General features: G+C 44.1%; 1 protein-coding gene across 2 annotated transcripts; it reads left to right on the top strand.

The window, feature by feature from the left end:
- Positions 1-10,133: 10,133 nt before the first annotated feature.
- On the top strand, positions 10,134-24,853 carry LOC142312140 (uncharacterized). Of its 2 annotated transcripts, none has more exons than XM_075351034.1 (7): positions 10,134-10,216; positions 21,062-21,211; positions 21,341-21,520; positions 21,603-21,726; positions 21,808-21,905; positions 22,103-22,193; positions 23,480-24,853. In XM_075351034.1, the coding sequence occupies exons 2-7, from the start codon at positions 21,119-21,121 to the stop codon at positions 24,373-24,375; spliced, it is 1,482 nt and encodes a 493-aa protein (XP_075207149.1). In that variant the 5' UTR covers positions 10,134-10,216; positions 21,062-21,118; the 3' UTR covers positions 24,376-24,853. The 2 variants fall into 2 exon arrangements, with proteins under 2 accessions (XP_075207149.1, XP_075207150.1); XM_075351035.1 differs by having other exon boundaries at positions 23,483-24,853.
- The last annotated feature ends 30,505 nt before the right edge of the window (positions 24,854-55,358 follow it).

Here is a 55,358-nt window from a genome sequence, read left to right on the forward strand (position 1 = left end):
CCGCCTGGTTCCGCCCCCTGGTGTGTCTACTCAGCCCTGAGGGGGGGTGACTAGGGTTTTAAGGTTGGCTGATGTCACCTGTGAGGGAAAGGTGTAGTGCAGGGGCCTATCTGTGACTACCTGGCCCGGCCAGGGTGTCACACACTCTCTGTACCTCCTTTCCCCCTTTTCTTCTTGTCTAGTATCGTAATGTTTGTCTTGTTATAATCCTTATCTTTCTTACAGTAATAGATAATAAGATGTGAATCCTGATACATGATCTTCTGCTAATTGCTCACATGCTAGTGGAGTACATCCATGTTATTTTTTTTTTCTGTATGCTTTGAAAAATTTAATAAAAATTCAATTACTAAAAAAAAAAAAATATTTCGAGATGGTCACTAGTACAATAAAAATGTTTAAACCACCTAGACAACATAGGATTGATTCTTTATAAGGATTGCTGCATATGGATGTCCCTGTTGCTGCTTGATTTCTGAATTACTGTTCACATGGTTATGTTGTTTTGAAGCACTTGCAGTTTAACCCCATTACGACAGCCTTACGTATTAAAACGGCAGCAAAAAAGGGTACTTATTCCTTTCTGCCGTTTTAAAACGGCGGGCAGAAATAAGTGAATAGCGCCCACCAGCGTCAGAAAATCTCCGGGGTTTCAGCTACCGGGGGTAGCTGAGACCCTGGACATCATGATTCAGGCCGTTTTTTCCGATCCCCGGTCACGTGATCACCGGTATACACCGTATACCGATGATCACATTACAGTAAATGGCAGCGCCGGTAAAAAATGATTTATCTCCCATCTGGCATAATCAAACATGCCAGATGGGAGATAAATCTCCTCCCCAGTCCCCCGGTGTCACCAAAGTGCAACCCCCGACCCCCAACCCTCTCCTGAAAATCCAACATGGCCGCGCACACAGCAGTGCACCGGCCGCACTAAAGCCCGCTTTACACGCTACAATAAATCTTACGATGTGTCGGCGGGGTCACGTCGTAAGTGACGCACCACCGGCATCGTAAGTATGATTGTAGCGTGTAAAACCTCCGTGCAATTGCGATTGAATGAAAATCCGTGTCGCATGCACGTCGTTCATTTCTCAAACATTGAACGTGCGGTTGTGCAATGTTCCCGAGGCAGCACACATCGCAGTGTGTGACACCCTGGGAACGATGATCTGCAGCTTACCTCCGTCCGCGGCTCCCGCCGACAATGCGGAAGGAAGGAGGTGGGCGGGATGTTTACGTCCCGCTCATCGCCGCCCCTCCGCTTCTATTGGCCAGCTGCCGTGTGATGTCGGTGTGACGCCGAACGTCCCTCCCACTCCAGGAAGAGGATGTTAGCCGCCCACATCGAGGTCGTATGGAGGGGTAAGTATGTGTGACACCTTATGAACGATTGTGCGGCTCATGCAACAAATTGCACGAGCCGCACAAACCATGGGGGCGTGTGCGATTGCATACGAGATCGCACACGCAATTGTAGGTAGCGTGTAAAGGAGGTTTTACCCTTTTCCTCTGATTTCTGTCACATGTGCCATGACACATGCGACAGAAAACTGCTCCCCAGGCCATGCCAGGTCACCCCTATATCTCCCCAGTGTTCCCCAGTGTACCTCTTACAGCCTTTATCCACCGCGATCCCTCCTCCTTCACAGTGCACGCTGGTCACATGCGCAGAGCATCTAACAGCCAGCTTCCTGTGTTCAGTGTGACCGATGGAGCTGCGCTGGCTGCTGCTCGCACTCTGCAGCTGTGACCCAGGGAGAGTGGGTGCAGATTCTTTGCACCCACTCTCCTCAAATGGAGGGTCTGCACTCCTAGAAAATGGGAGATACGTTCCCTGAACGTGCCCCCATATTCTAGAAGGTCCAGAATCGTCGTGGGACTTCCAAAATGGATTACAGGGGACACGATTTTTTTTTTCTTTCACCAATTTATTGAAAAGAGAGAATGTTTTGGGGAGTGTTTTTTCAAATAAATTTTTTTGGCAATTTTTTTTTATTACTGCCAATTAGTTATGTCTGGTATCTGATAGACGCCGTGACATCACTAATTGCTGGGCTTGATGCCAGGTGACATTACACATCTGGTATCAACCTCATTTATTTATTACCCCGTTTGCCACCGCACCAGGGCAACGGGATGAGTTGGGGCAACTAATTGATACGCCACTTATGTGGTGGCTGCGGCCTGCTATTTTTAGGCTGGGAAGAGTCCAATAACCATGGCTCTTCCCACCCTGAGAATACCAGACCACAGCTGTCAGCTTCACCTTGGCTGGTGATCTAATTTGGAAGGACCCCACGTTTGTTTGTTTTTTAATTATTATTTATACAAAATTAAAATAAAAACAAACAAAAAAAAACAGCTTGGGGAGCCCTCCAAATTGATCACCAGCCAAGGGAAAGCTGTCATCTGTGGTTTGCAGGCTACAGCTGTCTGCTTTACCCTAGCTGGCTATCAAAAATAGGGGGGGCCCCCACGTCGTTTATTTTAATTATTTTTTTTGGGGCTAAATACAAGGCTAGGCACCCTTTAGTGCCACATGAAAGGCACTAAAGGGCGCCAGCTTAGAATATGCAGGGTGTGGGACGTTATATTTATGTTTGACATCTATCCATTCATCCATTGTAGCATTTTACGCTGTGTGCCCACAATCAGGGTTTGCAGCGTTTTGGACGCAGAGTGTTTTCCCTGCATCCATAATGCTGCATTGTGCAGTAGAAGCACAGTGGAAGGATTTTTAGAAATCTCATGCCCACTGTGCTTCTTTTCTCCGCAGCATAAACCGACCTGTGGTGCAGCTTCCCGAGCCTCAGCATGTCAATTTATGCTGCGGAGACAAGTGTTCTCTGCAGGTAAAATAGAGTTAAAGTCCACAGCAGCCTGAACCCAAATCGTGGGCATGGGCAGCTGCGTTATCCCGTGGAGAACACTCACATCTCTGCAGGATGGCTGACACTGTGTACTAGACGCCGTGTCGCTGGATCATGGCCGCATAGCCTAACAGTGAGAAATTTGTTGCTACAGCAACATTTTTGTGAAGTACCTGTGTAATCAAAATGCTTACTATACTCCTGATTAAAATTCTTGAGGGGTCCAGTTTCCAAAATGGGGTCACTTGTGGGGGGTTTCTGATGTATAGGTACCCAAGGGGCCCTGCTAATGTGACATGGAGCGCACAATTTATTTCAACTTTTCCAAAATTCAAATAATGCTCCTTCCATTCCAAGCCCTCCCATTTATCCAAACAGAGGTTTTTGGTCACATGTGGGGTATCCCTGCACTCATAAGAATTTGGATAACAACCTGTGGGGTCCACGTTTTGTTTTTGCCTCTTGAAAAAGTGAGAAATTTGATGCTAAATCAACATTTTTGTGAAACAAAAGGAAAATTTTCAATATGGCAAGCTAAGCTTATCAAATTCTGTGAAGTACTCGTGGAATTCAAAATGCTCACTATACACCTAGATAAAAGCCTTGAGGTGTCTTGTTTCCAGAATGGGGTCACTTGTGGGGGACCTTAATTGTTTAGGCATTTTAAGGGCTTTTCAAATGCGACATCGCATCCGCTAATGATTCCAGCCAATTGTGCAGTCAAATGGCACTTTTTCCCTTCCGAGCCCTGCTGTGCACACAAACAGTTGATTTCCACCACACATAAGGTATCAGCATACTCAGGAGAAATTGCACAATAAATTTCATGCAGATTTTTTTCCTTTTACTCTTGTTAAAAAAAAGCTATCTGGTTGAAGTAACAATTTTGTGGTAAAAATGTATTTTTTTTTTATTTTCACACCTCAACGTTATAAACTTCTGTGAAGCACCTGGGGGTTCAGGGTACTCACCAAACATCTAGATAATTTCCTTGAGGGGCCTAGTTTCCAATATGGGGTCACTTGTGTTTTGTTTTTTTTGCTGTTTACGTACCTTAGGGGTCCTCCAAATGCGACATGGTGCCCGCAATCTTTTTCAGCCAAATTTCCTTTCCAAAATTCAAATATTGCTCCTTCCGTTCCAAGCCCTCCCATTTCTCCAAACAAAGGTTTCAGACCACATGTGAGGTATCACCGCGCTCATAAAAAAGTGGGTAACAAACATTGGGGTCAGATTTTTGAAATTACCTCTTGAAAAAGTGAAAAAAATTGATGCTAAAGCAACATTTTTGAGAAAAAAATGAAAATTTTCAATATGACAACGTAACGTTATCAAAATCTGTGAAGTACCTGTGGGTCCAAAATGTTCACTATACCCCTAGATAGAAGCCTTGAGAGGTCTAGTTTCCAAAATGGCATCACTTGTGGGGGGTTTCTGCTGTTTAGGTACCTTAGCAGACATGTAAATGCAACATGGTGCCCGCAATCTATTTCAGCCAAATTTGCTTTCTAAAATTCAAATATTGCTCCTTCTGTTCCGAGACCTCCCATTTGTCCAAACAAAGGTTTCTGACCACATGTGGGGTATTGGCGCGTTCATAAGAAAGTGGGTAACAAGTTTTGGGGTCCATTTTGTTGTGTTATTTCTTCTAAAAGTGAATAAATTGGGGTAGAGCAACATTTTAGGTAAAATTTTATTTTTTGCTTTTTTTCATTCCACTTTGCTTTAGTTCCTGTGAAGCACCTCAAGGGTTAATAAACTTCTTGGATGTGGTTTTGAGTACTTTGAGGGGTGAAGTTTTTCGAATGGTGTCAATTTTGGATATTTTCTTGCACCTAGGCCTCTCAAAGTCACTTCAAATGTGATGTGGTCCCTAAAAAATGGTTTTGTGAATTTTGTTGAAAAAATGGGAAATTGCTAATGAACTTTGAACCCTTCTAACTTCCTAAACCCGAAAAATTTTGTTTTACAAATTGCGCTAATGTAAAGTAGACATGTGGGAAATGTTATTTGTTAACTATTTTGTGTGACATAACTCTCTGGATTAAGGGCATAAAAATTAAGTTTGAAAATAGCAAAATTTTCATCAAATTTACGATTTTTTCAGAAATAAAAGCAAAAAATATCATTCTAAATTTATAACTATTATGAAGTACAATATGTCACGAAAAAACAATGTCAGAATTACCGGGATCCGTTGAAGTGTTCCAGAGTTATAACCTCATAAAGGGACACTGGTCAGAATTGCAAAAAATGGCCTGGGCATTAAGTACAAAACTGGCTTCGTCCTTAAGGGGTTAAGGAAATAATATCTATTGTGAATGTGGATTTGGACTATTGATATAACTATGCAATAATAGAATATTAAGAGTTAAGGATCAGGAGACCAACATCTAGAGATTATCATCCAATGTGTAAATTAATGCAGTATATTCAATGCAGGACTGATTCTATATGGATTGTTGCAAGTGTCCTTTTACCACTAATACTTTTTAACATAGTCATAGTTAATTTAAAGTCTGCCTGGGTACAGTGTATCTTTATCCGGCTCTCCATATATATATATTTTTTTAGATTGTTATATGTTTATATGTTTAATAAAATTATTAGATTGTTCTTTTTGTGACATATTGTACTTCATCTTAATAGTGAATTTAGGATGATATTTTTTGCATTTTATTTGTGCACAAATCGAAAATCTGACAAGTTTAGCATTTTTCAAATTCTGCATTTTTATGCCCTTAAACCTGAGAATTAATACAGTGGGTAGGGAAAGTATTCAGACCCCTTTACATTTTTCACTCTTTGTTTCATTGCAGCCACTTAGTAAATTCAAAAAGTTATTTTTTTTTTCTCATTGATGTACACTCTGCACTAGTGTTGAGCCACCCCCCTAGTGTTCGAGTTCGGTTCGGTTCATCGAACGGCGGCTCAGTTCGGCGAACACCTTCGAACCCCATTGAAAACAATGGGAGGCAAACACAAACACATAGAAAACACCTTCTATGGTGTCCAAAAGGTGACAAACAACTCACAACACACCACAAAACACATGGAAAGTGACAAGTACATATACTCATGCGAAAACAAAAGAGCTGGACGAGTAAAAGGAGGAGGAGACACAGATATAGGCATGTCATGCCCTTCTAAAATCATGTAAAACACTGCAAGGGGACTCCAACCAGAGTCTCCCTTTTGTCCCAAAATTGGGCCACAGACACCACTTAAGTGGCATCAGTTGTCCCCCAGTTGCAAACTTGACAGGTAGATTTGCATGAAGTCCAATCCAAATCCACAAGCCTTTACTCTCCCCAGGATGACACAGGGGTAGAAAAGTCCTTGCGGATCCATGACTTGTTCATCTTGATGAACGTTAGTCTGTCCACATTGTCACTGGACAGACGCGTGCGCTTATCTGTCAGCACACACCCAGCAACACTGAAGACACGTTCCGAGAGAACGCTGGCTACAGGACACGACAAGATCTCCAAGGCGTAAGTGGTGAGCTCAGGCCATTTTTCCAGATTGGAAGTCCAAAATGAGCAAGGCTCCAGTTGCAGAGTCATGACATCTATATTCACTTGGAGAATATGATGGGGTAAGTATACAATACACTGTGCAGTAAGTGGGGGGAAAAAACAGTTTTAAACAATGTACAGAATAACATTTGTGCAGTCTATGAATTTGTTCTGAGAAATAGTATCGCCCCCATCAGATCCTCCTTCATAGATCACCTCAAATCTCTGACCTAATTATTTTAAGGCTAGAGAACAACCTCTCTACACTAACTTGGGTTGGTGGCAAAGCGGTAACCACATTGGCAACATCACTAACAATTTCAGGGTATAAAGGAATTGCCTCATGCACAGTCAGTTTTGATGAACGGTTGAACTCTACTTCTTTGACAGCAAGTGAAAAATTTTGCTGAAATATGGTCAATCTGTTTGCTATGGAAGTAGAATAATTATCCGTGTGGCAATGCTTTGCCTGCTCCATATGGTCCAAATACTTTTCAAAATTAAACTCCTTATCTGATGAGGCTGAAGATACGGCAGTAGTAGCACTAGCAGGATCCAAGTCCACCTGCTCTTGGCTGTCCTGTAACCCACTCATCCTAACTGCTACCTCTGTCAGAGCTTCTTTTCCTTTAGTAAGCTGTTGATCATTCAGCAATATACAATGACTTGGGTCCACATACACTGCTGCCAGAAGAATTAAATTTAGAAATAGCAGTGTCTGTCTCCGTTTCATTGAAGCAGCAATGCCATCTGCGATTAATCCTCCGCTTTGGGACAAGCAAAGCAGCAAGTTCTTCCACTCCTTTATGAAAATGCCGGGAGTTAAATCGTCGACTTATAATTTTTTAGGCACTGTAAATGGATGAAGAAGCAATTCCTTCAATTCAGCCATCTGTGTCCATTGACCTTCATTTACTGTCCCTGAGGGTTGGCCATGTCTACAAAGGGTTTCAGCTCAAGCAATTGCTCAATCATTAAATAAGTGCTGCCCCACCGAGTGGCTTGATCGACAATTGCCCCTTTCCCAGCACATCTCTTCAAGATGGAATCAATTTTAGGGGTTCTAGCAGCAATAACCAATTTCCTCACTTTTCCAATCAGATTTCCAGCATGTCCCTCGTGCAGACTATCTCTTATTGCCAGCTGCAGCGTGTGCACAACACAGCTCGTGTGATGAATATGAAAGGGTTTTGAAGCAGCTTCAACAAGATCATCTTATTCTAAAGGATCATTTTGCTGTTTATTGAGAGTTTAAACTTGCTTTAAGAAGTACTTGCCTGTAATCCTACTTTTCTGTTCACTCTAGAGTCTCTAGCATTTCTGACATGATTGCAGGTATTCTTTGTCTTTACCCTTATCTATAGAGAAGCTTCACTACTTATACAGTTAGGTCCAGAAATATTTGGACGGTGACACAAGTTTTGTTATTTTAGCTGTTTACAAAAACATGTTCAGAAATACAATTATATATATAATATGGGCTGAAAGTGCACACTCCCAGCTGCAATATGAGAGTTTTCACATCCAAATCGGAGAAAGGGTTTAGGAATCATAGCTCTGTAATGCATAGCCTCCTCTTTTTCAAGGGACCAAAAGTAATTGGACAAGGGACTCTAAGGGCTGCAATTAACTCTGAAGGCGTCTCCCTCGTTAACCTGTAATCAATGAAGTAGTTAAAAGGTCTGGGGTTGATTACAGGTGTGTGGTTTTGCATTTGGAAGCTGTTGCTGTGACCAGACAACATGCGGTCTAAGGAACTCTCAATTGAGGTGAAGCAGAACATCCTGAGGCTGAAAAAAAAGAAAAAATCCATCAGAGAGATAGCAGACATGCTTGGAGTAGCAAAATCAACAGTCGGGTACATTCTGAGAAAAAAGGAATTGACTGGTGAGCTTGGGAACTCAAAAAGGCCTGGGCGTCCACGGATGACAACAGTGGTGGATGATCGCCGCATACTTTCTTTGGTGAAGAAGAACCCGTTCACAACATCAACTGAAGTCCAGAACACTCTCAGTGAAGTAGGTGTATCTGTCTCTAAGTCAACAGTAAAGAGAAGACTCCATGAAAGTAAATACAAAGGGTTCACATCTAGATGCAAACCATTCATCAATTCCAAAAATAGACAGGCCAGAGTTAAATTTGCTGAAAAACACCTCATGAAGTCAGCTCAGTTCTGGAAAAGTATTCTATGGACAGATGAGACAAAGATCAACCTGTACCAGAATGATGGGAAGAAAAAAGTTTGGAGAAGAAAGGGAACGGCACATGATCCAAGGCACACCACATCCTCTGTAAAACATGGTGGAGGCAACGTGATGGCATGGGCATGCATGGCTTTCAATGGCACTGGGTCACTTGTGTTTATTGATGACATAACAGCAGACAAGAGTAGCCGGATGAATTCTGAAGTGTACCGGGATATACTTTCAGCCCAGATTCAGCCAAATGCCGCAAAGTTGATCGGACGGCGCTTCATAGTACAGATGGACAATGACCCCAATCATACAGCCAAAGCTACCCAGGAGTTCATGAGTGCAAAAAAGTGGAACATTCTGCAATGGCCAAGTCAATCACCAGATCTTAACCCAATTGAGCATGCATTTCACTTGCTCAAATCCAGACTTAAGACGGAAAGACCCACAAACAAGCAAGACCTGAAGGCTGCGGCTGTAAAGGCCTGGCAAAGCATTAAGAAGGAGGAAACCCAGCGTTTGGTGATGTCCATGGGTTCCAGACTTAAGGCAGTGATTGCCTCCAAAGGATTCGCAACAAAATATTGAAAATAAAAATGTTTTGTTTGGGTTTGGTTTATTTGTCCAATTACTTTTGACCTCCTAAAATGTGGAGTGTTTGGAAAGAAATGTGTACAATTCCTACAATTTCTATCAGATATTTTTGTTCAAACCTTCAAATTAAACGTTACAATCTGCACTTGAATTCTGTTGTAGAGATTTCATTTCAAATCCAATGTGGTGGCATGCAGAGCCCAACTCGCGAAAATTGTGTCACTGTCCAAATATTTCTGGACCTAACTGTATCATGTAGCTGAAGTGCAGCACAGATTCATCTCAACTAAAAGCCTAGATTCTTTGATCAGGAATAGAACATTTCATAACTTTACCAAGTTCTTATGAAAAAATATTCAGCACAGTCTGCATTGAACCTCTGTACCCAATTTATTATATATTTTAGGAGTCTGGGTTGGTCCAGTTTATACCGACTCCACAGCTCTGGGACACACACAGTCATAAATACACGTAACTCTGCGCATCTCTGCTCCGCATGCCCGCCACACACGGCTCTGCTCCTTCCACATCGTACACACGCAGTTCCGCTCCGTCCATATCGTACAGTCAGCTCTGCTCCGTCCATATCGTACACACGCGGCTCCGCTCCGCGCACCTCGTAAACACACGGCTCCGCTCCGCGCACCTCGTACACACGCGGCTCCGCTCCGCACACCTCGTACACACGCGGCTCCGCTCCGCACACCTCGTACACACACGGCTCTGCTCTGTACACCTCGTACACACGCGGCTCTGCTACATCCACACTGTAAACCCCTCCTGACCCCACACATAACCTTCCCCTCATCCAGCCCCATGACAACCAGCACAGCAGAGTCCTGCATACACTGAGGAGCTGATCATGTGACCCCTGACTCCTCCCCTCCATGTGACATCATCACAGGTCCTGTAAGCGCAGAACATCGGGCTGCATTTTGAACACGCCCCTATCACGTGACAAATGATTTATAATCTGGAAGAAGCCTGTACATTCTAGTATCTACCATATCTCTAGTGTGCGGCTCTGCAGGAGGAGGTATGTGGAGATTCCCCATTACTGGGCGCAGGGGGCATTAACCCCTTCAGCACTGAGACTGTTTTGATGCTTTTCTGTGGCCACTTCATAAGAACTACACATTTTTTTGTTCCTTTTCCTTTGATAGACACAGACGACCCAACTGTGAAAGAGGAAATATGGAAGCACATTTTGTTCACACTGTACAATGACCCATATACTGGACCCAAAACATAGCAAAATGTCTCCACAGTACCACCATCCTCTCCACACTATTATGTCCACATAGTACCGCTCTCCCCCACACAGTGTAATGGTCCCACAGTACAACGCCCCCCCCCACACAGTATAATGTTCCCACAGTACCGCAATCCCCCCACACAGTGTAATGGTCCCACAGTACAACGCCCCCCCCACACAGTATAATGGTCCCACAGTACCGCCATCTCCCCACACGCAGTATATTGTTCCCACAGTACCACCATCCCCCCCTACACAGTATAATGTTCCCACAGTAGCGCCATCCCCCCCCACACAGTATAATGTCCCTACAGTACAGCCATCCCCCACACACAGTATAATGTTCCCACAGTACCACCATCCCCCCCCCCCACAGTATAATGTCCCTACAGTACAGCCATCCCCCACACACAGTATAATGTTCCCACAGTACCACCATCCCCCCACACAGTATAAAGTTCCCACGTGTCCCTTCCTCTTTCTTTCTCCCTTCCTCGACGGTGGCTGGTCTATATCGTACAGTAAAATAAAGAATTAAAAAAAACAGAAAAAAATAAAAAAACCACACAAAAAACAGCGTGCAACCCCCCACAATATTGATACCCAGCCAAGATAAAGCCCAGAGCTGGGGGCTGCTATTCTCAGACTGGGGAAGCCTATGGTTATTAGGCTCTCCTCAGACTAAAAACATCAGCCAGCAGCTGCCCGGAATTGCCGCTTCCATTAGATGTGACAGGCACTATATCCAGCTCTTCCCCAATGCCCTGGTGCGGTGGTAATTGGGGTTATGAGGGAGTTAATGGCAGCCCACAGCAGCCACTAGGTCCTAGATTAATCATATCAGGCGTCTGAGATACCCCCTCATCACCAATCTGTAATTGAAAGGAAATAAACACATACTTAAAAAAAAAATCCTTTATTTGAAATAAAAGACAAAAAGACAAAAAAAAATACACCCTCTTTCACTACTTTAACCCCCCATACACCACTCCAGGTCTAACGTAATCACGAGGTCCCATGATGCTTCCAGCACTGCTACATCCGACGCTCTTGCAATAAAATTCCACATCAACATGACTAAATGGTCATAGCCATGTAAAAATGAAAATATCAAAGGACATTGAGAGTAGCATACAACTATGTAATAATAATAAAGTATATTATTAATAATTATAATTAAATATAATTATAATTATAATATAATAAAGTATATTAACAAAGTATAGCACCACAAAAAGAGAATTAATCAATTTAGTGAAAAATTACAAAAGCGTTGATTCGTTAAAAATACAATCAACACTAAATTGTTGATCCTTGAAAATGACCACTTTCGGTAATAATTGGAACAAGACAATGCTGTACATCAATTTATACCCATGGAGTGCTGGAGAAGACAAACCATTGAAAATCAGGGGATGTATAATAATAATAATAATTTTATTAATTTATATAGCGCTATTAATTCCACAGCGCTTTACATACATTGGCAACACTGTCCCCATTGGGGCTCACAATCTAGAGTCCCTATCTGTATGTCTTTGGAGTGTGGGAGGAAACCGGAGAACCCGGAGGAAACCCACGCAAACACGGGGAGAACATACAAACTCCTTGCAGATTGTGTCCTTGGTAGGATTTGAACCCAGGACTACCAGCGCTGCAAGGCTGCAGTGCTAACCACTGAGCCACCGTGCCACCCTTATGATGTATAACACCAAAAAATAGCATAGAGTGCCTCACAAGGCCTATATAATCTGATTACTGGTCAGGTGAAGGTTTAACAATAGCACAGCTAAATATGTAGCCAAAACTGTAGGGTGCATCACATTACCACAAAAGTATTGTTAAACGTACATAACAGAAGTAACGGTTCTATATATTGTGCTTATCTATGGAAACTGACCAGGAATCAGAAAATCAACAGAAAATCAGGCATTGTTGAGGCATACTCACATTGTGCAAGGTGGCAATACAGACAGGTCACAAAGAGACCAAGAGAGGACCTAACGTATGTTCCACATACACAAATTAAAAAGTATGTAGCTTCATCAGAGGTCATGACACTCACAGACCAGGGTTTTTATAATGGAGTATGAGGATCACGTGACCAGAGTCCGGGCACGTGACCGCTACAACAGGAAATGATGAAACAACTATTTTGGAAGTCATGAGTCACATGGAGAACCATGTGACCGTGATCCTGGTCACATGACTGCTACAATAGGAAATGATGAAACAACTGTTTTGGAAGTCATGAGTCACATGGAGAACCATGTGACCACGATGACGGTCACATCACCGCTCAATCGCAGTATCTGCGAGCCCACGTGATGCCGGCAACACTCGACAGTCAATGCCCCCAACGGACACGCGAGAGCAGCTGGCCAGAACTCTTGCGCATGCGCGGTAAGGCGATAAAGACGTCAGGAACTGCAGGCAGTGGGCTACTTGGCAACCGCGCATGCGCACCGCGGTCATACAAGCGGCACGCAAAAATAGACAAGTATCAAAACATATATAGTGATAAGATGAAATGCAGATTATGTGACAACTTGTGGCAAAAGCAAGAGGGATGCATTCCTTCCTCTCCATAACACACGAAAATCCACAAAGGAGCTGCAAGATGTATGTTCCAAATCCCATTGAAAATAGAAACACTTGTTACTGATCCATGATGTGAGATCTGAGAAAATAATAAAGCCAGAGTAAAATAAAAATTAAAAAGCAACCACTAGGTCCTAAATTAGTCATGTCAGGCGTCTGAGATACCTCCTCATCACCAATCTGTAAGTGAAAGGAAATAAGCATAAATACCTAAAAAAAAAAAATCCTTTATTTCAAATAAAAGACAAAAAATCCACCCTCTTTCACCACATTAACCCCCCATATACCCCTCCAGGTCTGACGTAATCTACACGAGGTCCCATGACGCTTCCAGCACTGCTACGTCTGATGCTCACAGCGAGTGCCATAGAACAAGACTGCCCACTGTGAGCTCCACGCAGCAAGTGAAGTTAGCCACGCGATAAGCGATGACGTCACTCAAGTAACTTCCGGTCACAGCTGGAGTCCTCCGCCTGTGACCGTAAATCAGGCCGCCTGATTAGCGTTTACGTCACTCCGGTTAGCCCTCTGCCTGCGTCTCACTTCAGTCGCGGACTCCAGGACACATGGACTCCCGCTGTGACCACAAATCACCTGAGTGATGTCACCCCTTATCGCTCAGCTCACTTCACTTGCTACATGGAGCTCCCAGTGGGCAGTCAAGTTCTATGACGCTCGCTATGACAGGACAGGGATGTAGCAAAGCTGAATCACTGTGGGACCTCATGTGGATTATGTTGGAACTTTAGGGGTCTTTGGGGGGTTAATAAAGTGGTGACAGAGGGTGCTTTTTTGTCTTTTATTTCAAATAAAGGATTTTTTGGGTGTTTGTGTTTATTTACATTCACTTACAGATTAGTGGTGGGGGTTGTCTCATAGACGCCTGCCATGACTAAGCTAGGGCTTAGTAGCAGTTGTGGGCTGTAATTATCCTCTTATTACGCTAATTTCCACTGCAACAGGGAAACGGGAAGAGCCGGGCCCAGCGTCAGAATTGGCGCATCTGATGAATGCGCCACTTCTGGGGCGGCTGTGGGCTGCTATTGTTAGGCTGGAAAGCACCATATAACAATGGCACTTCCCACCCTAATAATATGAGCCTCCAGTTGTCTGCTGTACCTTGGCTGGTTTTAGAAAAAGGGGGGGGGACCCCACGTCATTTAGAAAAAATAAATAAATTAATAAATAAATCAAATAATTTAAAAATAAAAAGCATGGGAGCACCTCTACTTTTCATAACCAGCCAAGGTACAGCACACAGCTGAGGGTTGCAGCCTGCAGCTCTTGCGGTTCCTATACTGGATATGAAAAATGGGGGGAACTCCCGTCATTTTTTTACCCCCAAAAAATAAAAATAAAACCCAGCTGGCCAAGCTAGCTATCCCTCTATCAAGCTATTCTGTTATTTCTTTCTATCTATTCTTTCTTATCATCCCTTCTATATGTTCTTTCTATCTGTTTTTTTTCCTATCTATCCATCTATTCTAACTATCTATCAATTATCCTATTCTATCATATTTTGTTTCTCCTTTAGAAAACACATTAACAAAAATGTAGCAAAAACGCACCATCGTTACAGGCAGGGTTTTTTTTTTTACATTTCTAGGCTCCCTGTGACAGTTTTGGTCGTGTGCAGAAAAAAATCTGCAGTGTGCGCATATAGCCTAACACAGTGAAGGGTGTGGTGCTCGATGAAAGGTATATTTCTCCCATCAAGTGCCTCTTGCACGTATGAGAAGCCGGAAAGGAGCTCAAACTTGGCCTGGACCTTCTCAGCTAGTCTGGCTTTTTGGGGCAAAGCCGGAGTTGTACAGCTGCAGCATTAGGGCAGTATAAATAGGCAGCCAGAATTTCTCACTGGGGTGCTGGTTTGGGCTGGAAAAATTAAGTAGGTTTTGTGTGAATAACCTACCTGAACGGACTGTCACACCTGGGACCTATCATGCTGTTTGACAAGCTGAACTTTTGCTTCATATATCTTTCTGAATGTAAGACTGTTTTTGTTTTTCTATTTGTTACCAGTGTGAATAAAACACTGAGTTTTGGAATGATACCTCTTTACTGCATGCCTGCCATTGCCTACCAGAGCTGATTCCCTACACTTGGTTGCCTGAAGCAGGCAAACACAATGAGGCCAGAGCAATTTTTTTATGCGCTTCTGGCTCAGTGCAATGCATGTCATGAGTAAAGGGATTATCGCAAAACCCACACGAGGATATTTGAGGAGATGGAGGCTGTAGTGAAAGCGCTCATGGAGGTTGCCCAGCAGCAACAGATATTTAACCAGCAACAGTAGGAGACCAACCAGCTGCTGGTACAGCACATGGCGGCTCTACAGACAGAAGGAACTTCTCAGTTGATGTATGATGCCCGAAAATCGGTCCATTTGGCAATTCCCAAAATGGAACCATCAGACGACATCGAGACCTACCTGGCCGTATTTGAGAGAATGGCTGAGAGGGAGAGTTTACCCTGGGATCAATGGAAGTAAGTCAACTTATTACACAAATTTTGGGTATCGTCAGTCCCTGTGAGCTAAAAGAGTCTGTACGTCTGGCACCCTGCCAGATCCCAGTGATTAACATTTGTGTTGTGTTGAGGTAGAGGGCACCCCAGCTGTGGCCCTACTGGACTTGGGGAGCCTCGTGACCTTGGTGCGGCTTAACCTGGTACCACCTACCGAGTTCACCTGCCGGAAATTTGGTGTATTGTGTCTTCACGGGGACTTAAGGACTATCTCACCGCACTAGTGAAGATAAACGCACCCACCGGGAAACTATACCATGAGGTTGGAGAAATTACGAAACTGCACTATGAATTGATGGTTGGCAGGAACTTCCCTTAATCACTGCCCTATGGCCAAAAGTTATGCCACCCGACAAACATGAGTCAGTGCTGGTAAGGGCCACGGAATATTCTACCAAAGGGCAAAGGGGTGCAAGATCATTGTGGCCCCAAGAAGAAGGTGCCAGCTTTAACTTCTCCGGTGAAAAAGAGGGAGAAATCTCCCATGTAAATGATGGCAGGGAAATGGACTTGCTGCCGAACCTGACTTGTCAGACAATTTTGGTATGGCACACAACTATGAGACCCTACTTAGTCCAGGGCCAGGGAACATGTGGTAATTGTTGATGTGGAATCTCAACAACCCAGGGGAGATACTGTGCCGCCCCCGTGCCAGCAGCCGAGCTGCTCGGATCCGGATCCGCAGTGTGGCTCGAGGGATTCTACCGGACCCGGGGGTTGCTAGGACACTTCAAATAAAAGGGCACGTATTTGTACGGGATTTGCCGTAAACAGTCTGTGAAGTGTGGCACAACCACTGCTGTTGTTGGGGGCACTTGGGGGCGATGGGATGGCAGCTGGATGTTAACCCCTCCGTGGGTAGGGATGGATGCCCTGGGGCCCAGTGTCTCTGTGCTGAGGGTGGTGATTGCAGGGGCCGGCGCGCCCGGTCAGACCGGGGAATGTTAGTTTACTCACGATTGAATGAATCACACAAGTCCAATGGTAAACCAAGGTGCTGGTGGCCGGCCGCCGCGGCCGGGTGTATTCTGGTCCCACACCCGGGCTGATGGTCTGTGTCACTTTCCTCTGCACTGTATTTTTGGTGTGATGGACTTCCCGGTGTGAAACACGGGAGTCCGTTCCCGGTACTTTGGTTGGGAGCCGTGCCCACTGACGCTGACCCTTGGGATATACCGGGCCCTGGCGGATGCCCTATTCCCCGCAGTGAGTGGTTGTCAGCTTTTGGGACTTTAGTTAGGACAGGACCTATAATCCTGCCCTCAATTGGTTAAATAGCTAGGCCGTTGGTTCCGGTCCTGGCTTCAGGGTCCGAGTACCCTCTCTGTGCACGGTCTCCGGGTCGGTTCCCTGGTGTCGGTACCAACGGACTCCTACCCTGTCCCGATCCACCTCGGATCTCCGGCAACCGTCTTCCCGTCTCCTGACAGACATGGACCACCGTCTGCCACCTAGCCAGTACGCCAGGGCTCCAACCCCGACGCCTTTCCTTTCTGACTCCGCACATCCACTAGTCTCACTTCTCTCCACTTGAACTACAACTTTCAACTCCAACTTCTACTTCAACTTCTGCTTTTCCTGCCCCGGGTTCTCCAGACCCCTGGGCGGGCGTTCTCCATCCGCCTGGTCCCGCCCACTGGTGTGCCTGTCCTTCCCTGGGGGGGGGGTGACTAGGGTTTTGTTGGCTGGTGTAACCCTGTGTGGGAAGGTGTTGTGCGAAGGCCTATTCTGTGTGACTACCTGGCGGCGCCAGGGCATCACAATACCATATTTTCGCGCTTTGAAGTGACTTACAACATTGTGTATCAAGTTAACAAAATATGAGGTAAAATGGTACAACAATTGGTGGTGCCCCAGGCTTATCGCAGGCTGGTAATAGACCTGGCTCATCAACATGTCCTCGGCAGACACTTGAGCCATAAGAAAACCGTGGGCCAAATTCTGCAGGGTTTTTACTGGCCAGGGGTCTCTAAGAAGTAAAACGGTATTGTGACTCCTGTCCAGTGTCTCAGGTGACCAGTCACCAGACACATTTTCAAAGCACTTTGGTACCTCTGCCAGTTATAGAGGTACCATTCGAAAGAGTGGACGTGGATCTGGTGGGTCTGGTAAATAAGTCCGCAAGGGGTCACCAGCATATCCTAATAGTTCTCAATTATGACACTTGGTATCCAAAGACTGTTCCTTTGTGTCATACGTTGGCTTAATTATAGCTAAAGAACTCATAGGCATTTTCTGTCGGGTGGAGGATTCCTAAAGAGATCTTAAGAGACCAGGGTACCCCCTTTATATCCAAATCATGAAGGAACGCTGCAGGTTGTTAAATGTTAAACATTTGTGCACGTTGGTATATCATCCCCAAACAGACAGCCTAATAAAATGGTTCAACAAAACTTTAAACATAAACATGCTAAAAAGGGTTGTATCCAAGGATAGGAAGGACTGGGATGTATTGCTGCCATATTTATTGTTTGCAGTGTGAGAGGTGCCTCATACATCTCGCCCCTTAAGGTATTCTATGGCAGACATCCCCAAGGGTGGTAAGTCATAGTCAAAGAGGCATGGAAGCACCAGCCCAACCCCCATAACAGTGTAATAGAACATGTTGCTAAAATGCAGGGAAGAATGGATACAGTTCTGCCACTTGTACGGGAGCAGACGGAGGTGGCACAGCTGGCTCAGCTTCTGGTCTATAACCGGGCCATTAAGGGTCATTAAGGAATCTCAAACTGAGTGGGCTAGCCAAATAGTCCTAATACCTATGCAAGATAGAATGTTACGGTTCTGTAATGACTTCCGGAAACTTAAAGAGATCCTGTCACTAGGTTTTTCCACATACACTGCTGCCACATCTAGCCACATCTAGGAAGCACTTATAGACAGAATTCTACAATACTGGATACAAGACCCGAAGCCGATCTGTACACTATAAAAAAGAACTTTTATTATATTTACCTGCAGGTTGGTCCGGTCCTATTGGCGTTGCTTATCTTGATCTGGTGCCTCCTCTCTTTTGGCGATCACCATCCTCTTTCCCTGCTTTGTGTGGATGTTGTGTCCTACGTCATCCACACAGTGTAATCCATTGCACTCCTGCGCACGTGCATTTGTCTCTGCCATGCTGAGGGCAGAGCAAAGTTCTGTAATGTACAGGCATGGGGAAAGGTCAGAGAACTGTTTGTTACCATTGTGAATAAAACACTGAGTTTTGGACTGAGAAAATGTGTGTGCCTCTATCCTGCGTCCCTGCCATTGCCTACCAGAGCTGTTTACCTACAAGCTATACGGTAATAGAAAATGAAGATGTCGTTCTCATCATGAAGTAGTTATTTCTCAAATCACGTGTAATGAATATCTCCTGTAGAATTGCTGATGCAGATTCCAGTGTCAGTAAATGACAAGAATTAGCGTTATGGAAGAGTCAATGGGTAACTTATTCAGCTGCAGAATACAAGTAAGAAACTGCTTGTGTGTGTGGTCTAAAAATATACATACAGTTAGGTCCAGAAATATTTGGACAGTGACACAATTTTCGCGAGTTGGGCTCTGCATGCCACCACATTGGATTTGAAATGAAACCTCTACAACAGAATTCAAGTGCAGATTGTAACGTTTAATTTGAAGATTTGAACAAAAATATCTGATAGAAATTGTAGGAATTGTACACATTTCTTTACAAACACTCCACATTTTAGGAGGTCAAAAGTAATTGGACAAATAAACCAAACCCAAAGAAAATATTTTTATTTTCAATATTTTGTTGCGACTCCTTTGGAGGCAATCACTGCCTTAAGTTTGGAACCCATGGACATCACCAAACGCTGGGTTTCCTCCTTCTTAATGCTTTGCCAGGCCTTTACAGCCGCAGCCTTCAGGTCTTGCTTGTTTGTGGGTCTTTCCGTCTTAAGTCTGGATTTGAGCAAGTGAAATGCATGCTCAATTGGGTTAAGATCTGGTGATTGACTTGGCCATTGCAGAATGTTCCACTTTTTTGCACTCATGAACTCCTGGGTAGCTTTGGCTGTATGCTTGGGGTCATTGTCCATCTGTACTATGAAGTCCGATCAACTTTGCGGCATTTGGCTGAATCTGGGCTGAAAGTATATCCCTGTACACTTCAGAATTCATCCGGCTACTCTTGTCTGCTGTTATGTCATCAATAAACACAAGTGACCCAGTGCCATTGAAAGCCATGCATGCCCATGCCATCACGTTGCCTCCACCATGTTTTACAGAGGATGTGGTGTGCCTTGGATCATGTGCCGTTCCCTTTCTTCTGCAAACTTTTTTCTTCCCATCATTCTGGTACAGGTTGATCTTTGTCTCATCTGTCCATAGAATACTTTTCCAGAACTGAGCTGGCTTCATGAGGTGTTTTCCAGCAAATTTAACTCTGGCCTGTCTATTTTTGGAATTGATGAATGGTTTGCATCTAGATGTGAACCCTTTGTATATACTTTCATGGAGTCTTCTCTTTACTGTTGACTTAGAGACAGATACACCTACTTCACTGAGAGTGTTCTGGACTTCAGTTGATGTTGTGAACGGGTTCTTCTTCACCAAAGAAAGTATGCGGCGATCATCCACCACTGTTGTCATCCATGGACGCCCAGGCCTTTTTGAGTTCCCAAGCTCACCAGTCAATTCCTTTTTTCTCGGAATGTACCCGACTGTTGATTTTGCTACTCCAAGCATGTCTGCTATCTCTCTGATGGATTTTTTCTTTTTTTTCAGCCTCAGGATGTTCTGCTTCACCTCAATTGAGAGTTCCTTAGACCGCATGTTGTCTGGTCACAGCAACAGCTTCCAAATGCAAAACCACACACCTGTAATCAACCCCAGACCTTTTAACTACTTCATTGATTACAGGTTAACGAGGGAGACGCCTTCAGAGTTAATTGCAGCCCTTAGAGTCCATTGTCCAATTACGTTTGGTCCCTTGAAAAAGAGGAGGCTATGCATTACAGAGCTATGATTCCTAAACCCTTTCTCCGATTTGGATGTGAAAACTCTCATATTGCAGCTGGGAGTGTGCACTTTCAGCCCATATTATATATATATATATATAATTGTATTTCTGAACATGTTTTTGTAAACAGCTAAAATAACAAAACTTGTGTCACTGTCCAAATATTTCTGGCCCTGACTGTAGGTTTTATTAGTAGATACAAAGAAACAAAACACTGGAAAATAGTAAAACATATTAATGATCCCCCACTACTCCTGTGCCACCACTGATGAATTACCCACCAGTCTCTGTATTTTCTGTCCAGATATTATCTCTATGGCCAATCAGTAGCTGAAACAGTAAATAAAATACCCATTGGATGGCACCAGCTGACTTTGTCACCAATTCAACTAATGTTTCAGTGTATACGATTTAAGAATATGACAACTACACATTATATCTCCTCATATGTTTCTCCTTATTATCTCCACCAATTGTATTATTACATTGGATTCTTTATGATGTTACATTATTATCTTCTTTCCATTCAGGTTTCTACAATATCGGATTCTCTCTGTGGAGCTCTTCTATTTAAGAGAGTTCTCCTGATGTGTCCATCAAGGATGGATGTGGACAGGGACAAGATGGCGGAGAGGATATTACACCTCACCCTAGAAATCCTCTTCCGGCTTACTGGAAAGGTGAGAGATTCTGATGACGTCACATTACATCATTCTTATTTATGGGAATAACAGATGGATAGAACTGGAGAGGTGAGGACTCTGTAAATGTCTGTAGTGAGATTTATAAATGTGTCTCTCCATAATCAGGATTACACAGTAGTGAAGAAGACCTCTAGTGAGCGCTGTCAGGACCCTGTGTCCGAGGGATGGGGAAGACCCTTGAGCCCAATTACGGAGCCTCCACCTCACCCCCTGACACATGACGACATCAATGACCAGATGATCCTAGAACTCACCTACAAGATGATTGAGCTGCTAACTGGAGAGGTGACACTGCTGGGAATGCTGGGACATTATACAGTAATGCTATGGATGGATCAGGGGATGACGGTATCATTGTATGTGTCAGGTTCCTATAAGGTGTCAGGACGTCACCGTCTATTTCTCCATGGAGGAGTGGGAGTATTTAGAAGGACATAAAGATCTGTACAAGCACGTCATGATGGAGGTTGCCCAGCCCCTCTCATCACCAGGTAATAGACAGGACTAAATACACACGGCCTATTATTATCTGTATGTAAAGAATTCATTCAGTCCCTGTATGTTTCCTCCAGTTCTATCCAGTAAGAGGACAACACCAGAGAGCTGTCCCCTTCCTATTCTTCCACAGGACTGTAAACAAGAAAATCCCAATGTTCCTCAGGATCATCAGGTAGATGGAAAGAAGGTGTCATGAAATCTGCCCTATGATGTGTAGGCGGCTGTGAAGGTCTTGTGTTCAGTCTTGTTTTAGCCACCAGTATTATATGTTTTATACTTGTGTAATGGGAACAGTGGAGATGGCAGGATTAGAACTGATCTTAGATGTGACTTCTCCATTTGTCGTTGACTTTACAATATTTCTTTCAGGCTGAAGATCTGACCCATATTAATACTACAGAGACCTATGTGAGCGGTGATGAGTGGTGTACAGAGGAGATTCCTACAGCTAACCGCCCAGGTGATTAGTGACCACTAAATGCAGAGAAGTTGCAGATTCTTTTTAATCACCGGCTGTGTCTGATTTATCTGCGGTGTAGTCTGGGCACATCTCAAGCAAGCAGTCACCATTTTTCTGCTAAACCAAAACTGTCCCCATTACTTTGGGCATTGGAGTTAGATCTGTTCCGGCCAGAGTTTACAGCCCGGAGAACACACCCTACTCTCTGGAATTAGAAGATGCTGACCCTTACATTTCCAGATCTCTATACTGCAAAGCCAAATGACAGCTTACGTAGAATGTGCTGACAAATCAGAAAATCATGCGAAGATCCTTAATAGGACACTTCAACTTGACTTCTATAAAAAAAAAAAAGAAATGACAAAACAATATTTTGCCTCTTAGTAACAAATGCAATTACCGGTTCCCAAAATTCATGAATTTCACGGCTGATTTGCTGCTTATGAGTTATACTTCGAATATTTACAATATTTAATATATTTTATGTTATTCTTAAAGTCATGGATGATCTGACCTGTGAATAACCATAAACTGAAACATTCTCTCATGTGACGTAGATAAAAGAACATTAGCAGAATTTACCATTATTTCCAATATTTAAGCTACATCCAAGCTCTGATTCCCAGAATTTAATCTCTTCTGAAAGTCGGTTAATCAAATGTTTTTATAGGGAACTAATTTTGCCTTTATAGATTTGACTTGATAATAAATATCAATGAAAGAGAAATGTTCCCCCAAAAGGAAAAGCCAGAGTGAAGACTGAATAGAACATCTTAAATGGTGAAAAATACCTTATGCCATTGTTTTGGGGGTTTTTTATTTTGATTTTATGGCTTTAATTGTAGAGTAAAAATGGCTTGAGACATAATTCTCCAAATCAGTCTGATTACGGTGATACTCAAACATTGATCGATTTAATTTTTGTTTCTAATTAAGTGATGAAAAAAATTCTGAATTTTGGAAAAAATGTTTTTTTTCTTCCTTTATGTTGCTAGTTTTCAAAACCCATGTATAGATTGGGAAAGTTTTTTTTTATTGGTATCATTTTGACCTACTTAACATCTTTGATGACTTCTTATTCCAGTATTTCTGAGGCAGAACAAAGAGGCCAACATCATGCTCTACACGTTTCTACTCTGAGGTCTATTGTTAGATTGTCAACTGTTTTTGGCTCAGTAAATAATTTCATTTTTCTGTATAACTTGCAATTTCTATGGATATTTTAGAACTGTTATACAAATATTTTAAGGTTACTTTCTTAAAAAAATAATAATTTTTATTCTTAGCAGATGACTGTACAAGGACATCAGAGGGACAACCGACATCTGCAATTTTTAAATCTAATGACCTTGATATCACACAAGATATAACTGAAGTGTATGTCACTATTCCTGATATTCCATCATCCCTTCACAGCAAAGATATATCATCTGATCCTTTTAATCAGGTCCTATCTTCCTCGCAGACTATTAAGAGAAATAAAAGCTCCAAAAGAGTCATTGAAAATCAAACTGCTCTTACAGGAAATAAGCCATTTTCAAGTGTAGAATATAGAAAATGTTTTTCCCTTAAAATACCTCTTGTTACTCATAAAAATCACACAAAAGAGAAAAGTTTTTCTTGTGTACAGTGTGGAAAATATTTTAACCAGAAATCAGAGCTTGTTACACATGAAAGAGTTCACACAGGGGAGAAACCATATTCATGTTCAGAATGTGGGAAATGTTTTGCAAATCAATCAAATTTTGCTAGACATCAGAAAATTCACACAGGGGAGAAGCCATATTCATGTTCAGATTGTGGGAAATGTTTTAATCAGAAATCCACTTTAGTTACACATCAGAAAACCCACACAGGGGAGAAACCATTTTCATGCTCAGAATGTGGGAAATGTTTTGCAGAGAAATCTGGTCTTGTTATTCACCTGAGAACTCACACAGGGGAGAAGCCTTTTTCTTGTTCAGAATGTGGGAAATGTTTTGCAGGGAAATCATGTCTTGTTAGACACCAGAAAATTCACACAGGGGATAAGCCTTTTTCATGTTCAGAATGTAGGAAATGCTTTACACGTAAATCATTTCTTGTTGTGCATCAAAGAATTCACACACGGGAGAAGCCGGGCTCTCAGGATGGGGATTCATCTTGTTGTTCAGAGTTAGAGTTGCAAATTAAAGTTATTTAGATAAGTGCTTGTCTTAGTCAGTTTATATTGCATAGTAGCACAAGTTAGGTAATGGACAATCCCTTTAAGGCTGGTGTTTCATACACCAGTCTTCATGACCAAGGTGCAGCAATAAGGTCCTAGACAAAGCTTTTCTTGCAAAACACGTGTTGAGTGAGGCAGCATTCTGGCTACATATAGCCTCCTGGTGCAGGATTATAAACATATTGGGTATTGTATATTTTATTTTTTTCATTGTTTTTTTGATTCACTGCTGGATCGCTTTATATTTTTTTGGGGTTATATTGGTGCTTTAAAAAAAGGGGGTTTTTTTTACACATCTACCATACAACCATTTATTTCTATATGCTATTCTTTCCAATTACTAAAAGTTTTATAGCTTTATATTCCATTGTGTTTTAGTTATATTTTTTGTGCCTTTAAATAAGGTTGACCTCAGTGAGGTTTGTCCAAAACACACAAATAATATTCATTTTCTTTTTCTAAAAAAAGATTAAAGAATAAAAATGTAATAATTTATTGAGGATTTATGATTATATTAGGTGTCCTGTCTTTTTTTTTTTTGTTCCTTGCTCCATGTTCTTGTAATACATACAAACATATTTTAATGTGCATTGTTTTAATTACATATTAATAAAATTATGCATTTAATTTATGGCTTGCATTTTTTGTTTTTTTGTGCTCTTTTTTATTTCAATACGTTTTTATTAAGATGTTGCATAATACAGGTTATACACCGCAACAAACATGCGGACAGTTGAAAAAATTGTCCTATAACAGCAAGACAATAAAATACAAAGTAAAACAGATAACAGCTGAAAATTCTGCATAGCAGGGTTACGGCATACAATTTGCAACATAGGACGCAAGGGTAGGGATGATAGGTAATAAGATAACAGGTCCACCAATCAGGACTGGAAGGATGAGAATTTGGACACCACCCAGGGGAACCAACGATTCCTTATTTTGTTTTTGGTAAACAGATCTGAGGTCAGAAGGAGCTCGTATTGGTAATGTTTATTGACTTTTTGGATAATTTCCAATTTAGAGGGGATAGTTATTTCTCTCCAGTGGTCTGCCAGACACATACGTGCTGCTATTAGAATGTGTGATACAATTGGTCTCAAATCGCCAGGGCATATATGTAAACCGATCCCCAAAACCAATAGCGGACCGCTTAAACTTCCAGCCAGGCCTGTAACTGAGGTAATAATGTTATACACTTCTTCCCAAAAAGGCCGGATGAGCGGGCAATACCACCAGACGTGCTCTAGGGAACCAACACCTGAGCTGCCCTTCCAGCAGGATTTGGGATAGGAACCCCGGAATTTGGAAATCTTCAGCGGGATGTAGTACCAGTCAAAGGGAACTTTCTTAAGCTGCTCAAGGTGATTGATACAGGAGGAATATTTCTGTAGGTCGCCAGAAGCGGACCACCATTGGTCTGAGGTTGAGGAGAAAGCAAGAGCCCCTTCCCAGCTCCTCATAAAGGCTTGTTTAGGACCATTAACAGGGGAATTAAACACTTTGTATACTACCGAGAGGCCGTGTTTTTGAGAGGAGGAGGAACTAAAAAAACGCTGTATTGGCGAGCAAACAGCATTATGACAGGATAAGGGAAATACACATGAATTTAAAAAATGCAGAATTTGCAGATACTGGTAGACGTTATTTCTGTGAAGGCCAAATTCATCCATTAGGACAGAGAAAGGTTTCAACTCCTGAATTAAGAGGATATCTTTCATGACCATAATACCATTCCTCACCCAATTGCCTAATGTGAGGCCATCCACATGAAGCTCCAAGGCTCTAATAGAGATACTCAAATTTAGGCAACTGATGAGTAGAGACCAGATCAGACCAGTAAAAAAATGCCACTTTCATTGTCTGCAGGGGAAGAGAGGGGGCAAAGGAACTAAGTACTCACGCCTCCAGTAGAACTCTCAAAGTCCCACGCGGGGCTAAGTATTTCTCCACAAGCACCCATTTGTGAGTACTAGAATCATCATACCACTCCCTTAACGCCTCTGGAACCGCTGCTTTATGGTACAAATAAAAATTCGGGACCCCCAGACCACCATGTGAAAACTATAAAATAAGGTAGACATACCAACCCAAGGTTTCTTTCCTGCCCAAATAAATCTTCTCACAACTGCCTTCAGGAGAGAGAGAAACCTCTTGGGGAACCTCAAGGGAAGACAGCGGAATAAATAGATAATTTTTGGTAGGAACATCATCTTAACTATCTGAATGCGCGCCATCCAGGAAAGGGGTAAATGTATCTGATTGTCTATGTCCTTTCGAATGGAATCAAGCAGAGTATTAAAATTCTGTTTGACAATATTGGAAAGTTAACAAATCCTTAGCCCTAGGTACGAAAAGACGCCCTGGGGCCAAGTATACAGGACAAGTGAGGAGATTCTATCTCTAACAGATGGTGGAACATTAACTGAGAAGAGAACCGATTTTCCTTCGTTTAGCTTGTAATATGAAATCTTAGAAAATTCAAGGAGAGCGTTTTTGATCCCTATGAATGATCTTTCACTATCAGTGCAAGAGAGTATTACATCGTCTGCATATAGACGGATATTATGTTCTACAGGGCCTATTTTAACCCCAGAGATTTCCGGGTTGAGCCTAATGGACTCCGCCAGGGGCTCCATGACTAAAGCAAAAATTATAGGAGAAAGGGGACAACCCTGGCGGGTCCGATTAGTCAGCTCAAATCTATCAGAATAGAAGCCCGCTGCACAGACCGAAGCATTTGTTTTGTATAAGGCCATAATAGCATTCTTTATATTACCAGAGAAACCAAATGTGTCCCAAATGGCGTCCACATAGCCCCAGTGTACCCTGTCAAATGTTTTTTCCGCATCTAGAGACAGGAATACACCAGGGGTATCACTGGACTCAAGAAAATCCATCAAATCAATCACTCTTCTAGTGCTATCTCTAGCCTGCCTCCCTGGGACAAATCCCAGTTGGTCAGAGGAGACCAGGGTCGGCAAAACTGAGAGGAGTCTATTATTCCAGACTTTTGCATATAACTTCACATCACAATTCAAAAGAGAGATAGGTCTGAAGTTACCAGGAGAGGTTGGAGGCTTCCCCGGTTTAGGTATAGTAGTGATTGTCGAAGCCAAGCTTTCAGATTGGATATCAGAGGAGTCCCTCCATAGTGAGAACGTTCTAACCAAAAATGGAGCCAAGATGTGCGCAAACTGGCGGTAGTAAGAATTAGAAAAACCATCTGGCCCGGGGGCAGAAAGTCTCTTAGAGGAGTTAATAACCCGAACTACTTCCTCCTCAGTAAGGGGGGCATTAAGAGGAGCCAGAGCCATGGGGGAAAGTTTGGGCAAATTTAGTTTAGCAAGGAAAGAAGAAATTTCACCCTTTGTGGGCTGGTGTGTTTTAGCATCTGACTTGAGATTATATAGTTGGGAATAGTATTCTTTAAACTCACTAGCTATATGAGTAGGGTTTAAAACTTTGCACCCGTCATGCTTAATCAAAAAGGGAATGGCCATCCGAGCCTCCCTTTTCTTCACACGACTTGCTAGGTCCCTACCGGCTCTATCACCCAAGCTATAGAATTTGGATTTAAGCTTTTTTAGATTTTTTTCATAGGAATACAGCATAAATGATCTCAGCTGATCTCTCAGACCTCTCATAGAGTCAAGGAAAATGTCAGAGGGGTGGGCCTTGTTTGCCCTTTCCAGGAGTTGGAGTTTAGACAAAATATCATTAAATGCTTTTAACCTTTTCCTTTTCTCCATTGCTGCAATTTTGATGAGGACACCTCTAGCAAATGCCTTATGGACCGCCCAAACAGTTTCATCTGAGACCATTTGATAATCATTAATGGCAAAAAAATCTGTTAATTGCCAAGCGATTTAATCGCTGATATCTTGGTTAGTGAGGATATAATAATTCAGTTTCCATTTGGAAGGAGACCGGGTAGGACCCTCGTCTGAAATTGTTAACATAACGGGCGCGTGGTCTGACCACGTAATGGGGTCAATGTTGATCTGGTCACAACCCAACAGTAACGAATCATCTACTAAGATATAATCTATTATAGAGTAGGTGTTAAACCTTAGGGAGTGAAAAGACTAGTCTCTTTCTCCTGCATGAGCATATTGCCATATATCATGAAAACGAAACTCACAGATCAGGTGGCCCATCTCTTTTCTGGCCGGGGCTTGGTGGGAACAATCTAGGGATTTACACATAGGGACATTAAAGTCTCCGCATATCACCGAGGAACCCCTTGCCACTCCCCTAAAAGTCTCCAAAAATTTACGTATGAATTTTAATTGGCCCACATTGGGAGCGTACACTGAAGCAATAGTGAATTACACATTGTTTATTAGACAGATTAAAATGACATATCTCCCCTCAATGTCTCCCACCACCCTCTCAAGCTGGAAGACTACAGAGCTTTTAATGAGGATTCCCACACCCGCCCTTTTGTGGACATTATTGGCAAAAAACTGATGAGGATAATTAACATTTTTCATTCTACCATTATCCTGGGCTAATATATGTGATTCTTGAATGCACAAAACATCACTACTTGCCTTCCTTGCCTCCTTCCAGACCCATGACTTTTTATGCGGAGAATTTAATCCCTTTACATTTAGAGACAATACCTTTAAACCCATGGTATGTAAGGCCAAAAGTGGCTGTGATAGCCGAGAATCTGCTTCCTTTGGAGTATTAACCCTGCAGAAAGAAAAGGTATAAATAGGCAAGACCTAATAACAAATAACCTGACAGAACAATTAAAGAAAAACTGAGAAACAGGTTGCTCCTCACATAACATGACAGAGCTACACAAGGACTGACAAGCAATCAGAACATGTAGAAAAAAGATTCCGGTCTTTGTGAGCGCTAGTAATAGATCTTTGGTCTTTGATCTTTTAAGAAATTTGGCTTTATTATTAATAACATAAAGCTCTTGTATTAACACAACGCGTTTCAGCAAGATACACTTCACCTGAGGATGGCAAGTGTATCTTGCTGAAACGCGTTGTGTTAATACAAGAGCTTTATGTTATTAATAATAAAGCCAAATTTCTTAAAAGATCAAAGACCAAAGATCTATTACTAGCGCTCACAAAGACCGGAATCTTTTTTCTACATGCCTACTCCCATAAGGGAATCCGGGTAGAGCTGCTGTGAGTAATAGAATCCATCAGATCATTTGAACTAACAGCGGGAGGACACAGGTCCGCACAGAGCTCCAGGATTCAAAAAGTCGGTCAATCTGAAGCCAGCAGCGGCAACAAACCTGGATCCACCCAGCAAAACAACGGATAACGCCAGCTGAGACAGTCCCTCATCCCCCAGAGGAATTATACATCTAACACCGGGGTTGTGCGAGGGCGCACAACCTAACCAGGTGAGCAATTCTATAATATAGATATACAGAAATCACTCCACGGGTGCTTCTCATATGCGCTATATTTTTATCTCTACAGTGAAGCAATCAGAACAGTAAGAGCGAAAAAAAGACGCTCGTGGGGCAGGAACTGCAGGTGGGCTGGATGCGGCCACAAAATTTAGTAGCCCGCACCCTCTTTAGAAACAAAAAAAAACAAAATCCAGAAAAATGGAGACCACGACCTCAAAAGGCGAAAGTTATGGGAACTTCAAGCTTTAAACCATTCAGGGTTAATTCTCCTGTTTTGGGGTGAATCTTTATCTAAGGTAGATGGCGGAGGTGGTGGTATATCCCAGTCCTCAAACACTTTCCCAAGTTGCGCAGTAGAGAAGCAAACCCGAGTATTACCATCTTTACTGACAATGAGCTTGATAGGGAAACCCCAATGATATATAATGCCTTTATCCCGTAGAATCTTTGTAAAAGGGGTGAATTCTCTCCTCCTCGCAGGAGTGCCAGCTGAGAGATCTGGGAACACTGAAAGGCGAGCAAATCTGTCTGGAAGGGAAGGTTTCTTTTTTTTTTTTTTTCCAAAACGTTTTTTATTGATTTTTCAAATTTGTAAAAACATGACAAGTATCATTGCAAAAGAAGAACATTCGTCTGACAAAATGTGACATAGAGGTGGGTGATACCCCAATTTGGAGTTCCATGTTGCTGTTCGATTTAAGATAGTATACAGTAACATTAAACCAAAACATAGGTAATGAAATATAATATAACATATGCAATACAATTCGTTAAATCTCTGTGTCGTCCCTGAATGATTTCAATTTTGCTAGCGTGTCTTGGTATTCCCAACCGTCTCGTCTCCCCCTCCCGCCAGAGCCCCCTCCTAGGTGATTCTCAGTTTACCCAGGCTGTCCTGGATATCGCTCAGGATATACCACTCCGAGTGAACAAAAGGTGCCATCAGGTTAATTATTTCTCCCTGTGTGAATTGGCTTTCAATAAAATGTCTCCATCTCACAAAAAACTTGGCTGTCAACCCATCTTTATCCCTCTCTGCTTCTAGTTTTTCCCACTTCAGAAGGTTGTGTAGTTCGCCCACAACCTCCTTTATGGATGGGCCCTCCCTTTGAATCCAGTGTTTTAAGATGCAACGCTTAGCTATCATGGCTATGTCATGCGTTATTGCGTATTTCCTCTTTTCCTGCGTGCTCGGTCCTCCTCCTACTCCTCCCTCAAAGGAGTGGAAAATCCACACCATTAAGTCTAGTTTGCTGAAAATTCCCCATGTTGACTGGGCAAATAGTCTGACTTGGTTCCAGAACCTAGCGATTGTCTCACATTCCCATAGCCCATGCAGCATATCCGTTTTCTCTTTTTGACACTTAGGACACCACCTATCCCTACCTGGTATGTTGAAACCTATAATGGCCCTATGTATAATCCTGAATTGAGTGTCTCTCCATCTCTCATTGGTAATATGTTTCCGCACTTGTACCCATCCTCTCAGTATATCATCCACCACTTCTTCCCTTCCCAATTGTTTCCCCCACGCTTTTAAAGTCCGACTATCCTCCCGTGAGATAAGCACCCCCCTTAGCGATCGATAAATTTTAGAGACATTTATACTTGTTACATCACATTCCAGTAACTCATCAATCGAACTTCTGTTCAGCTCTCTTCCAACCACACCCAGGTCTCCTATTATTCCATGTTTCAATTGTTCATACTGGATGACATGTGAGCTATTAAGGTTGTACTTATCCAACACTTCCCGACCTGTCATCCACCTCCTGTCCTCCACATTCATAACATCTATCATTCTCCTGACTCCCCTCTCTTTCCATCTAGTAAATAGCTTGTTTTCTCGTCCCAGGGGAAAATTTGGGAATGCCCAGGGGTTCAAGTACTTGGACACTTTCCATGAGAGCCCCAGTTTTTTCCTTACCGACTTCCATGTTAGCATGGTGTCTCGGAATATAATTGAGTTCCTTATGTGCCCTTCAACCCTGGATAGTGGGGAGTGCAGAATGGACGTCAGATCCCACGGTGACGCATATTTAGTTTCCATCGCATGATCTGAGTGCCTACTCGTTCCTCTCACCCAATCAATTACATGCCTCATGATACATACAAGATTATACCCTTGGACATCTGGAAAGTTTAGACCTCCCTCCTCTGCTGACTTCATCAGCGTACGCAGCTTTATTCTGGGTTTCCTTCCCCTCCACAGAAATTCTGTATACGCGGAGTTGAGCTTATTCACATCCTTTAGTTTTAGCAATAGCGGGATTGTCTGGAAGGGATACAGCAGCCTAGGAAAGCTCATCATTTTTATCAGGTGGCATCTTGCCAGTAATGGAAGTGGCAGACCTTTCCATCCCTTTAATTGAACTGTAATTTTCCTGATTAGCGGTCCATAATTCAAGTTATAGATTGTTTCCACCGATCTTCCTATATGCACTCCCAGGTATTTAATTGAAGATTGTGCTATAGGAATTCCACATAGACAGCCATCCCTTATTTGTCCCCCCATTGTCCCATGATGCCCCTTTAGGAACATGATCTCGCATTTTTTTTTGTTCAGTTTGAAACCGGAGAATGAACCAAATTTTTCAATCAAGGCAAGAGTCTGTGGCAAATCCGCACCGGGGTCCCCCATATAAAGTATGATGTCATCAGCAAAAAGCGCTGTCTTTACTTCTGAACCCCTTATCTTGATTCCTTTAAAGCTATTTTGTCCCTGTAGTATTCTTGACAACGGCTCGATTGCCAGGTTGAATAAAAGAGGAGATAATGGGCAGCCCTGTCTTGTTCCCTTCATCAAAGGGAACACGTCTGATAGAAAGCCCGGAGTGTGTACCCTAGCTCCCGAGTTGGCATAAAGGTTTCTAATGTAAAGTCTCATCTTGCCTACAATCCCTATGGCCTCCATTACCCTGTCTAACCACCCCCAATTTACATTATCAAACGCTTTTTCTGCGTCAAGTGTAACTAGGGCAGGTCTAGCCCCTCCCTCAGTGAGACCCAGTCTAACCGCGTCTACCACTAGAATTGTCTTTCGGATATTGGTAACGGCATTTCTCCCCTTAATAAACCCCACCTGGTGATTCGTAATGATCCTAGGTAAGATCTCGGCCAGTCTATTAGCCATGATCTTGGACATAATTTTTAAATCCTGATTTATGAGCGATATAGGTCTATAACTAGAGGGATCATCCAGGTCCTTGGTTCCCTTGGGGAGTAATTTAATATATGCTATGTTGGAATTTTTGGGTATTTCCGCCCCTCCCAGGAAAGCATTAAAGACTGAGGTTAGATCCGGCGAGATCAGATCCTTCAGAGCCTTATAGAATTCACTATTGAAACCGTCAGGTCCCGGTGCCTTGTTGGTGTTAAGCTCCCCAATTGTTCTCGTCACCTCCTCTACTGTGATATCTGCGTTTAAGGCACTCAAATCTTCCTCCGTCAAGCTAGGCATTTGGGCTTGTCTTAGCCACTCTGCCTCATCAGTCATGTCGTTATTCCCTGACCCATATAGTTTTCTATAGTAATCTCCCAACAGTTTATTAATGTCCTTAGGATCCGTAGTCACCTCTCCCCCCTTTGTTTTCAGTTTAGAGATCACTGTCATCTTTCTGCTGCCCCTTGCCAGATTGGCCAACATCCTTCCCGCCTTGTTGCCAAACCTATGTAAGTCAACCTCCTTGTGCGACCAGAATAGTTGTTCCTTTTTTTTGGCCCATTCGTCAAATCCCTCTTTTGCCTCCAGCCATCTGCCTTTTGTCATGGGAGATCTATTTGTCACATAATTTGTATATGCTACCCGTACTGCTTCACTATGGAAATTATAATTCTCATTGGTTTTCCGTTTGATCATGGCTGCGTACCCCACCAGACGGCCCCTTAGGACCGCTTTTGCCGTTTCCCAAAATATCACTGGGGACTCTCTATGTTCCTTATTGTCCTCTGCGAATTCTCCCCACCACTCCTGTAGCACCTTATGGAAATTATCTTGCCTGAGAAGGAACGATGGGAATCTCCATATGATATCGGTACCTCTCCTGAATTTCTCTCTAATGCCCAATCTCACCGGACTATGATCAGAGATCACCATATTCTCTATCACACAATCTTGCGTTCCACTCAGTAAATCCTGCGAGATCCAGAACTGATCAATACGTGACCAGCTATCATGAGGGTGAGAGAAGTGTGTATACTCTCTGTCATGTGGGTGAGTTAGTCTCCAGATGTCTTTCAGTCCTACGTCTTCTAATGTTACATCCCTATTGTCTAAACTCCTGCCCACATTAGCTGTCCCCTCCTCGCCCCTCCTCCTATCTTCAGCTGAGTCTGGGACGGTGTTAAAATCGCCTCCCACTATAATGTTAGCCTCCCCATCTGCTAATATGGTGGCCTTTATGTCATCATGAAATGTGATTTGTTGTGAATTTGGGCCATAGACATTATAAATACTGAGTTTACCCGCTGGACTAACGATTGTTAAGTGCTGCCACCTTCCATGGTCGTCTGCCTCATGTGCCACTACCTCATGACTGAATTGTTTATTTATTAGAATCATAGTGCCCGCTTTTCTACCTTGTGCCGCTGCCCCGTAAACGGTGCCCACCCAATGTTTCTTCATGCGGAAAAAGTCCTCCCCCCCAAGTGGGTTTCCTGTAATAAGGCAATGTCTGTCTTTAGTCTTTTCAGATGTCTCAATATCATTGCTCGTTTGTTAGGTGATCTCAGCCCTTTAACATTCCACGTAGTTATCTGTATCATGTTAACCTGTGTATTCTGCTTTTACTACTCCCTCCCCTATGGGCCCCTGCATCAAGGAAGACGAGATGTTCGACACTAGAATCACAGTTGGTACCACAAAATCGACACTCCCTTTCCCCACCTTGCAAATATAACAAATACAACAAAAAGCATGTAACTGTAAAACATATTTTCCCTTCCGAGAAATCCACGGCGCTTCCCGCCACGTTGGTGAGCTCCCCTATTCCTAGCCAAAATATGTAGCTCCCTAATCACCCCCCAAAAAATATATGTTCTATCCCCGGACTAACTGGAATAAGCCTTTGAAAATTATGCAAAAATTAGCACAGTATGTCAAAACCTCAGCAAGATTCTCCAGTCCTACTTATCTCTGACTCCAGGTAGCCATCAGTCCGCCCAGAACAGGCCCACTTCATTTGAATTTGGATGATGTTCCTGGACAAAGGAGAAAAAGAAAAAAAGAAAAAAAAGACCAAGGGGAGAGAAGATGGAGAAAGAAAGAAGAAGAACAAAAAAAAAAAAAAAAGAAAAAGAGGAGAGGGGGGGGGGAAGAGGACCCAGACTTTGGGATGTTTTCCTCTCTTTTCTCCCTTCCCCCTCCTCCTCTCACCTCCCCAACCCTCTCTCCGTAATGCATCCTCCTCAACGCCTCTCCCTGTTTGGGAAGAGAAAAAAAAACAGGCAAAAAAAGGAAAAACAATGAGCGAGTTCCAGTTCAGGTATCATGGTTTCTCTCCAAGGGTTGGTTCCTGTGTTCCAGGCGAGAATTATGCTGTCGACCCGGGCTTGGCCTCCTTTCCTCCCTGGTCTCGACTTGCTTTTGTCCCCCAAGACGTCCCACATCTCTTCCTGAGCTTGTGGGGGATCCTCTTCTATTATTCCCTTCTCCACTAGCTCCTTTTTCTTGCCTTTCTGACCTAGTCTTGTTGAGCTCTGCCATGAGAATGTTTTCTGCTTCTTTGTAGTCCTTGTAGTATACAAACGAGCCATTGGGGTTTCTAACTTTCAGTGTAGCAGGGTATAATAGCTGGCACTTTACTTTTTTGTTGTACAGAAATGAGCAAATTTTGGTAAATTCTTTTCTCCTTCTGGATACTTCCGCTGAATAATCCCCAAAAATTAGCAGTCTGTTGCCTTGATATTGTAGTGGACGCTTTCGTTCTCTAAAGGCCCTCAATATTTCCTCCTTATGCTTATAATCAAGGTATTTGACAATCACCTGCCTGGCTCTTATCGGGGTATTCTTGTTTGAGTTTTGGCCCTCTCCCTTATTCGCCTCCTGGTGTCTCAGTGGACCCACTCTGTGGGCTCTTTCAACTCTGAATTTCGCCTTTATGCCCAGGGCCTGCGGTAGCTCCAACTCGCATATATTATCCAACTGTCCAATCGACACAGATTCTGGCAACCCGACTATACGTAGGTTGTTTCGTCTCGATCTGTTTTCCAAATCGTCTGCTTTATCCTTCAAGTATTCATTAGATTTTGCTAGAGCTGCTATTTGTGCCTGCATAGCCAGTATTGTCTCCTCGGAGTCAGATATTCTCTGCTCTGATTCTGCCAGTCTAGAGGCATGGGCATTTATCTGTTTTTGCATATTAGCTAATGATGTTTGTATGGCTGCCTCAATAGCCACTTTAACCTCTTTTGACAAGTGTGATGTCACTTCTTCAGCCAGTTTTTTATAGTCCACATTAAGCTTTTGTGTGTACTTGTCTTGGCCTGCAGGTGGTGCTGTTTTCTTAGTTCTCTTTGTCTGGACTGGGCCACCACCTCCATCCCCCAATAGCTTGCAGGCTTGTGATGTTGGTGTAGTAAGCTGCTTTTTGTTTCCTTTGGAAGGGGTACTATGAATTCTTGCATTTGACTTCCTGTGAGTCTGAGTGGGATTAATCTCCCTGTGCTGTTTGTCAGTTTCATCCTCCAACACTGCTGTGTCTTTGAGCTGCCCTGCTTTGCCTGCATCTTCTCTCCCCTCTGCCTCCATATCTCCTTCATCCTCCCATTGCGATCCACAGTCATCAGTCCCCTGCATCCACCTCTCTCCTGCTGTGTCCTCCTGTGACTCCTCGCTCATATCTTCCTTATCTCCTGTCTCCTTGCTCATATCTCCCTTATCTCTCCCCTTCCAGCTCTGTGTTTGCTCTTCTGTGTCTCGCACCATGCGTTCAGGCTCCTCCCCCATCAGGCTCCGCGCCATTATCTTATCTTCTCCCCTGTCCATATCAAAGCTTCTCCAGGCTGACTCACCGCTCCCAGAGCTTCTCAGGAGGTACCGTTCCATAGCTGTCTGCTTTAGGTAACCTCCTGTGCTGCTCTCTGTTTGGTGGCTCGTCCGGGGGGTCTGTTTTTAGTCGGTTTCTGTGAGGGGTGGCAGGAGCTGCTCCTCTATGCTTCCACCTCAGCCAGGACAGGAACCGGAAGTCAGGTTTCTTTTTTTAAACGCAGCAAGAAGGCCTCCTTTGTTTTATAGAAGTGAATGCGGGCAATAGTATCTCTGGGAATCGAAGGGTTAAGTCCTTGAGGCTTAGGGATTCTGTGGATCTGGTCCACTAAGATATCTCTCCCTTCTGCTTCAGGCAAAACAGCTTGAATAAAGTCCTGTAACAGGGGGAGCAAATTTTTGTCATGTACTTCTTCCAGTATTCCTCTTATTCTAACATTGTTTCTCCTGGATCTGTCCTCCAGGTCCAGCATTTTAGATGTTAACTTGCGGACTTCAGCTTTAAGCTCCTCATGCTCATCTATGGGACCCTGTTAACTCCTCCATTTTGTTCTCCAAATGATCTGTGCGGTTCCCTATGGCTCCAACTTCCCCCTTCAGCTCTGCCAACATACTCTTTATATCATTTTGCATAGATTTCCTGAAAGCTGCAAAGAGGGATTTCATCTCCTCCTTTGTGACAGGCTGGTTATCAGGGCTTACCATTTCCACAGTGCCTGCAGTCTCCATGGAGCTTCTTTTGCTTGAGGTGGAGGAAGTGGCAGAGCGTGCAGGCCTTGCAGGCTTTGCAGCATGAGGGAAGGCAGCAGCCATCTTAGAAATCCTCTCCAGCCCGGAGCCTCTGGCAAAGAAGTCAGATACCTTTCTGTGGGAGCTCCGGAGCCCGGTTTTGGACCGCCTCATCTGATCCCAGGGTGATACTAAGTGCCTGGAGGAAGATTCACCGCTGAACAAACCGCTACTAAGATATGTGAGCCGCTTCACCGCCTGAAGTCATCAGAGCTCCTGGATTATGTGACCAGCACCATGCTCTGTTAGGCCACACCCCCGTTTTTTGTGTTCTTATGATGTATTTATGCATTTAAGTCCTTATATCTGGATTATTGGAAGCTGAATGAAGTCTCCAAAATCGATGCATATCCGATGCCTTGTGTTGATGGCCTAACTGAGAGGCTACGCCCAGCATGCTATATTACCACCTTTGACCTAACAAAATGGTATTAAAGATTCCCCCTGTCCTAAGAAGCTAAGGGGAAGACAGCTTTCTCTCCACCTGACAGATGATTTCAGTATACAAGAATGCTGTTCTAGTTGCAAGGAGCTCCTGCCACCTTCCAGAGGGCCATGGACCGTGTCTTAGCTCCCCACAAGAAGTACATAGAAGCATACCTAGACGACATTGTGATTTTTAGTCTGGAGTGAGGAAGTCATCAAAGAAAGGTCCAGGTGGTGTTTGATGCTCTAAGGAAGCGACGTTTCCCATAAACCCGAAGAAGTGTGCCATGAGGAGACCAAGTACCTAGGCTATGTAGGTAGGGGCAAAATCAAGCCCCAAATAAACAAAGTAGACACTTTCCAGAATTCCCTGAAACTGCTCTCGAAAAAGCAAGTTAGGGAGTTTCCCAGGATTGTGGGGTACTACAGACGGTTCATCCCAAACCTTGCCATGAGTGCCGCACCCCTGACTGACCTTCTAAAGGTATGAAGTCGTCTATGGCCAAGTGGACTTCAGAAGCGGACACAGCTTTTCAAGAAATAAAGCTAGCCTTCTGTAAACAACCAGTCTTGGGGGCACCTGACTTCAAGAAGGGATTCTTGTGCCAGACCAATGCCTCAAGGTTTGGATTAGGTGCTGTTTTGTTTTCTATTGTAAAGAAGGAATACTTGGCTATTAAGTGGGCTGTTGTCACATTGAGGTATTACTTTTTAGGCCAACAGTTTAGCTTAATCTCAGACTATGCCCCTCTCAGGTGAATGAAGGAGAAGAAAGGCAAGAATGCCCAAGTCACCAGATGATTTTTAGAGCTCCAAAACTTTAACTTCCATGTTGAATATAGGTCAGGGAAGTTGCATGGCAGATGCTCAATCATGGCTCCATTGTTTATTGCGAGAAGGTGCCAAGTTCCCCCAGCTTTGACCAGAAGTAGGGGATAGTCTATGTAAGAAGGTCACAGGGAGAGTCCAGGAAGGGAGATATGCATCATCAAGGTTGATAGCAGCAGTGATGTAAACACAGAGGCAGGCGCCAGCATGTTCAATGTTGAACGAGTTAGTAGGGTATGACAGGGCCAGATTTACAAGCAGTCAAGGAGATGGGTGGGAATGACTGCTCAAATATCGCCATCCTGAGATGTAGTGTGCCTTGTAAAAATAGACATATGTAATCTCAGACTGTCTATGTGTGTGGAAGTGTGCAGACCCTCCAGTATTTGAACTCTTGCTAGAGAGTGGAATATCCTGATCGGGCAGTTCCCCTGGTAGTATATTTGACGATCGTGTGATCTCAAAAAGAGAGCCACACGGCGGGTAACATTGAAGACAATATTAAATGTGACTCTAGAATTGAGAAAAGCATAATTGGAGTGGAGCAATTGAAAGTTTAAACAATCTTTTTTTTTCTTGTATAGAAACAACATTATGAGCAAGGCAAATTTGAAATATGGAAAAAAGTGAACATTGAAGCAAAAACACCATTAATCATGGTGTAACCAGATTGAGGATGAACTATTATGTTGGATATAAATGGAACATTAAAAAATGAGAAAGGCTTCATGACATGTTATATGATACAAGAAGGATTGCATGTCATAATCATGATTGAGACGCCTTGGAGATATGGTTTTCAATTTTTTAATTCAATACGGTTCACGTTATTTGAGAAGATGGACGTGGTCCCCTCCTCTACTGGGCATTTTAAACTGTCCAATGACTTGGAATTACAAGTGAGCCACTAAGTGGCCAGTTGTGACAAAGTGGTTGTGGATTGGTAGCAGAAGGTTTTTACACCTAATGGTGTACTTGTGTTTTGAGACGCCATCTCTTATATTTTGGATGCTTTCTTCCACATATAAGAGGCCTCAAGGACACTTGATTAAGTAGATGACATTGGTAGAATCACAGGTAAAATAATTAATTCACCTTATAACATTTTCCTGTGTGTGGATGATGAATATTTTCTAACTTTTGAATATTATTGCACTGGTGGCAAGGTGACAGGGGTAAGTACCAAATTTGGTTATACCTAAGAATGAATTTTGAACATCAAAGGGTAAAATAAAAAAATGTGAGAATGCGGTCTGGAATCTTTTTTTTAAAGTGAACGAGTACTGTATTGACATTTCTCCAGAACACGGGTAGGATAGACTCTATGGACAAATTATTTCTAATTTCTCTGAGATGGGTGTCACAAGTGACTGCATCAGAGACTATCCTCCTGACTCTTTGAAACTGGGAAATGGGATGTAAACTGTTATAATGGAGAAGTTTACTATCCTCACTAACAAATGTTGCTGAAAGAGAGGATTGGGGTATACAATAGATTTCTCAAGGGACGACATGTAACAATTTGCATAAGAGGGGGCCACATTAGAGCCCATGGCCGAACCCAGAATTTGAAGATAAAAAGTATCTTCAAAAAGAAAGACATTTTTTCATGTAAGTCCACTGAGAGTAGGTCTTGATTGGAATTAACAGGTTATTGACAGCATTCCTTTACTGTGGGGAATACAGGTATAGATACTGTTAACTTCAAATGTTACTAAGTATGCTTTCTGAACTTTTTGAGGTATATCTGAGATTATATTTAGGAAGGCCCCTGTGTCCAATATAAATGGTTTGGTCTCTTTAGTCAGTGGTTTTAAAACGTTTTCCAGAAATATGGATAAGGGAGACAACAAGGAACTGGTGGAAGCCACAATACACATACTGGGATGCTTTTCTAGTCTCTAGTATTTTAGGCAGAATATATTTGACCACAACAATGGGGTTCATTTTACATAAAAAAATCCATTTTTTTTTCAATTGTACCAGCAGTTACATGTCTTGTTAAAATGTCATTGTGTTAACTAATCGATTACAGAGGGTCATGAGATATTTTTTATAAACTGTGGTGTAATTAAGCAGGAAAGGGAAATTCGTATCCAGCACAAAGCACGAGGCTTGCATACATAATGTCTTATTCTTCCTACACTATAGTAACTACGATTAGGGACTCTGTCTGAAATGCGTCGTTTCTGTATTTTTATTCTTCATGTTTTAATTTTTTTTAAATAAATAAGAGCTTTAATATTGGTGCTGGATACGACAATTCAAAGTTGATGGGGGAGGACGGGGTGCATGAACTAGCCTAGGAGGTGGAGGAAATCCTGATGGAACTATGGCCCAAAATTCTACGTGTTGGTAGCATGTGTGCTGGTCCAGGCTTCAACTCAGTTCCTGCCTCCACAGGGTTCACCCAGTGTGCCGTCTGGGTAATGTAGAGTCACTGGCCACAAGAACTTGTCTACATGTCGTGGTTAAGTGGACTTTGCCAGTAACTACATTGGTGATGGCATGGGTGATGGTATGGTACACATGCTCGTGTTAGGTGGGGACAGCATATTGGGAGAAATAGTGATGGCTAGGGACCGAATACCGAGAGTCAGCCACCACTATCAGGTTGTGGAAAACCTCAGTGTCCACAAGCCTAAATGCCAACATTTACAGGGCAAGCAGACTGGAAATGTGGCAGTTTAGTAATTGAGCCTGTGGGTTTGTGGCTTAGTATGTCCATGCATTCCATGGCCTGTGGTAGAGACAGCTGGATGCTTCACTGGGACAAGGAAGTTGATGTGCTTGCTGATGATGTTTGAGAATGTGCAGAGACAGCTTCAGGGTGGGAGGCACCACACCTGCGTCTTGGACAGGGGACTGACCAGAACATAGCACATGGGAGAAGGCAGTGGGGTGACTCGCAGACAATGATTGTGGAACAAGGCGTTTGGCCCACTTAGTTGAGTGTTTGGATGACATGCCTGAGCATGCTGGTGGTGGTCTGGCTGGTAGAGGTCTGGCACCTATTGAGTTTGGTACGGCACAGGTTGCAAATGACCGTTTTCTAGTCTTCAGCACTTTCTGTAAAAATGCACCAGACTGGGGAACACCTAACCCTTGGCCTGATATCTTGCCATGTGTGGGTGCTGTGGGAAACAGTTTAATAATATAACAACAACACAGGTGTACAAAAAACATATTTTTTGTAATCTCAGGTGACTTTATACTTTTCTGAAACATCTTTTTGTCCTGATTTCAGAAATGTATATAGTTTTTTTGTAGAACGTATAGTTTCCATGGAGAAGCATCATTATTATAAGGAATAGGAAATATACTGGCGACATTAAGAAAACAGTAATCTACATATCGGAAAAAAATGCTTCACCTTACAAAAAGGACATTTTTGTGTACTCACCGTAAAATGTCTTTCTTGGAGCCTTTCATTGGGTGACACAGACAGTGGGTTATATGGTGTCTCCAGGGGAGGCTTGACACTAGGTTTAAAAAAGAGTTAGCTCCACCTCCCACAGCATATAACCCCAGCTAGGCGGGAACTAGCTCAGTTTGGTGTAAAAGCAGTAGGAAAAGGATAACCAAAACCACAAGGGCGGGAGCTGTGTCCCCCAATGAAAGGCTCCAAGAAAGACATTTTACGTGAGTACACAAAAATGTCCTTTACTTTCTCGCCTTTTCATTGGGGGACACAGACAGTGGGACATCCCAAAGCAGTCCCTGGGTGGGAACTGAACTATTAACAGTGTATAACATCAGACTAAGAGCTGACTAACAACTGCAACTGCAGGGAACTCATATCAAAACACTGTCAAGAACCGAGCAGTGGCCACTTATAAATGGGCCACTGCCACTTGAAGGACTTGTCTTCCAAGAGCAGCATCCGCGGAGGCATGCGTATACACTCTGTAGAATTTTGTGAACGTGTGCACACTGGACCAGGTAGCGGCCTTGCAAAGTTGGGCCGCCGAAGCCTGATGGCGGATAGCCCAGGAGGCACCCACTGCTCGTGTAGAGTGGGCCCGCACAGATTGAGGGGGAATGGCACCTCGTGCTTTGTATGCCTCACAGATGGCAGTCCTGATCCATCGAGAAATCGTGGATTTAGACGCCCGGTTGCCCTTTTTGTGTCCTACTGGGAGGACGAAGAGGGCATCGGACTTGCGCAATGGCGCTGTTCTGGAGATGTAGATCCGCAAGAGCCCTGACAAGATCAAGAGTGTGAAGGGCTTTCTCAAAGGAGTGGACCGGGGCCGGGCAGAATGACGGCAACACAATGTCCTCGTTCAGGTGGAAAGAGGATACGACCTTCGGAAGGAAGGTGGGGGAAGGCTGAAGGACCACCTTATCATGATGGAATATCAGGTAAGGTGAGCAACAGGAAAGAGCTGCCAGTTCGGACACTCGCCTGATAGAGGTAATAGCGACTAAAAAGGCAACTGTCCAAGACAGTCGTTGAAGAGAGATTTCTCTCAGAGGTTTGAAAGGAGGAAGTTGAAGGACTCCCAGAACCAGATTCAGATCCCAGGGATCTAAGGGGTGGCGATAAGGAGGGACCAAATGCGCTACCCCTTGAAGAAAGGTACGGACCTGAGGGCGAGAAGCCAGCTGCTTCTGGAAAAATATCGACAAGGCAGAAACTTGTCCTTTAAGGGTACTGAGAGCAAGACCCGAGTCCAGACCGTCTTGCAGAAAAGCAAGAACATTAGGGATTAAAAAGGTCAGGGGCGACTGATTATGACGGTCACACCAGGAAAGATAGGTCTTCCAGGTCCTGTGGTAAATGCTGACGGAGGAAGGCTTCCGAGCATTAAGCATGGTATGAACTACCCTGGAAGAAAGACCCGATTTGGCTAGAATTAGGGATTCAAGCGCCACGCCGTCAAATACAGCTGTGCTGTATTCTGGTGGAATATTGGACCTTGCGACAGAAGATCCGGGCGGTCGGGAAGACGCCAGGGAGTGTCGCTGAGAAGTTGGAGGAGCTCTGGATACCAGGCTCTCCTGGGCCAGTCCGGGGCCACGAGGATCACCGGGATTCCCTCCGCTTTGATTTTCTTGATTACTCTCGGAATGAGAGGAAACGGAGGGAAGATGTAGGGCAGGCGAAACTGCGACCATGGAAAGATTAGGGCGTCGGAGCCAAGCGCTAGCGGGTCTCTCGACCGAGATATGAAGGGACGTATTTTGGCATTCATTCGAGACGCCATGAGGTCCACATCCGGGAGTCCCCAACGAAGAGTGATCTGATGGAACACTTTGTCGTGGAGGGACCATTCCCCTGCCGCTAGACCTTGCCTGCTGAGAAAGTCTGCGGCCCAGTTGTCTACCCCTGGGATATGGACAGCTGAAATAATGGGGATCTGCTTCTCTGCCCAAAGAAGAATCCTGAATACCTCCTTCATCGCTGCCTTGCTGCGAGTTCCTCCCTGACGGTTGATGTAAGCCACGGCCGTGGCATTGTCTGACTGGATCCGAACAGGGAGGCCCAATAGTAGGGGTTGAAAATTCTGAAGGGCCAAAAATATGGTTCTGATCTCCAGAACATTGATGTGCAGAGAGCGCTCGGAACGAGACCAGCCTCCCTGAACATTGTGGTGGAGAAACACCGCCCCCCAGCCTATCAGGCTGGCATCCGTCGTGACTACCTGCCAGTGGACCGGGCGGAAGGACTTCCCTTGAGATAGGGATGAGGCTTGAGTCCACCAGACGAGGGAGCTGAGCGCAGACCGAGATAGGCGGACTGACCGGTCCAGGGAAGCTGGATTCTTGTCCCAGGAGGATAGCAGATCCAGTTGTAGAGGGCGCAGATGGAATTGGGCAAAGGACACGGCTTCTATGACCGTCACCATCTTGCCTAACACTCTCATTCCATTCCGAAGGGATATGTGACGGCGAGAGCGGAGGGATTGGGCGGCCCGGATCAGGGAAGACCTCTTGTCCTCTGGAAGAAAAACCTGGGACTGAGCCGTGTCTATCAGCATACCTAGAAAGGTGATGCGCTGATGAGGAATGAGGGATGACTTTTTGAAGTTGATAAGCCACCCTAGCCTTGACAGCGTGTCTAGGCAAATCTGCACGCTTTCTGAGCAAACGTGAAGAGAGCTCCCTTTAACAAGAAGGTCGTCCAAATAGGGAACGACCAGGATGCCTCTGGGGTGTAAAATGGACATGACGGCCGCCATGACCTTTGTGAAGACCCGAGGCACAGTGGCCAGCCCAAAGGGGAGGGCCTTGAATTGGAAATGACGGTGTCCTACGGCAAAGCGAAGGAACCGTTGATGAGAGACACATATGGGAATGTGTAAATAAGCATCTTGAACGTCTATGGAAGCTAGGAATTCTCCAGGTTCCATGGCGGCTGGTACTGCTCTCAATGATTCCATTCGGAAAGTTCGAATCCGTACGGATTTCTTCAGCCCTTTGAGGTCCAAGATAGGGCGGACAGAGCCATCTTTTTTGGGAATGACAAAAAGGTTTGAATAGAAACCTTTGCAGCGCTGTTCCAGGGGCACTGGAATGATAACGTTTGCTTTCTGTAAAGAGGCTATGTCCTGAAATAAGGCCTGGCTTTGCGTTTTGAACTTTGGAAGACGAGAACGCAGAAACCTGTTGGCCGGCATGGAATTGAAATCGATTTTGTAACATGAGGTGACGATTTCTCGAACCCAAGCATCATGAGTGTGGTCTAGCCAGATATCTCGAAAAAGCAGAAGCCGCCCTCCCACAGGAGTCAGATCTGCGGGATACCTGGCGTCATGCTGAGGGGGCCTGTACAAACCGAGGTCCTTTGGGTTTAGGTTGCTTGGAGTGGGAACGCCAGGAAGAGCCCCTTGAGGGACCGGATCCTCGATCTGAGCGTTGGGACGGTCCTTGGGCCGAAAGGACTGCCTGCGCCAAGAAGATTTTTTTGAAATTTCTGGCTACAGGCCGCTTTTGTAGTAGAATGGTACTTTTACCACCCGTCGCCTCAGATATGAGTTTGTCTAGGGATTCACCAAACAGACGAAGACCCTGGAAGGGAAGTGTGGACAGGGACTTCTTGGAGGCACTGTCCGCATTCCATATTTTTAGCCACAGAACCCTGCGGGCGAAGACACCATTGGCTGCCGTTAGGGCTGACCAGCTAGCTGCATCTAGGGAGCCGTGAAGAAAATAATTAGAGGTGAGAGAGAACAAATCAAGAATCTCAAGAGCCTCCGAAGGAATATTGCAAGGGTGAAGCCACTTGTGCAGGTTCCTACTCCACACGCTCATAGCTCTTGCCACGCATGTCATGGCAAACAGGGGGCGCAGAGAGGAGCCCGAAGCCTGGAAAATAGATTTGACCGCAGCCTCAACTGCGCGGTCGGACGAGTCCTTGAGAGACGCGTTGTCTGAAACAGACATAACCGTGTGTTTAGCCAGTCTGGATACTGGCGGATCCACAACGGGGGGAACCGACCAGGGCTTAACCATTTCCGGAGGAAAGGGATAAGCGAATGAAGAGGAGAATTTTTTATTAAACCTCCTAGCAGGGTGATTCCACCGTTTAGATATGATTTGATGAAAAATCGGATCCTGGGCACAGGACTTAGGAGGCTTCTTGGCTCGCTTGATTGCCGACTGAGAAGTCGGGTCCGAGGGCTGATCAGAAATCTACAGAGAGTGATTGACAGCCGCTATTAAAGTGTCTTCCATATGCCTAGACTCAGAAGGGACATCTGAATCAGAGTCAGAGTCTCGGGAATCGTGACTACTAAAGGTCACGGAGCCTGAGTCAGACTGACCATCGTGTGAGTCAGACGAGGCGGAGCGGTCGCAATGGCGCCTTTTGGAGACAGCCTTTTTACGTACTGGGGATGATACACCAGACGAAGGTGGGCTCCTCTGAGGGAGCTGAGCCGGGGGGAGGCTGTGGGAGCCAGTGGAAGGCTGAGATATCTGAGCGGCCAGGTCATCTAACCTTTTAGACATCAGAAGAGCCCATGCAGGGATAGCCTCGTCAGACGGGGGTGCTGCCTGAACGGTGGCCGGGGTCGAACCCACAGATTGCACGACCCCCTGGTCCGGCAACGCCTGTTGTGACATTGTAGTAGGGGCATCGCAGCCCCGGCACAGTGGATAGCTTCGACCATTGGGAAACGAGCTTCCACAGGTGGTACAAGCACAGTACAGGTCCATAGAGGATGCCTGGGAAGCTTTATCACCCTTGCGGTTTTTACACATGTCAGCAACAAACGTACATTAGTACTGTGAGCCTCTAGCAGTATTACACTACTGTGGGTGAGGAGCTACTAGCAGTATTAGAAAGGGACTGCTATACAGAGCTGCTATATACCAATAGTAAAGTGGCATACACTGCCAAACAGTCAGTATATACCTGCAGGCACAGTCAGTATATACCGCTAAAAGCTGATATACACCTCCAGCCAGCAGACACACACCGCTAGAAAGACAGCGATATACCACTGAGCAGAGCGGTATATAGTGCTGCAGAATCGCAGAGCCAAGGAGGCGATCTCACCCGTGTCTGCTCCCCACATGTAATGGCGTCCAGTGTTCTCTGGCAGCATGGAGGGGAGAGATGGCCCACTAGAGGGAGCGACTTCTGGAGCAGTGGAGGGGGCGTTGCTAAGAATGCAGGCCGAAGCCGGGAGCTAAATTTATGATGCTTCCCCGGGAACACGGCCTGCATCGCCCCACCGGCGCCTCCTCAGGCGGCGGTTTGATGGATGGGACGGGTACATGTCGTCTCCCTACCTGCTCTTGCTCCGTCTGAAGACGCATCGGTCCTGGGATGCGGAGATCTCGGGGACGCATCTTCGGCTCAAGGCTAGCAGGTGCTCGGCTCTGCTTAGCCCTCTGGAGCTACCTCTGTGAGGTGCTTCCAGGGAGCCTGGAGGGGTACGCAGACCCGACCACTTGGGCGCGAGGGAAGACTGACGGCTTTTGAAACGCCAGGTTTCCTCTGACCGTAAGCGGGGGGAATGAGGGTGAGCACACCCTGGTATTGCCCCATAGTCAAAAATAGAATAAAATCACAAAGAAAAAGAAATAAATAAACAAAAAACATGAGCTGGCCTGGGGCTCAGGCCAGACGTGTCAGCCTCCCTGCTGACACTAAAAAGAACTGAGCTAGTTCCTGCCTAGCTGGGGTTATATGCTGTGGGAGGAGGAGCTAACTCTTTTTTAAACCTAGTGTCAAGGCTCCCCTGGAGACACCATATAACCCACTGTCTGTGTCCCCCAATGAAAAGGCGAGAAAGGAACAGTTTTTATTGAACCAAAATAATTTCACATGCAAAATAGAAACCAAAATATGAGCAGAAATTAAAAGTGCTTGACATTAGACTATCGTTGATACGATTTTTCAGGGTTGTCCCTATATAACATCTAACAGTAATCTGCTATCACTGAGTTATTCCAAAAACCCTGGTAGCAGTGTTCTATTACTTTAGTGTTTTGGTGAAACCGCTCGCCTTGTTCATTGCTTACATCCCCAAGATTTTAAAGGAAGAAATCTAATTGTGAATTCAAAAAGTGCATTTTCAGAGACATGCGACTCATGACACTGATCTGCATTTAGCAGTACCTCAACACCTTCAACATATTCTGGAGGGGTTTTTTTTCTAAGAAGTTTTCACAGATCCACTTTAAGCTTTTCCAAGATCTCAATTCCTTATCATTTAGAGTTCCTTCAAATACATCATCTCTCATAAGCTCTCTGATCTGAGGACCAACAAATACCCCTTCCTTCAGTTTTGCTGGTGAAATGCTGGAGAATTTCTGTGAAATGTACTGGAACCCTTGTGAATTTTTCTTTGCCATGACTTTTACAAAGTTTTTAATCAATCCCAACTTTATATATAGTGGAGAAAGAAAGATTTCTGTTGGAGCAACTAAAGGATTATGCTGAACATTGTCTCTACCCGGAGCATAGATGTTTCTCTGTCCCCAATCACGATGAACATACTGCTCTACTGTATTTCTACTGTCCCATACAGACAAGAAGCAACAATATTGTGTAAAACCTCTTTGCATTCCCTTTAGCAGACCAATTACTTTCAAATCTCCACAGTTTTTTCCATTGATGATGCTTATATTGAATAGCATCCAAAATAACTGACAGATTTTCATAACTTTCCTTTAGATGACATGAGTGAGCAATAGGGATTGATGGTTTTATATTTCCATTGTGAAGCAACACTGCTTTCAAACTTCTCTGGGATGAGTCAATAAACAATCGCCAATCTGCAACAAAATACTCTTGATTCAGTTCTTTAAAGAGGCCATTCACATTGTTAGAGTACATCACTGGTCCATCAACTGTGAAAAATTGTATTAAAGTGTTACTTCATCATGAAGAAGATTCTTTTGTTTCAACCTAGATGCAAGAAGTTCAGTTTTATCTTTTGACGATGAAAGGTCTCTGTTGAGATCATTTAATTCATGTTGAGTAAAGCGTTCTCATCTTGATGAGGTCTCCATGTTTTCGCCAGTAACTTCAGCTCCATAGTCTTCATATTCTACTTCATTTTCATCCAATCCACATAACGGTGGTACAGGAACTGCCAAGGTACCATCATTTGGAACTGGCCTAATTGCAGATTTAAGTTCAGGGTAATTAATCTTATGTTTGTTCCTTGTAGAAAAGTCCTTCAGTTTGACAAAACAAAAGTAGCAGTCATCACTATGATTTTTGAGTTTTCTCCAAATCATGGGAACATGATAACATAGGAAAAACCATATACATTGGAAATGCAGAAATAACGTAATAACAAAAATACTTCTATCTCAGAAACTTTGTGATAGAGCAAAACTAAGCATATTTTTGGAATCAACACATCAAGGAAACATATTACCTTCGCTGATGATTTTTTTTGTGTTGACCAGTGTAATAAATCTTTATTTCTATAGCACCTACATATTCCGCAGCGCTTTACAATTCAGGAAGTTCATATACAGTGTCTACAAGTAGTATTCAACCCCCTGCAGATTTAGCAGGTTTGATAAGATGCAAATAAGTTAGAGCCTGCAAACTTCAAACAAGAGCAGGATTTATTAACAGATGCATAAATCTTACAAACACACAAGTTATGTTGCTCAGTTAAATTTTAATAAATTTTCAACATAAAAGTGTGGGTCAATTATTATTCAACCCCTAGGTTTAATATTTTGTGGAATAACCCTTGTTTGCAATTACAGCTAATAATCGTCTTTTATAAGACCTGATCAGGCCGGCACAGGTCTCTGGAGTTATCTTGGCCCACTCCTCCATGCAGATCTTCTCCAAGTTATCTAGGTTCTTTGGGTGTCTCATGTGGACTTTAATCTTGAGCTCCTTCCACAAGTTTTCAATTGGGTTAAGGTCAGGAGACTGACTAGGCCACTGCAACACCTTGATTTTTTCCCTCTTGAACCAGGCCTTGGTTTTCTTGGCTGTGTGCTTTGGGTCGTTGTCTTGTTGGAAGATGAAATGACGACCCATCTTAAGATCCTTGATGGAGGAGTGGAGGTTCTTGGCCAAAATCTCCAGGTAGGCCGTGCTATCCATCTTTCCATGGATGCGGGCCAGATGGCCAGGCCCCTTGGCTGAGAAACAGCCCCACAGCATGATGCTGCCACCACCATGCTTGACTGTAGGGATGGTATTCTTGGGGTCGTATGCAGTGCCATCCAGTCTCCAAACGTCACGTGTGTGGTTGGCACCAAAGATCTTGAGCTTGGTCTCATCAGACCAGAGAACCTTGATCCAGTCTGTCTCAGAGTCCTCCAAGTGATCATGAGCAAACTGTAGACGAGCCTTGACATGACGCTTTGAAAGTAAAGGTACCTTACGGGCTCGTCTGGAACGGAGACCATTGCGGTGGAGTACGTTACTTATGGTATTGACTGAAACCAATGTCCCCACTGCCATGAGATCTTCCCGGAGCTCCTTGCTTGTTGTCCTTGGGTTAGCCTTGACTCTTCGAACAAGCCTGGCCTCGGCACGGGTGGAAACTTTCAAAGGCTGTCCAGGCCGTGGAAGGCTAACAGTAGTTCCATAAGCCTTCCACTTCCGGATGATGCTCCCAACAGTGGAGACAGGTAGGCCCAACTCATTGGAAAGGGTTTTGTAACCCTTGCCAGCCTTGTGACCCTCCACGATCTTGTCTCTGATGGCCTTGGAATGCTCCTTTGTCTTTCCCATGTTGACCACGTATGAGTGCTGTTCACAAGTTTGGGGAGGGTCTTAATTAGTCAGAAAAGGCTGGAAAAAGAGATAATTAATCCAAACATGTGAAGCTCATTGTTCTTTGTGCCTGAAATACTTCTTAATACTTTAGGGGAACCAAACAGAATTCTGGTGGATTGAGGGGTTGAATAATAAATGACCCTCTGAATAAACTTTTCACAATTTAAAAAAAAAAAAAAAAAAAAAAGAAATAACATTCTTTTTTTGCTGCAGTGCATTTCACACTTCCAGGCTGATCTACAGTCCAAATGTCACAATGCCAAGTTAATTCCGAATGTGTAAACCTGCTAAATCTGCAGGGGGTTGAATACTACTTGTAGGCACTGTAAAACAAGTAACAGTTATAGAAAATACAATTAGAGCAAAAAAAATCTGCGGATCTATCTCCCTCTGAGCTGCTGTCCTCGCTCTGCATGCCACTTCACCAAGTTGGATCACTGACTTTCTTATCCACCATCTCGTTTTCCACTTCCACACTGTTCCTCCTCCTGACTTCTGGACTTCATCTGACTTGCTGACAACTCTGTCTCATCATCATCCACCTCTTCAGACAGTAATTGCTATTCCCCACTGTCACCTTCTTCTGATTGCGGCTACTCAAATATTTGGGCATCACTGCACACCATCTCCTCATTTGTCACTTGAAACATGCATGTTTAGAAGCCAGAAGAAGCCATAAATGGAAAGGTAAAAATCTCCTTTGCGTGTCCAAGCGTGGGGTCGCTTGTCTCTTTAGACTCCCCATGGTGGAAAGAAGGAGAATCACAGTGAGGATTCTGTGGTCACTGAGTCTTGACTAGTCAGACTGGACCGTTTGGAAGACAGGGTGGTGCTGGTAAACAGACTGGAAGCTTTATCTGCCATTCTGCCCACTACTGCTAGCACTCTTTTGGCTTCAACAGTGATGTATCGTGCCCCCCTGCAAAGTGAAACAGGAATCTAGGTCTAGATCATAAGTGTGTTTGCTGTGCTCCCACAGCAGGCTCAGTTTGCCTTGGCTTACGGCTACGGCCTTTGCGTGCAGCACCATCAGCTTCACCTTACCACAGGCCTTGAGTATTTTAAATTATGTATACAGCTAAGAACATTATTATTAGAGACTAAATTTAAGTTTTAGGTAACAGCAGCACAGTCTGTAAGGCTAGAATCCATGCCTACAAGCTTCTAATACACTAACCCTTCTCCAGAAGCTCAGCCTACACTAAATCAGCTAAGAGTGGTATTACTAGAAAATAAAATCAATTTTTTTAGGTAGTGCAGGCAAGTTCTGTAAGGCAAAATCCTTGCCTATAGGCCTCTAATACACTAACCCTCTCCAGAATCTCACCCTACACTAAATAGTTATAGGAATGTTAATCTTGTATTAAAATGTAAATGTCAAGCTTCCACTTGGGGGCACAGGGACCAGGGATCAGACTTCTAGGTGCAGTACAACAAAAGGCCACAAGAGGTCACTAGTACCGCATCAGAAAGTCAAACAAGTCTAAAGTCAACACTGGGATGTAACATCAAACCAAGGGAGTGAGCAAGCCATAGTCAAGTGAAAGCAAGGGGGTTGGAAGCCAGTAGATCATGTCAGGAGCCAGAGGACAGCAAAGCTGTAATCAGAGAATGAAGCCAAGGTCGAAGGCTGGTTGATCAGATAAGTACAGAGGATGGGTAGGAGGCCGAGACACAGAACAGAATCAGGGACAGGTAAACAGGATAAGAGGACGGGACTAATGGAGCGGAAGTCAGGGAAGGTAGACTGGGTAGTGGGACAGATCAGAGTCAACCTACAGGGACCAGGACGCACGCTGCAGAGCAGTGCTATTACTGGCAGTGTTCTGGAGGTATACAGACAGTAATAAAGCGGCGAGTGTCCCGGAATGAGGCAGGCCTGAACAGACCCCTGCCACCTGACTTAACCCCGTCAGAGCCAAGCTATAGTCATGACAGTAATAGTTTGTATTCATTATAAGTAGTTTTATAGGAATTTTAGTCTCGTATAATAGCTGAATATTGTAAATAATTTTAATTCTCTGCACTCATTATTTCTGTATATGAAGTGGCAGGGGTAAGCTATTCTCTCAGACTTTGTGTAGTTATGCTTCTTCTGCTTGAACAATATTGCAGCAGATGAAAGATTTATTAAGAGACATGTTTCAAGGTTAAGCAGCTCTTTTCATTGAATGTGTGTCTATAAAAAAAAACACCAGAAGGGTAGACACTGTCGCCTATTGATCCTGGAAGGTGTTTTTGAGTTGTCTCCTCATATATGAGAATAAAGTCTTCAAGGAGAACAGATGTCTTTAGGTCCAGTCACACTAAGCAACTTACCAGCGATCCCAACAACGATAGGGATCGCTGGTAAGTTGCTAGGAGGTTGCTGGTGAGCTGTCACACTGCGACGCTCCAGCGATCCCACCAGCAACCTGACCTGGCAGGGATCGCTGGAGCGTGGCTACACGAGTTGCTGGTGAGCTCACCAGCAACCAGTGACCAGCCCCCAGTCTCCTAGTTACAGCACACATCAGGTTAATTAACCCGATGTGTGCTGCAGCTAAATGTGCACAGAGCAGGGAGCAGCGCACACTGCTTAGTGCTGGCTCCTTGCTCTCCTAGTTACAGCACACATCGGGTTAATTGCCTGATGTGTGCTGCAGCTATCTGTGCACAGAGCAGGAGCCGGCAGCACAGGCAGTGAGAGCGGAGGAGTCTGGTATCAAAGGTAAATATCGGGTAACCAAGGACAGGGCTTCTTGGTTACCCGATGTTTACATTAGTTACCAGCCTCAGCAGAAGCCGGCTCCTGCTGCCTGCACATTCAGTTGTTGCTGTCTCGCTGTCACACACAGCGATCTGTGCTTCACAGCAGGACAGCAACAACTAAAAAATGGCCCAGGACATTCAGCAACAACCAACGACCTCACAGCAGGGGCCAGGTTGTTGCTGGATGTCACACACAGCAACATCGCTAGCAACGTCACAAAAGTTGTTCGTTACCAGCGATGTTGCTAGCGATGTTGCTTAGTGTGACGGGGCCTTAAGGCTTCCTTGATTGATAAATAAGAAATTCTCTGTCATAAATGCAGCTAAGAGCAGTATTATTAGATAACAGAATAGATTTTTTTTTTGGTAGCACAAGCAAGGTCTGTAAGGCTAGAATCCCTGACTACAGGCCTATAATACAATAAGCCTTCTCTAGAAGCTCACCCTACACTAAATGCAGAATAAGAACGGTATTATTAGAGAATCGAATACCTTACAATTAGCCTTGAAAAGGACTGTTGGTTTACTGTTGTACTAGCAGGGACTGTCACGCTGTAACACACTGCTCCAGTAGAATCTCTCCCTAAGGGTACGCTCACACGAGCGTTAAAAACCAATGTTAGTCAATGAGGGAGAGCAGTTGGTCAGCTTTTCTAGCATCCAGATTCTGGATGCTAGAAAAGTCTCTACGTGCTGCGATTCTATCCTGAAAATGTCTGAGACTCACCAATACAAGTCAATGGGTGCGAGGATAAAACGGACGTCACACGGACCATCCTAGTGAAGTCTGTTTTTATAGATATGTGTCACCCAGGGAAGGGGGTACTCGGTCCCGGGCAGTTGCAAACGGGAACGTCACTTCAGGTGGCCGTTGCCCGGTCCCGTGCCCTGGGGACGCTTAATAAAATGGGGTATTTACAGGGGATAATAGAGTTAATGTTTGTGACGCCACCTGCAGGTTTCGGTTAAGAATGGAGAACCGCCGCTGCTCAATGTGGGCACTCCCAGGGATGGTGATAGTAGCAGCTATGGTGGTAGGCCCTCCGCAGGTAGGGCTGTGCCTGGGAGATGTATGGTGAATAATAATGGCGACGACTCCAGGTTAAATTTAACAGTCTCTACTCACATGGACCATCGGCTTGCTGGTTCCGGTCCCAGGAGTATCAGTGCCAATGTAGTGACCCAGGTTGCTCTGTCCTCGCCAATCTCTGTGGATTGAGTCCTCCTTAGTGTGGAGTGTTTGGTAACCCTCACTGTCTCTTTTGGGGTACAGTCTCCTCCGTACGGCAGGCAGTGCGGACTCTGCGTGAAGGTAAGTGTCTGAACCACGATCCTAGTTTACTGCTGATGTCCCCGGATTATTTGGTTCAATGAAGTCCATGAAGGTGTCCTCACCATGCAGGTATTTATCAAACCGTTTGAAACTTGACATTTGACCTAGGGCCCTGTGCCCCGTGCGTGCTCAGGTCCCAGCGGTATCTCGATACCCGTCCTGGCGACCCCTCTCCTGTACCCCCAGGGTCACCATTTCACGGACCCAGCACAGGCAAGTCCGCACACCTCTCTTGCGT

Source organism: Anomaloglossus baeobatrachus, chromosome 5, assembly GCF_048569485.1.
Source record: "Anomaloglossus baeobatrachus isolate aAnoBae1 chromosome 5, aAnoBae1.hap1, whole genome shotgun sequence".
Lineage (NCBI taxonomy): Eukaryota > Metazoa > Chordata > Amphibia > Anura > Aromobatidae > Anomaloglossus > Anomaloglossus baeobatrachus.

What these genes read in the sequence shown, in the direction of transcription:
- LOC142312140 (XM_075351034.1), top strand. Translation starts at nt 21,119, where the DNA reads ATGTGTCCATCAAGGATGGATGTGGACAGGGACAAGATGGCGGAGAGG. An exon ending in TTGAGCTGCTAACTGGAGAG is followed by an intron (nt 21,521 to 21,602) that starts GTGACACTGCTG and finishes TGTATGTGTCAG; the next exon opens with GTTCCTATAAGGTGTCAGGA. An exon ending in CCAGCCCCTCTCATCACCAG is followed by an intron (nt 21,727 to 21,807) that starts GTAATAGACAGG and finishes TGTTTCCTCCAG; the next exon opens with TTCTATCCAGTAAGAGGACA.